The 72,089-nt window shown below is 41.2% G+C and overlaps 1 protein-coding gene across 1 annotated transcript; it reads left to right on the plus strand.

The window, feature by feature from the left end:
- The first annotated feature begins 27,421 nt into the window (after nt 1-27,421).
- Nucleotides 27,422-28,201, plus strand: LRRC3B (leucine rich repeat containing 3B). The gene has a single exon (XM_009978775.2). The coding sequence runs from the start codon at nt 27,422-27,424 to the stop codon at nt 28,199-28,201; it is 780 nt and encodes a 259-aa protein (XP_009977077.1).
- The last annotated feature ends 43,888 nt before the right edge of the window (nt 28,202-72,089 follow it).

Raw genomic sequence — 72,089 nt, forward strand, 5'->3', positions numbered from 1 at the left:
GTAGGCTGGTGGTAAAGAAGAAGAGGGCCATGCAGGTCCAGAGGGCAAAACCATGTGAAAGGAAAGAGTTAATGGGAACACAAGAGTAGGGGGAAAAACTAATGTACAAAAAAAAGAGGGGGGAAATTAGTCTAGAAAAGATAAGAATTAAAATATAAAATGTTGGCTGAGAAAAGCAGCTCACTAGTAGTCACTTGCTAGGATGAGAATGTAGTACATTCAAGAAGAGACTCAAGCAGACCTTCCACTGAAGGTTTGGAAATCTCCCATGTGAAGGGCCTTGGGGTGAGTGGGAAGAAACTCTCCCTCTTAAAGTGATACAAATCAGATGGCTGAGGCAGAGAAAATTTTTAATTGTATCTGGAAAAGAAGATATTAGAAATTAAGGTCTTGATGACGGGAGTGTGCCAAATTAATGCATTATGTATTTTTGGAATTATACAGTGTGTCATAAGCCAGTTTCGTTCCAGGGGAAATGTGACATCTTCTCCCTCATGAGCGAGGTTTCCAAAGGGCTGAAAAGCAAGGAAAATGTAAAGCAAAAAGAGAAGTTGTCAAATGGAGAAGAAAGGCATCGACTGTGCTATTTAAACTGTATAAATCAGTGGTGGTGTATCCTACCTCTCAATCCCTTCTGATAGCTCTGTGTGTTTAAGCTACTAGATCTGTTTTCCATTTTCAGTCTGTTTCAGGGCAATAGATTTTACCTTGACCTGTAAAACCAGTCATGTCCTTTTACATAGCAGTGACTTCCCAGAGAGCAGAAGCATAAATCTACACTGTTGCCATGAGGTACATGCTGTGCCTCACAGTGGACCTGCTTTTTGACTCACAAGAATGTGTGCAAGAGGATTTTGCTGGGCTGCTGAAAATATTTCAGCTGCAATTTTACATACTGAATTCTTGTTTCTTCTGCTTCCAGAATCTGAATAGTTTAGAAAGCAAATGTAGAGTTAATGTCTGCAATCTGAAATAGTCTTCCTTTTCAGAAAAATATTGTTTCTGGCATTCCTGTTGGGGAGAGGAGCTATCCTTTCCAAGACATTTGGTATAGGTATGAAAACGTTCAAAGAGCTGACAATTAATAATTATTATTCACTGCTGCTGCTTTCCTTCCAGTACAGTGAACATATTTTTGGAGTAGAATTAAATCCAAGTCTCTCCAGGGGCTGTTGGTATTTTGCTAATGCTAAATTAAAGTGTGCCATGTGCTGCGCTCTGGGGGTGGTCAGTAGTGGCTTGCAAGAATTTAATTGTGTGTGTGGTGGGGGTGCTCTGGGTCACTGCGTGGTAGGTGTGATATGGCCGCAATCTGGTGGGAAAGCAATCTTTCGCAGCCCTTCGCATTTTCATGAACAGGAAGGAGACATCTCCAAGCTGCTTTCCATCCTGCCTGCAGGTGAGGTGGTCCAGCTCCTGGAGTGGGCATCCTGCGCAGCCAGTCTTTGTTCCTTCTGCTCATCGCCTATCCCTTTCCTTTTTCTACTCCCAAGCTGTAAATACTTAAAATGAGAAATAAGTTAATTAGAAGTCGTGAAACAGAGATGGAAGCTGAGCTACCTTAAAAAAAGGCGTAAGTGAAGAAGCAGGTGCAGATTGGAGAAGAAGGGAAGTAGTCTTTATAGCCTTCAAAGTTATCTTCCTGTTCAGCTGTTGAAGTATAGTATATTTATTAGTATTCCCTCTTTGGGACAATCTGGTGCATATTGGAAGTCCCTAAATGGCATATCATCCTGTAGTTCCCTATTTTGAGCACTCTCCCTCTTAATATATGTTTTGTATTATTTTTCTTGATGAGGTCCTCACCTTTCTCAGCTGCACACTTTGAGCAAGTGCACCCTGCCCAGACCGACGCAGTCAGTGCACAGTGTGTTGCAGCACGTCTGGGCTAAAATAAAGTCTTAGCGGGAAGAGAGGGACCAAAATTAAACCTGTGAATTTTATACCTGAGCCAGCAGAGTTGCCAGCTGGGGAATTTCCTGAAGAGCTGTGCTGAAGGCCCTATTCCCAGGATCTTCTTTGTCCCGCACTCGAGGGCTAAGCTGGCTCAGGCAACCGTGGGTTCACGGCAGAGTGGTTACTGCCATCTCTGTAGCATGCAGTAGCTAAAGGGGTAATTAATGGGTTACAGTGCTCAGAGAGGTATAGATGCAGGTGAAGATTTCGGGGGGAAAAGTACCCCTGATGTGTACTGCACCCACAGCTGTCCTCAGGGCAGGCAGTTAGCAGGAGCTGCGGTCGAAACTTGGTGCAGGTGCTGCAGCTAGCTGGTTTAGTGGAACCTTTAGCAGGGTGGAAGAGTTCAGGAGAAGAGTGAAACACCTGAAAATACATTGGACTAGTGTGATGTTCGGGAGTTACACTGTGGAATGGTGGCATTTTGTTAATTTACTTAGTAATTTGTGATGGCAGTAGCTGAATATTGAACAGCTTAAATCTAAGCAACTGGCATTTCATGCTTTGGTGAAGAGAAAGTGGGTGAGTGAAATTGTAGGGGTAAATTGTGACTAGGACTGAAGCCAATATGAGCGGCTTTCTCTGAACCTGCCCACCTCTTTCTTTGTGTAATACTGAGCAGCTGGGGCTGTGCTATCTCAGTTCACCATCAGTAATCAGGCTATAGATATCCAGGGACATGTTTTGCTTTCAGTTGCTTTGGTAGAAGCCTAAACTTATTACCTAGATTATTTGCATTTAGACCAGCAAAACTGCAAACAGAATTTGAACCTTTTTTGTCAGTTTGGTTGGTGGGAAGTACTGTCATTTTGTGAGAGCCTGCTATCTTTGTTTAGTCAAAGAAGAAACCGCTTGAATACAAAATGAGAGAGCATTTGCACTATTGCCTTTTTTTTTCCTTCTCTGTGGAAAATTGTACTAATCTTAGTGGGAGTAAAACTAATCAAGTTCACTATAAATTAATTAAAAGTACTTAGTTTATTAAAAAATGACGTTTTTTCTGATCCATGATACTTATGCCAACCTGTAAGAACTTATGACACAAGACTTCAGTTAGTTACAGAGGTATATACTGCTGTAATTGAATTCCTTCACCTGTTTCAAACATTTTTCAGGAGGATTTCCCCCTCCTCTTGAATTCCATGGACTTTTTCTCTTAAGTGGCTCACTGGGTTCCCTATATGCATTTTCATGCTAGGCGAAGTAGAATATGTTTATGAGTTGCCGTCCTAGACTGCTTTCTCCAGAGGTGTAATTTAGAAACTGGTGTTCCATTCATTACTGTGCTTACCTTGGTCTGAATCTATGGTGTTGTCTGTTGTTCAGCTTGCAGACTGATGACTCATTCCTTTGCTTCACTGGATAGCTGCACACGATCTTATGCCTTTCTTAGATGAGCTTTGGGAGGGAGCTAACAAGAAATGTTTATAGCATTCAGGGTGAATCGCAAATTCCACAGGGAAATCTATTTAAAAAAAAAAAAAGAAAGGAAAAAAAAAGAGTTGCTATAAGTAATTCTTTTTTTAATCATTTATCTGTTTTATTATGCTGTTGTTGGGCCTGACAGTATATGCAAAGGGTGTAAGAAGATACTCTCTGCCACTTTCTAGCATGCGTGAGAAAAGTCAGGGTATGCAGAAGCAGAGTGGTGTTTCCATTCAGGAACAGGGTGTAGCGAAACCATCAGAGTCATCCAGCTCCCATCCTGTAGAAATCCATGTAAAGAAAGAAGTGCTAGTGGGTTGTCCACTGTATTTGCAGTTTTCTGTAGAAGAGCAGCTTCTTGCATGCCATGTCCCCATATGACTTAGCAGCATCTGTAGGTGTGAATGCCTGTCTCTGCAGAGCAGGATATGCAGAAGATGAGGAGATTGGTGGTGGAAAGAGACATGGTGACTAACTCTTTATTTCTGGAATTGCACCCTCAGCACGGAGGACAGCATGAAGTATGTCTCAGATAGGCTCCTCACACTGCATTGTTACTGGAGATGAAGCCATTTTCCCCATGGATCCTGTACTCAGCAGAAAGCTCTGCGGGAAGAGGTAGTGTGCCTCCAGATTTAAACATATACAGAAATCAGCATTTGCATAATAGATTAGTTGTTTATTATCCACCAGTTTCTTCTCTTCTTTGACACGGGTTTCAGATACTGCACATATTGATTTTCTCCTCATGCCGTGTGGTCCTAACACATGGCAAAGGAAGGACATTCAGACTTGAATTATTTCATCTCTCAGAATCTGTCAGTTTTCCAGTGTCACTCTTCTCCTTCCTGATATCTCTTCTGGTATTTTTATTTAATTTAAAAAAAAAAAAAACCAGGATATTGAGTTTAGATTGTCACCTTAGAACTGGTTGTTCCTGTTCACTACCAAAAGATATCTTAGTGAAGTGCAACTGAAAGAATTACCAGGGTATCATTTTGCCTTTTTGTGTTGGCTTGGGAAGTGGGGGGGCAAAAGGGGAGGATTTGCTTATTTTAATCTTTCTGCTTTGCTGGATTTGAATGGCAAGGAAGAATTTGCAGTAAAGACTTGTCATGAAAGTTGAAGAGTACATTTATGCTCAGGGTAGATAAATAATCTCTTTCCTTATTCAGGTAAAGGTCTCAGCCAGCGCTTTTGCTGATGATGTCCTTTTGAACTAACCTGGATTATTGTACCGTGCAGAGTGCAGACTGCAACGACCAAGTGATACCACACAATGTTTCTGTTGTTATCTGCTTATAAGTGATGCCCTTATTGTAGTTAAAGGCAGCATAAAGAGTTTACATTGGGCATCTTCAACCTGTCTCCCAAGTGCTGTGTTCATACTCTTTCCCTGCTAGCCACCTGGGACCTGTCTTTGCCTAGTAAATGCTTCTTGTGGCCATTTGGAGGGTCTGCATAACCACAGTCTGCAAAACCTTTCTTCAGCCTGGCTGCCAAGCTGTGTTTCCACAAGTTAGAAACTGGGTGGTGAGAATCAGAACAGAGATTTCTCTAAGTTGTGTTTATTAGATTCCATCAGAACACAGGAAAAAGAACCTTCCATCCCACTGCATGCTGGGAGTATCTCTTATAAACACCGCCCTTCTCTGTCTTATTTAATAGTCTGGCTGCTGTTGAGCTTTTGCAAGTGTGAAGTCAATTGGATTGTTGTGTACCAGATTCTGAGGAAAAAAATTTTGGCCAATGGTGACTGGTATGAAAGAGGAGCGTGGACTAATTCTGTTTAACAGCTTGTGCAAAATACATGTGGGAGTGTAAGGAAGAAACTGTCACTACTGAATCTCAGAAGAAGTAAATGGAAGAAAAATGTTTAGAATTTAGGGAGAAAAGAGAAAATGGTGTGCATGGATCGAATGTGAAGCATCAAGTCCTCATTAAAAAAAAAAAGCCATCCAAACCCTATTTGGGAAATTGGTAGTTTTCAGAGAATGTATTCTGTTGTAGCTTGCTACTGATGAGCCAGTCTCTTAAGTTTTTGGTGCATATCATAGTTTTAGCACATGCCATTACAGCTTGCTGACTATGGCTAGTGAAATTTGTTTCTAGCAAGGATGAGTATCCTCACAGGACATGCCACAAAGATGTTGGCTGATTGTATTCTTCACCTTTTTGAGAGGGCTAAAATGTTGGTTACAGACAACTTGTAAAAAGCAAAGAGCATTTCATTGGAATTGTTACATGAACATGAACTTCTTGTATCATTTTATAGGAAGCAGACCCAAAAAAGCATGGTAGCTTACAAGCAACAGCTAAAGCAAGGCTTTGAAAAAAACCATAGATTTAGCTTCTATCAATATGGCAAAATATTTACTTAAATGAGTGTGACTTCCATTTGGTGTTGTGAGGGAAAATACTTTTACACTTAATTTCTTCTCTTTACCATAGTGTTGAATCTTGCTTACTTTAGGTAGTCATGCATGAATACAGTGAATTAAGTGGTATTTTTATGGGTTATCTGGACATCTGAATTTCTTATGCATGGACCTATGAATTAAAGAATGTTCCTTCAAAAAATGGTTTCAGATGAGATTAAATTAAAAGATCAGAGTAACTCATTATTGGCTCCTTTACCTATATACTTTCATTGTATTTTTTTTCCTTAACATATGCATGTATATATTCACTCTGGCTTCGTAGCTTTCTAATATTACTTCCTCTCGACTAATTTTTGTATATACCATTTTTCATGGATCAAATGAAAGGAAATTAAGACACTACAAGTGAAATAAACAGAAAAATAGGTTAACATATAGAAACATAGAAACTTGTCTAGGAAATGGCTTTTTAAGTGGGTTTAATCCAAATGGTCAAATTAATAAGACTAACCAGAAAAGAATGAATGTTTTTGTGTAGAAGGGTGAAAGACATACTAACAGAGTTGTGAAACCCTGGGGGAAAATATACGAACAGCAAATTTTAAAACAGTCTAACCTTATGACCAGAAAGAATTAAAAGAAAAAATAAATTGAAAGAATTTATTGCTTCCTTGCCATCAACCCTTTCCTGCCATGAGAAAAGCAGTAAGCAGTGGTTACCACCATCGGAGGTAAGGACTGTGGGCAAGTATGTGTGGGCTGTCTTTTTTAGGCTTGCCTGAGGGAGCTTCTCTTCAGCATAAAACAGAAGTACAAATTAAACTTGTTGCCTTGAAATGTAGAACCAAATTGTTTAGGGCATTTAAAAGGAATGTGTTTGCTATCAGTGCTGTCAATCCTTGAATTTTAAACGTTTTTCAGTTACTGTGAACTTGAAAATTGAGATGGTGCTTTTTTTCCAGGACATGAACTACATGATCCCGTGATATAGTGCCTTTGCTTACCTACCTGTGGAAGTTATCTCCACAGTTGACTCCCTCCATGGCTTTGGAAAAAAGCTGGTCAGAATTAGTGCTCCTCTTCTCACCTGCACCTTATGTGGACCTGTAAAAGTACGGATCAGAGATGGTATGCCTTGCTTCTCCAAGGGCTTGGAGTGTTTGAACCTTCCTTCAGTCTGGCCTCCTGGGAGACCCTGGTATTGCCAGGTTAAGCAAATAGCCTGGTAGAAAATTTGACTGCTAGCAAGAGATGAAAGCAGTTCTGCTGGCTCTGCTGGAAGGTAGCAAGAGAAAGCCACAGAGAATCGTGAGTGAAAGCGGTCACGGGATACCAAGCAGAGATGGGGGCTCTCAGTTTGGCAAGCTGTGGCCAGCAGGGTAAAAGCCTTTTTGACTTTTAAGGCTACAAAACCCAACAGGAGGCTTCAAGGAAAACCTTGGTGGCTTGTTCCTGCAGAGTCCTTCTTTTCCCTTGGCACAAATCACATCTCTGTAGATGGATGTGAATGGGCCTCATTTTCTGAGATAGGATTGTAAATGAAGGCTGGAAGAATGTGTTTCCTCTTACAATCCATTTCACTGACTTCTTAATAACAAAAACTGAAAATCCAGAAAGCTTGTTCTACCATGGCTCAGTTCAGCTCCTCCTGAAATCATTAGAGCAGTTTACAAGATATTGAAGTAGGGACAAAGTTCAGTGGACTTGTTTTGTTTTTAAGCCTTCTAGCTACACTTTATGACATTTTGTTCGGTAATTTGGCTGCAGAATACAATGGAAATTTGCCTGTGTTTTCTGGCCAGCTTGAGTATCATTTTGGTGCCCAAAAGCATTTAAAAAAGGCTTAAGCTTCCCCTCACCCCCCATTTATTTTAAGTGCAGTTTTCTTAAAACAGCTTGTATGAAAGTAGGCACTTGGGTTAGTAATAGATACATTGAAATCAGTTAATCACTTAATTGTGTCATTAGGAATTTATGAATTTATTTTCCAAAAGTTTGGCCATGTGTGACTCGCTGTCATTTAAAAATCTTCTCTTTTCAAGAGTTTCCAAGTAAGTTCATGCATATTTATTGGGGATATCGTCATGCTGTCAATTCAGTAATTCAATTTGTTGACTGCAGTTCAGTCACATAAATGAATAAATATTTGCAGTTTTGGTCCTTTGCTTTTAGATGTTGGTATCAGTTAAAAAGAAGAGCACTATTTTCATTTAAAGTATAATGTCACAGAGCAGTACAATAATTGTGTATCTTCAATGTTTGTTTGCTAGTATAGCCGTTTCTCAGGAAGTGCTGTTGTTGTGGAAACCAGCAAAGTTTTAATTAAAGTTTTACACTATGTGCCTTACTGTTAATATTTTAAAAATAGAACATCTGTGATTGGACTTGTTTACTCACCCTAGTCATAGTGGAAACTGTGGTCAGTAGTAAGATGTTTCGTAAACTCTGGCTAGGTGGTAGCAAACATCTACAACCAAATTCTGGTTTTTGGGACATGTAACTCCCTGTTGCAAGCGAAGCACCCCATGAAGTCTCTTCTTTACGGACAACACAGATTGTACAACCATGTGTAACATAAACAGGAAATAAAAAATGTGCTTCAGTAGGACTTAAATGTTGTGCTGCAAGGCCTAGATTTACCTCTGTCTTAAGTTATACTGCTTTTGAGTGTTTTTTCTTGAGCAGTAGTTCTTGCAGGTGTTTTGTTTAACCTGCCTGGAAGTAATCACAGAGTGCTTGGGGCTGGAAGGCACGTCTGGAGATCATTTAGTCCAACCCCCCTGCTCAGGAGCAGGTTGCTCAGGGCCTTATCCATCAGGCTTTTGAGTATCTTCAAGGATGGAGATGGCACAACCCCCCTGGGCAACCTGTTTCAGGTTTGACCACCCTCACAGTAAAAAACAAAACAAAACATTATTTTCTTATATTCAGATGGAATTCCCTGTATTTCAAGTTGTGCCCATCGCCTCTTAGTCTTTTGCTGGGCACCGCTGAGAAGGGTCTGGTTCTGTCTTCATTATTCCCCCCAGTTGGGTATGAACCTCACTGTTCACTTATGTAGTCTGCACTTCATCAGTCTGTCAATTAGGGTGTTACAGGAGACAGCATCAAAAGCTTTGCTAAAGTCAAGATAAATAACATCCACTTCTCTGTCATCTCAGTGAGATGAGCCAGGCATCTCATTGCAGAAAGCTATCAGGTTGGTCAGATGTGATTTCTGCCTTCATAAATCCATGCTAACTACTCCAAACCACCTTCTTTTACTCCGTATGTTAAGGAAATTGTTCCCCGATTTATTTGCTCATCACCTCCCTAGGGTTGGAGGTGAGGCTGACCTGCCTGTAGTTTACTGTATCCTTCTTCTTGAAAACAGGACTTTTGCTTTCTTGCAGTCCTCAAGAACCAACTCTTATCCCCACAACCTTTCCAAGATAGTTGAGAGTGGCCTCCCATTAATGTCAGCCAGCTCCCCCAGCATCCGTGGATGCATTCCCTCAAGACTCATGGGTTTGTGTATGTCCAGTTTGTTTAAACATTCCTTAGTTTGATCCATTTCTGCTGAGGACATCTTCATTGCTCCAGACTTTCTCACTGGTCACAGGGACCTGAGATTTCTGAGAACAGAATATTCAAGGAAGAAATAGCTTTTAAATAGACTGCCTTTTTTCTGGCAGTAGTCTGTCCCACTATCAGAGACAACACTTAACGTGCTTTAAATGCAAACCAATTATTTGTAGAATGTTTGTGTTAAATAGATTTAAAGTTTGTTGATGGACCTATATTTAAAGCTAAATTATTAATTTATTTGCATGATTATATGAAAAAGAAAAATTCTAATGCACAAAGGAGTGTGAATCTACCGAAAACGTGGAGGTTTTTTGTGTGTGCTTCTCCCCTGTGTTGGCCTGGCTAGGTTCTGGCTGCACAGAGGTGTGTAACAGGGGTCACTACAGGCAGTGAAAGGATTTCAGACATGGTTTTCATGTGTTGGAGCAACGAGGTGGATTAGTCTGCAGTCACGTTCACGTTGCCATCAAGAGCTGTCGTCTGTGCCTGAGCAAGGTTGTTTTAAGCTTCCATGGGTGTAACAGTCCCAATCTGCAAGCATTTCTGTGTGATCATCAAATGGGAAAAAAGAGGGAATTAAAAAAGTGAAGGCACTGTTTCTAGCTCAACAGGAGCCTGACAGCTCCTGAGCTCAACAGAACCAGAGTGCCAGGAGCTGCTGCCTCAAAGGGTACAGATGTGACTGTTGCTGGGAGGCAGGTTTTTGGCTCCCAGCTTCTTCTGAGCTCCAATCCCAGCAACAGCTTGGGAATCCCACCGTTTACAGGAGTGTAAAGCACGGATTGTCCCTCTCCTGCTGAGCATGTGCTGCCAGTGGGGGCATGGATTAGTCATCTCTGTCCTCCAAAGAGAAATAGGACATCCCCACTGAGTGGAGTCGGAACTGAGAAGCCACCTGGCTTTGATAGTGTTCATCTATTCTTCCAGCATTTTTCCAACAGCTTTAAGTTAATAATAACTTTTTAAAAGACTTTCAATTTCTTAGGGTTCCTTAAACAGCCAGCAGCTCTTCACAGGTTGTGTAGGAATCTCAGCCTGGCATCCCATGAAGGTCTGCCAGGGTAGCTCCTCATCCTGCACGCAAGAGAGAATTGCTCTGGGTGGGAATCATGGCACTGCCTCAGAACTGGTGGGAGACTGCTGATGTTGCAGTAATTATTCCCAAGAGTAGCTGTGCCGTCTTTGGGGCTGCTTTCTGCTGGCAGTTGCTCAAAAAAGATTGTTTATTTTCCTGAGTGCATCTTCTGTTGCTAACGCATCTTGTTAAGTCAGGGTTGCAATGTGTGTGTCATGTTCATGGTAGACCATTCATAATGTATTAGATGTCTTGTCTTAACAAGCATGTCGTATAGTCTCACCACAACCGTCTGAGTTTCTGCTTCAGGTCATAACTAAGATCCTGAGTCCAAGCCCAGCCACGCAGCATCCAGTGGGGCCACTTTTTTCACCTGTTTGTAAGGGGCCGTAACCATTAGTGCACTGAAGCAGTACCTTCTCTTCCTTTTGACTGAAAGCTCCAGGTGGAAGAACTGTTGAAGAACTTCCATCTTTTTAGTAAGACAGAAAAATGTCGATGTTATTTAAATTTTGTAATTTGATTGAAATTTTTCATATTGTGTAATGTTTTATATGAATTGTTTTCTCTCTCAGGGATTTTAAAAGTTTTTTTAAAATTTTTACAAAGTCGTATTTTGTAAAAATGACTTTCATAAAATTCAATAAGAAAACATGTATATTCCAATAACATTAAAAAATCCATTGAAGTGTCAATAACACCTTTGCTATAAACGCTATGAAAAATGCAGCAGAAAGAAGAACCTACTTTACTGAAAGAATGCCACTGTAAAGGAAAAGATGTGAAATTATATTTTTTTTCTTTTTCTCTTCATCCGCCATCAAGTTTTGAGCCATGTGCATGTTTTAATGACTGAAGGTAGAGTGTAGAATTTTTGCTAGGGAATATTGTAATAACTTTAAATAAAATGATTATTAGCATATTATAAATAGGCCAGATGACCTTTAAAGGTCCCTTCCAATGCAAACTATTCTGTGATTCTATGATTTTTTTTCTCCCATCTTACTACTAAGATTGGTTCTGAGGGAAGGCTAGTGTTTCTTTTGTTATGAATAAATGATTGCCGTATTAAGGCAGCTGTGAAAATCACTGATAGAGAACTAATCACTCATTATTAACTAAGTTATTTGTGCAACCGTAAATGTAACTTCGTAATATGAAATGATGGTCTGGTGGGTTAATATTGCCTTTCCCACTTCTCCCTGTTTGCATCCATGTTCGCATCTACCAAAGTACATTTCAGTGTTGCAACTTCAAAGCATTTTAGAATGGTTACTTGTAAGATGACAGGTTTTTTTTTGGTGGAAAGGGAAAGGAGAAGTTGTGTATCCCAATGAAAAGGAAAGGAGGTGAAGTGACCTGTCATAATGGCTTTTTGGGACTTGCTGAGTCTCGTGCCCTGGGTAACCACGTGCTTGCCAGCACGCAGTCTCCTGGCTTGCTGTAGCGCGGTCATGCCGTGGCCACAGGCACACGCTCTCCGCATCCTTTGTGGAGGCTGTGGGAGCGAGGAGACTACCTCAATTTTCTCTTCACACTCGGCGCAGGCACGATGCTGAGGTCTGTGCAGCCCTGTTGATGGGGGCACCTATCCGCAGCGGTGCCAATATGGGGGGACAGTCAATGCCATGGCTGTGAGTGTCTCCCTGCTGTGCTCCGTGGAGATGCTTTTGAGCACAGAGCACTGTAGGAGCGCTGGCGGTGCAGCGACACGTGGTATTGCAACGTGAAGGCTGCCTGCTTTCAAATTCAGCTCATCTGTCGTGGATCAGCTTGAAAAGTGATTGACAGCACTGTTGAGTGAGGTTTAATACTGGGCTGTCCCTCAGGCTGGCAAAGGTTGCGAGGTTTGATAGGCAGGTTTGTGATGATGGGCTGCTCTTTGCAGCTGGAGATGGAAAATCTGACGTTTTCGGGAAGCATTCTTTTGGGATGCAGGCAGACTTTCCCTGGAGCAGAACATGAGCTGCACTGAAAGTGTGTATGGCCCCACTGCACTGTGGCAGTTTAGTCTATTTTACTGTGCATGAGCTGGTCTGTTCGTCACTGTCTGGTAAGGGAGGGCAGGGTGGAACTGGAGTGCCCCTTTGGCTGCCTGAAAGCAAGAAGGGAAGGAGTCAGGAACGCAGGAGGTGCTCAGTTGGGAACCAGCGTACGGAGATGGGACTTGCAGTGCTGCGGCACTGTGGCACTCCATCTATGGCAACTAAGGGAAGGAGAATGAGCAATGTAGTGTTTCCTGTGAAGGAGAGTGTGAAGAAAAAATGATCTGAAAATGCTGCTCTTAAGTGACATGGTTTGCTTTACTATTTGTTTTGTCATTCTTCATAGTATGCAGACTGGAACTCAATAATGGTGTGATACGTGAGTGGTGATACGTGCTGGCCGGCAAAGCCACCATCATAGTGACGCTCAACACACCTCACCGAGAGTAGCTGCTGTTTCAGGAACTGGAGGAGAAGGAGGGTGTACGTGTGCCGTGTGCCATATGCCAGGGACAGATTCCCTTGGCTCCAACGTGACTTTTATACATCTTGTTAGAAATGAGTGGGTTAGTGACCGGGCAGGGATCGCAGATGACGTGGTGAGGCTTGACATACCAAAGAAAACCTGAGTCCACATGGACTTTTGCACTGAGTGAGAAAATGCGGCTTTATAACTCTCCTGGAATCATGAGATGAGACTGGTAGTAAACAACTTCTGTGCTAATAGCAGGGTGCCTTAGCGTGCAGGTGGTTTGGAACAGAGGCAAGTGCCTTTAAGCATTGTTTTATGGTGTTGTGCATTTCAGACTGAAAAATGGCCACAAGCTTTATTACTTTAATATTAACACTTTTTCATTGCTCTCCCTCTCCCTCCCCCTCCTGCAAACTGCTGCATTCATCCATTATAAAGTGGCTCTTTCGTTTTTTCCCCTCACCTGCCATTTTTCACACTGTGAGGAAGGAGAGACAGGTGGGTGGCAGGAGGGACAGTTGAGGACATAATGGCACCGCATCCATTGCCAAATGAAGCCAAAGCCCGGGCTGCCGCCAAATAACCTGTTGAGGTAACTCACAAAGCAGTCAACGATAAAAGCATCCCTCCTGCCATGGCTACCGCTTCCGAGTGACCTGCGAGAGGACTGCACCTCTTACGAGGGCTTCTCCCATTAGGATTTTCCATCCTTCCTGCTCTTCGATGGCAGGGGCTTTGCAGCTCAGGTCTTGGTATCCATCCCTTCCCAGCATTTGCCATCAGGTATTTCCACTGCGTTTGCCACTGAGGGCTGTGTGCCAGGATGTTTTTAAAATTGGGAAACAAGTAGTAGTGATTTGCAGGACTGAATTTGCCCTGCTCCCCAATGCAATTTGGAAAAATGGTGTAAAACCTTTTTTTTCCAAAATCCTATTCTTATGTTCTCTTTCCCATTCTAAATATGTGAGCTGAGGTTTCTCTTGGTGCCAGTACCAACTGTAACCAGAGTTGAATTAGCCCTCCTGTTAGCTCTGCTTGGTTTTCACTTTTCAACAAGCCTTAGTAAAATAAATCATGTCCCACTTGTCTTTAAATTTCATTATCATGACCTAACTTAATTTGCTATAAATTATTTCTACCTGAGCTTCTTCAGCTGTGAACTTGCAGCCTCCAGTGTCTTGCTCGTTGGATCATTGCCCAGCTAATCAAGATTATTTTTTTTCTTCACAACTCCTGCTTTTTGTATCAGCTAGCTCCGCCAAAGTCAACTTGGCTGTATAACCTCCATGGGGACACACAAAGAGCTGATGTATTCTTGTCTTTAAAATAAGGGTTTTATTGAACCGAGTTTCGGTCTCTTCCTGTCGTGCTCTAGTGCTGCTAATAAAGACCTCTTTTCCCTTAGAATAAATGTGACCTCAATGGTTTGTTCTCATCTTGGAGGCAGCCATTGCAACACTTGCTTTTGGCTCTTCCCCTTTTTTCTTTTCTCCCTGGGAAGGATGACTGACTGACTGGAAAATCTCTGCTCACTCAGTATTGAGCAGCTGTGCCTTGTTTTTGGTTTTTTAGCACAGCTAGATTTCATGTCTGATAAAGACTGGTGTTTATTTCCACTGAGAAATGCCGATCTGTTTTTGGCTTTTTTTTTTTTTTTTTCTTCAGAGCCGTTCTTATTATTTAGCGATTGTTGATAAACAACTTTTATTTCAGCCCCCTGAATGCTGAAGACTCGCCTCTCACCAAGCTGCTGAGTTGCAACCAGGCTAAATATTTTTGCTGAGTAAGGGTCAGAGAACCCTTAAAGGAATTACAGCCTCCTACATCAAGTTGTAATAACAGTTTGCTATGATCATATGTCCTCAGAAGAGAAACTAAAACAGCAAGCTTTTTATGACTTTGGAAAAGTACTGCATGGTTGTTTGTTTGTTTGTTTTTTTAAAAAAAAGGATTTTACCTGACTACCTGACTTCCTAGGAAGCCTTGGAGGATGCTCCAGAGCAGTCATTTCAAAATGAAAACATGTTGATTGTTGCTTAGGTGGAACACATATAATTTGCAAAGTCTTTTAGTGGCAGCTGAGGGCCTGATGTAACTCACCAGCACATTGAAAAATAGCCAGTTTTTCTAACTCTCATTTGGAAAGAAGTGGTAACATGCAACTGTTTATGATGAGGGGTCTAACATTTTCTTTCAGTATAGCCTTTCTTTTAAAAGCAGACACTCTTGATTGGTGTCTAGATCCTGGTGGAGCAGATACGTCTTCTGGAGTGGTTTAACTATTATGGTGGATGTTGACAGAATTGAGTTTTCTGAGCGCGTTCAGACTCCACTGAAGGCATCCTGTTACCTCCTGGTACAAGATGGTGCAAGAACAGCGGTACAACAGGTGCTGCCTTGGGCACACAGCAGTCTCCTCAGTTCTGACATGCTTCAGTCTGACCTAAATTATTGGGCTCTATATGAGGTTTACTGGTAAAACGACACGTCATGTGGTAGGCAGAGGGTCAGATTAGATGATCTAATGGCTCCATCTGGCCTTAAACTCTTAATTAGGGAAATGCTGCCAGCACAAGATGGCATTGAGGCTTTCTGCTGCTAGATTTCGCTTGCTTGGGAGATCCTCAGCTGAAGCAGAGCTGCAGAGGTTGTACCAATCTTCTGCTTGGTCTCTGCTGGTAGCAGCCGACAGAGCTAAAAAGCAAGGATTGACGGGAACCTCCTAATCTTGCTTTCATGGAAATACAAAAGACCTGTGTCTAACTATTCCAGACTGTCACACGTTAAGCTTTTAGAGCTGTAATGATACCTAAATATAGAAATAAAATCTATTATTAGCCCAGTACTATGGCATTCATTGTAAGAGAAAAGATAAGTTTCTCTGGCAAGCTGATGAAAAATAAATTACAGTTATTTGAAGCTGCTCATGGATTAAAATATTAAAAGTGAGGATGTGATTTTAGTGGTGGATGGTTTGATACGGTAGAGGATTATGATACCTTTGCTTGACACCTTTGTTGCAGAAATGGGAAGTATAGATGTGCATGTTATTGTAGATGTGCTCTTTGCTCTCTCAGCTATGCAAGTGGCAGTGTGCAGGTTTAATAACCATTGACACAGCGAAACCAGCATCACTAATCAACTGGTTTCTTTGGCAAGCCCAAGTAGCTTGTAGTTAACTCAGTGTGTCACTCGATTCCAAAAGGTCACCTGAATGTCGTCTTAAAGTTGCTTAATTGCTTATTGATCTCATAATTATTCCATACTTACTATCTCTTTTGCTATTTTCTGAAATGCATTGATAACGTCAAAAATTTAATTTGTTAATAGAAGATTGTGGTTTTGTGGTGTTAAGCATTCACTCTTACGTTTAGAGCTTTTGATTGGAAATTTCAAACTTTATTGGTTTCCTTTGTATACAAACGTTACACATTTTATTTTTCTTGTATGTTTCTAAATCAGATACTCTACTTCTGCATGCCCCTTAAAGGTCCTGTTATTCTACAACTAGCATATTTCAAAGCACAAGGAGCTGAACTACTAACTGCTGAGGCACTCTATTCTAAAGTGCTGTGCCCTATTGCTAATTTAGCTTGCATTTTTTTCTCCCCCTTTCAGATTTTTTCATAAAGGGTAATTGCTCTGGAAGTATATTCTTTTTCTTTGTGGTCTCATCTTGTGGATATTAATCAGATTGTTTATTTTAATAATAGCTTCTACCACCCTGGCTTCTGTCCTTGCAAATTCCTTGTGCCGTAGGTTGTTGCTCTGTGTTTATGTCACTGGGCAATTGTGCATGGAGAGAAACAGCCTTGGTTTCCTGTGGTTTAACACAACAGGGTAATCTAGATCCCAATGGCAAGCAAGAGCATGTGAAACTGGATGCTAAACTGCCACTGAGGCATTGCCTCTGCTCACACCTGTGTTTCCTTTTGAGGTGTCTGACCCAAGAGATGGTCTCACCTGCAGTGACCCGTCGCGGTTCCTGGGAACCTGCTCTGTGGCAGAGGGTCAGCTGGAAGAAGCAACTTTCGGTCGTGCTCTGCTTCGTTCTTCTCCTCCCTTCCCTGTCTTTGGAGTCTGTAACACATCTTACTTCTTCTAGGACTCCCCAGGGCCCGGGTATCTGCTGCCAGCACCTGTCTTGCTGGCTGCTTCGTGCAACTGTTGTCAGCTTTACAAAGCCGCTAGCATGTTCCTTGCTGAATGGTCCCTTCAGGTTTGCGAGCTTATTTCTGCCTTGCTGACTTTATTATCAGCACAGCTTCCCCAGCCTAATTACAACTTCTGTCTTCCCACTGCCTACTAAGTTGCAGGAACATTTGGATGAACCTCAAATGAACCTGAAGATAGCAGTATGCAGAACCAAGTAGGCGCCCTTAAAAGTGGGACAAAGGTCGCTGGATGGTCTGAATCTTGCTTGTCTTTGCAAGGCAGTACCTTAAAGGCCTCTTCATTTCCGATAACATAGTTTTTGTTACCGGGGGTTAGATTTACACTTTGCAAAATAAGAATGAGATTTTCAGTTGGACAAGGACACCATCTGCAGTCACCAGATGCAGTTATCAAGATTAAATTGCAAGACTTGTCACTGATTATGCTGGTAATCATTGAGGTGATCAGTGTAATTATCTTGAGATCAAGAAGACATTTTCTCTGGTACAATACTGCAGAATTGAGTTGAAGGAGCATCCTTCATTACCTACTGGGTAGAGTCAGGGTATGGCTCCAACCAAGCACTTTTATTTTTCACTTTGATCACATTATTTTATACCATGGGAGAAAAATAGATCAGCAAATATTGTGAAATTGACCTTTTACGTTGAAAACATTTTCCATTGGATTCTATCTGAGTTATTGAAAACCTACTGCCTTGCCTAATCGTGAAAGGCTCCTAGGCATTCGGTTCATAGCCAGACTTTAGAACAGACTTTAGTCTGGGTCTCTTTACCCAAGGAAGACAAAGTATTTCCACTTTCAGGTTATTTTAAGCTTTCAGAGTGTATTTTTTTTCTAGTATAGATCATATGGAGGATTGACTCAGCTGCTGCTGGAAAGGATTTTCTTGCCAAACAGAAGGGTTGTTGATGTTATCTCAGAAAATGTGACTGAGACTCAGTAGAATATAATCCCAAACTCTAAAAATGTTTTTGAATTTAATGCACACTAATAATTAATCTAGGAACAAATGATAGGGCTTTGGAGAGCTCTTTACAGCCAGTGATTTATCTGTGTTGGAGCATTTCCCTTTAGCGTCTATAATGTGGTTCTTCATGTTCTTATATAGCGGTAAAAAATCTGTGTTGCAGATACGTTTACTGAGCAGTAACTGGCATATCTGGAGCCTTTGTTCATTCTTCGATACATTGTCAAGCCAATTTCTTGCAAATATAATGATAAATGGCGTTCAAAAGATGATAGTGTTTATTTTATGTCTTATGCCTTTTTTTAACTTACTTCATGTTGCCACTACATACACACTGTAAGTGTGTGTAATGTTTTGTTTCCTTTTTCAAATGGCATAGATTCGCATACAAAAAGTTGTTTATATTTCCCAGCAGGATATATTGCTCAGGGAAGGGATGGGAGCCCTTCGTAGTCTTAAGTCATATGAAGAGGATGCAGGAGATAACTGGCAAAAGTAGACAGCACTGAACATCTCCTAAAAAGCAAGTGATTCAATCTTCGTTAGAGCTTGAAAGAAAGAGGTCTAAGAGCATCCCCAACAGCTGTTTCTTCAATTTCCATCAAGCATATTAAATTTTGTTCCAAGAAATATGTTGCCACAGAATACTTCCAAGAGCAAAGCATCATAGGAAAGATGGGAGGTAATTGGTAGTATTTTTCTGTCATTGATCTGTTGTTATATCTGCTGAGCTTCACACAATTATTTAGCAGCTGAGAGTTATAAAATAATTTCTAACTTGACACGGAAAGGGAGAAAAGTCAAATACAATTTTTTAACATGAACCGAACCCATCGCTCTTAAAGTGCTGATTCATTTGCCCACACAGTATAATTAAGCAAGCTGTTAATCTGTACTAAGGAGTGATACATTCAGTGATCTCACAATCAGAAAGTAATTATAGCTTAAAATGTTCATTTGGCTCTCCTCAACCATTTTATTACTCCATGACTGTTGAGAGAGCATATTTTTTTCTTAGTATCTGTAAACTTACCTACACAGTTTGCTTCTGCAACTGGAAGTGGTTTGCCATGAGCACTTGTTAGAAAGATGTCTATGCTGGAAGGTTTTTGGGAACAAAATGTCGACATTCTGAGTCCTGTCTTAGGGGAGAATATTATCATTTGAGTACATTTGATGTTTCATTAGATAATGAATCCATTATGTAATTGAAGTTTAGGCTCACACGGATTAATCATGACATTTCAATTATTCATTGAATCAGTGATCTTTTGCACCCCTTTTTTCCCCACCTCATTTGCTGTTGGCTTCTATTAATTTCTCTTGTTACTGCTTTAGGATTTCGTCTTGTCGTGTTCCAAGATCCTGAAAATCTTCCACTGCTGGAGACTTTCATCTGGGAATTTAAATCACCTGGCACCTTGCAAGCAGCTCTTGGCATCTCTCTGGTTTGGTGCTTCACAGCATTTTAACAGCCCTCCCTTCAAGGTAGCTGTGCTGTGAGGCACTGCGTTTGAGGAGTGCCAGGGAGAGATGCAGGAAAGACAGAGGTTGTCCCGAAACTTGACACCAGGTTCTTGTTTCATCTACTAATCTGAATTTCCCGACAGTGTCCAGAGCTGCAAAGAGGGTCGAGTTGCCCGACTCGGGGTATGCTTGCACAGCTAGTGAGATTGCCCGTAGCTATGGCGTGCCACTGCGCCTTCCCCGCTGGCAGTACACAGGCGGCATTGTTTTAAAGGATTGTGTTGTTTGTCTGGAGGAATTCACTTGGTACCCATGAAATTTGTTGTTCTGTAGCGCACAGACGGCACAGAGATCAGAAGCGTCTGTTGTGTTCTCCTTTGGGTCCTGCTGCTCCCGCTCAGCTCCACCTCACAGGTGTCCTCACGTTCCGGCTCGGTACCCGCTCAGTCAGTCACGTTGCTGTGGTGCAGTTTTTTCATATATCCATAGGGAAGTGAACAAAAATATATCTTTTTTTTAAAAAAAAAAATCATGTTATTTTGATTCTGTCACTTTTGAGCCATCACCTAAATCCTGGAAGAGATCTAGAGTAAGATGTAGAAGAAGGAGGTTCAGCGTTTTTACATCCATCTTCTTGTGCTTTTAAACAGTTGTGGTCAGATTCAGCCCGCAGGTGTTGGAGGAGCCAGGCAGGATTTCATGGAGGCTTTTCCCCCAACGTGCAGAGACTCTGTTGGCCTCCAGAAGCTCAGCTGCTCTCAAATGCAGCATGCAGATGCACAGGACTACCCAACGTGTAGCTTACTGGAAGGTCTGTACTAACCAGTAGTATAAGATGGATTAAGGATAGCATATATAGCAATAGTTCTTCCCATGGATATCTTCTCTGGTTTGATTTTTCATAAATATGCCATCTGCAGTTGTTTGGGAGCAGTGGTGGCAAATCTCTTTCTTTGATTCAGGTAAAATTGTCCTGTCCTCAGTCCTTTAGCAAACTGGACTTTTCAAGTGGGCTAATTGCCTGTGAATTTTAGCCTTTAGTCTCCAGCTGATGACTGTCATGTTAATGCTAATTACAAGGTGATGTTTTTAGAGATAAACTAGTATATGGCATTTTATGACAATGGCCAAAAAAAAAAAAAAGAGTACAAAGACAAAAAATATAGCTCTTTATGGATGTGGAGAGAAAGGCAGATCTGTGTGTGTTCTGTAACAAATAGACTGGCATTATAGGAAAAAGAAGAGTTCAAGGAAAACAATCCATTAAAAAGAGTAGTATTTTCTATTTCAGTGAGGAATTTGCTAAACCTGATTTAAACCAAAAGTATTCAATATGGCAAAGTTAAGACCTATTTTAATAGAGAATAGGAGACTGGATTTATCAATTAGCATCTTTTCTATATACCAACATAGTGTCTTAAAGAGGGGAAAAAGCACTATAATAACGTCAAGTCTTTCAAAACTATAAAACATCCCAGTAATCTTCTGGAAGTCAGATAAAACAATGATCTTTTTACAATGTTCCCTTTTAATGGATATTTAATTATAAAATTTTAATATTTATTCAAAGTGCAATTTTGCTCTAAGGAATGTCTTAAAAAAGAGCCCCATAGGAGTCTTTACTTCCTGGGCTTTTCTAATTCTGAATCAAACTTCCGAAGCTGGCATGCAAGAAGTTTGTTATTCTGAAGGGTGGGAGTTAGGCTGGGCTTGAAAAGTCAAGCTCGTTTTTTAGGAAGCTTTTCAAGGCTTATTGGAAGCTGAGAGTTTCGTTTGAAGGCAGTAGAGCTGTGCACACAGATACAAGCAGCTTATAGATTCATGTATGAGTTGTATGGGCTGTACGTGAGGAGGACAGGAGGCACCTCGACACATGCAGTGCATCGCCGATGTGGAGGGCCAACAGTTGCTCATGGGGACACCTTTGGTATGAACCAAAAAAACAGTGACGTTTGTGGTGGACTCTATGATCCCAAGGAGTGTGGTGCCGTTAGGGATCTGTTTTCAAATGAGGGCTTCTCCAGGTGCTGTGCCTAAAGTTATTATCAAGGTTGTTTAAGTTTTCTGGCTGTACATCACCCGAAGCATGGTGTGGCTGGGCAGGTGCATTGTGCACCACATCCTATGATCCACATTCTTTGGAAGCTGGGTTCTATGTAATTTTTGCCAGTTTTTCTGGTGGTCGAAAAGTGACAGACCAGACAGATTGAGCACAATCAAGATGCAGCCAACAGGCCACCCCCTGTGGCTGATCTGTTGGCTTCTTCCTTTTGCCTCTTCCTATTCTTGCTTGCTTGTTTGAACACACAAGCTACAGTAACAAGAAATTCCTCTATAATCATGGCACCTTCAGTAACCATAAATACAAACTGTGCATGTAGATGCCAAGCATCTCTAGTTAGCTGTGTCTCCTTTGATGTTGCTGGAGTAATGGATGCAGTCTTTTTCATCAGGGGATCTAGCTTTGAAGACAAGAGGAGATGTTATTCTAGTACTTTACATTATTGAAAGGGAAAATGGAGTTGCTATCAGTGAATTTCCTTCACAGTGAGAGGTGTGTGCCATGCAGCTCTCTTTGGACACGACGAGGGGATGGTGTAGTTGCTCAAATGACAGTGAAGACATAATTTAGCTTATGGAGTCTGCACAGATGATCATGCATGAGATGGAAATGTCACTTGGCATAACAGATCAGCAGTGAAAACCCTTTGTAGCCAGACTTACTGACCCTAGAAGCCACATAAAAATCTGTAGGTGCCTGACAGCTATGCTGTGCCGCTAGACTTGACTCCACAAGCTTGCCTTGCTCCTGTACCCTCACTGCTTTCCCCAGGATCCCAGTGCTACTGCAGTTGCCTTCAGCATCACTCATGCTTTTGGGACACCGCTGCAGTCCCCCTTCATCTGCTGGGCACCTTGCATACTTCTGCCTTTTGATTTTTTTTAACTCATTGTGTGCCATGGCTTTGTAGTCCCATGCAATCTCTGAACCTAACCAGGGGGACAAAAACTTCTTGTACAGCTGGGACTGTGCTCTGCCCATTGACAGTGCTGCACTCCCCAGTTCTTGGGGTTGGGCTCCGAGGGGGCAGATGCAGCTGACTGATCTGATCTGTTATCGATCAAATAGCTATGATCAGCCCATCAGCCCTTGGAGTGGAAAGAGAGGGAACACTGCGTAGTGGGTAGAGACAGGAACATGCTGGGAAGAAGCATGCCTTCTGTTGGACCCTGTGCTCAAAAGGAGACCATGCTTCAGCTGCAGCATAGCACCTTCAGTCTTTTTTTCTCAGTGTCACATGACGTCACATCCCAAAGAAAGAGCATCTTCCAAAATACCTGCAGTATTTATCCAATTGTTACTGCTAGAAGAGTAAATTCTGCACAATGCCTGTGCTGGTTGGCTTAGAGAACAAGAATGTTTTTTAGGATCATATCTTTCTCCCTTTTCCCATTTCTGCTTGTTTGTGAACAGTAACAACAACAAAAATTGAAAATCCTCCCCTCTCTTTTGTCACTGAAGAGTCCTTATAATCTGTGATCCACTGAAGGCCCATGTGATACTGACTGAGGAGCTGCTGCTAATTCTTCTTGTCAGTGTTTAACCACAAGCAAGACTAGTGATGATGCTGTGTGTGAGTCTGGGGGGTCTTACATTGGCATGGACCTGTGTGATCCAGCTCTACAGACTTCATTCATGGCCTTTATTTCTGTGGTTTAAGATAGGAATCATCCCGCAAAGACATTTATATTAAATACATTGGATCATAGGTTTGTCTTTATCATGTGAGATCTTGCTTGATGAATAACCATCAGGAAAAGGGTGATGTTCTTGATCTCACCTCAACAGAAGCATTTGTGAATTCACCTGAAAATGTCTGAGAATTCAGGTGAAATTCCAAGTAAAAGTGTGATATTAGACTGATTCGAACAAAGATATTTGGCTGTCACAGGTAATTTTTCTAGTGCTAGAAAGTAATCTTTGAAGCACCCTGCTGAAATCTAGATATATAATGTGATGAACAAGCAGGGAGTAAATCTCTCTCCTCCAACTGGAAGATAACAAATTTCCGGGAAGAGTGTTGTCAACACTCAGCTGACTTCATCTTGGTGGAGATGTAAGCTGATCCCGATGGTTGAGGGGGTTGTGTGTGTGTGTTTAAAATACTATAGGCAGAATACCTCTTAAGGCTGATTGTAGTCTCTACTTTTAAGTCCCCTGGCTGACCTTCAAGTGCAAGGTGCTGGCAGCTGCTGCACTCTCACTTTTTATGGGGGCAGAGGCTGTGTGGAGGGCCAGTGAGGAACTACCCACATGTATGTAAGCACTTGGGTAACGACCAAAGAGCTGCCATGTGGACTCTGAGAGTCTCTACACTGTAGAAGAAACCACTTCTACCTCCTCTTGCCCTTCCCCTTCTCGAGTCAGACATCTTTAACTACATATATGATTGATTCTTTTTTAATGCATCTTTTGTTGTCTTAGCATTGTCTTAAACAACAAAAACTCTGAAGTCTGTGTCATTTTTATGCTGTTCTGTGCGATGGTTATAGGATTTCCTATCCTCCTATATCTTGCTCTGAAGACACAACAGCATAAATTAATACTGCAAGTAGTCTTGTCGTGGACTCTCTATGTGACTTGCCTAAGTCTGCTGGCCCTTTTTTCCAAGGGAGTAGTTGGAGGCATTAATGCTTCTTTACCTCACTCATTTCTTGTGGGGAGGAATAGTTAATCAAATACCTAATTGTGTAGTATGGCATTGAGGTGCTAAGACACAGTCTCTGCATGGTGCTTGCTGGAAGGCAAACATCCATAAGTACTTGACACCTGAAGCTCAGTAGAAATCTCACTGTATTAAAAGCAAATGTGCTTTCCTTGAGGATTTCAAGATTTGTGCATTTTGTATGCTGTTGGATGTTTGTACTGAGTGAATGGTCTTGGGGGAGCATGAGAAGAGGAAAGCTTGAAAACCAGTTTAAATTGCAAGACTGTAAAGAATTCTTTGGTGCATTCTCCCCTCTGTAGTTTTATTGCCCTGCAATATTTGACTTGTACGTTAGGTTTTTATGTTTGTACTTGTATTTTAGAAATGGGCACAAAAAGCCTTCTTACACCGTGCTGTCACCTGTGCTTGTAGTATTGCTGTCTTTTCCCTGTACCTTCATTTACTTTTTAGTTTTTCATCTTTTTCTTTATTGAAGGATTTCTAATTAATTCATATGTTTGTTTTAATTCGGTGTCTTCTGTCCCTTTCTCTGTAGTCTTTAATGTTTCTGTCTGGTATATATCTCTTGTCTTTACTCCAACTTTGTTACCTTCTTCTTTATTTATTGTGTTCTAAGCAGAAAATTGGGTAGATGCTCAAGAAGCCAAAGGTCCTCGTTTTGGCATTACAGATGTGCAGATCCTACTTCTCTTTTTCTCTTGTTGCAGTCACTAGGATGCCTCTGAATCAAGAAAGTCCTTGCTGTAAGTTTGTTGGTGACTCAAACCTCAGATATCCCTTGAATCAGATAATTCTGATTATGGAAGTAAACAAAGCTCTGATTTCCCTGACTGATGCTCAGGCCCATTGGGCTGCTTCCAGTTAATTTACTGAGAATTTGCTGAGCTTTATTCTTGCTCAGCTAAGTTTTGTTGACTGGGTTGTTAATTACGAGTTTAAACTTGTATTCGCTCTTTGCAACAACTTCGAACATTGGGATTTTTTTCTCTCTTTTTATCCATTTCCTTAGTTATCTCTTTTGAAGAGGCTTTGCTTCAGTAAACACTTTGCTGCTTAGTCTGTAATGATCCCGGTTCTTCCACTCCAAATACATTAATACATTAAGGAAAAGAGCTTAATTTGTCTTCAGTGGGATGAAAATGTGCTACATTGGTTTTGGTGCATGGGCCATCTTTGACACGTGATATCTGGTGGCACTATGGAGGACTCAGCAAGTTCCACGGTGTAATTCCAGGCTGGCAGGCTATTTTTAGCCTGTAAGGAACTGAATATGATATTTAATCATCACACTCTGGTGAGAACAGTGTGATTTTTATCCTTCCACAAAATTAAGCATCTACTTCAGGTCTTTACTCTTTCACCCCAGTCCATTCCTGCAATAGAACTCCAGAATTGTTGGTGGAAAGCCACTGTATACAAGTAGTCAGTGATGAGATGCTTATTCTGTGATGATGAGCTGGACCACTCATCTACTCTTCTGGTGCAGCTCAGTAGTGAGACATGCAAACATGAAGGGAAGAGAAAATAGGTGACTGTGATACAGTGATATAGTGGCTGTGATAAACTACTGCTCTTTGCAGTAGTTGCAGTGAGAGTGTGCTGAGCTTCTGCCGTTCCCAAGCCTCACGCATAATGTACATGTTATTAAGATGTTTTGGTTTGTTGTTTTTTTTTGTGGTTTTTTTTTTTTTTTTATGTGGGGTTACGGACACAGTAAGCCTCAGCAAAAGGGTTAAATAAACTGGAGCTATGGGTTTGAAATACTGCATGACACATCTGATCCATGTTACTGTGGTGTGCCATAAGCTGCAGTGATTATGTGAGTTCTGCAGGCAAAAATGATTGCAATGCAATTTCTTATTTTTCCTGTAGAATCACACATATCCTCCCTGCAGAGATTTTGTTGTTCAGTGGACTACACTGTGGGTTCAGAAAAAAAAAAAATCATTTATATGTAAATACAACCTGAAGGCTGCAAATATCTAAGCTGCTAGAAAGACGGAGGGCATGTACATGAAAACAAATGAACCTGTTGTGGTTGGAAAATTCATAGTTTACTGTAATAAGGGAAAAAATAAATGAGGTTGTCTTTGAAACCTTATAGGTCAGCATTTCAGACTTCTGTAGTTGTGCTCCAATTAAAGGAGAAAATGGAAAAGCTTCTTGATATTTACTATTTTTAAGCCAACTAGAGAGGAGAGAAGCAGAAATCTTATTTTTCGTGTTCTATTAGCAAATTACATGCCATGAATAAGATTTTTTTTGTTGTTTGGCCCGTACATAGGTTTGTGTGAGTTTTATTTGGTTTGGAGGGATGTGAGTTTTTGGTGAATGTTACATTTCTTTTTCTCTATGTTCAATGAAAAGGAAACTTTCAAGAAAACTGCAAGTAGAAATGATTTCTATGGGCCTCACAGCAGTGTCTCACAAAACACTGGGAGGTACAGGAAATCAAAAAGCAGGTCAAAAGCAGAAGAGAAAAAGGGAGATACAAACAATGAGATGATGGATGTTTGTGGTGTCTTTCAGTAGCATTTGATTTACTTAATTTTTGTTTCTTGATCTAGTAAAAATATTTCCTTTCTGAAGTACTTTGATTTGGACTTAAAATAGAATAAATTATTTAGAGATAAGTTCACAGTAACCACCACAAATTCCTCACTTACCTGTCACTGTGCTGGAGATTCAACTCTTAGCTCCTGTTAATGCATCTTCTACTTTAGCAAGGGAAAACGTAATTTAGTTTTATAGCTGTTTTAGAAGAGTCTGTGATAAAAACAAACTGATGCCTCGTCTAATAAGTATTAAAGCCCAAACCTGTGCAATTTGTAGTTAAGTGTAGTCTATCCTCTTAAAAATGTACTGATGATTTATGTACTAAACTCAGATTAATGCTAATAGGAGTTACCTAAATAAATCCTCTGGTGCACTGATAGGATAATGGATCATTTATTTAGTGTTGCACTTTGTGTTGACTTCATTTTATTTCTATTTTTTTCAATGAAAGGATTGGAGTTTGTGGTATAAGGAACTTGTTTTCCTTCCTCTCTGTAGGTGTGCTTCTAAGAAGAGTACCAACGATGAGGAAGCCCACATGTTAATCCGTTTTCACTGATCCCACTGAAGAAAATGAAGCCACGTTCCAGCTTTGCCAATCCTTTTCCCGTCACTGTTGGCTGAATGAGAAATGGTCGTGTGATTATGCTGACACCCCAGCATGCATTTGGTAGACCTGTGGTTAACTCGTTCCCTCTCCATGTGTCTGCTCTTACAAAGTTTTGTCCTCATGATACTGTGCTTTCATTCTGCCAGTATGTGCCCGAAAGGCTGCCTCTGTTCTCACTCCGGAGGTCTGAACGTCAGCTGTAGCAATGCGAACCTCAAGGAGATACCCAGAGATCTTCCACCAGAAACAGTGTTACTTTATTTGGACTCCAATCAGATAACATCTATCCCCAACGAAATTTTTAAGGACTTGCACCAACTGAGAGTCCTCAATTTATCAAAAAATGGGATTGAGTTTATAGATGAACATGCCTTCAAAGGGGTGGCAGAAACCTTGCAGACTCTGGATCTGTCCGACAACCGGATTAAAAGTGTACACAAAAACGCTTTCAACAACTTAAAGGCCAGAGCCAGAATTGCAAACAATCCCTGGCACTGTGACTGCACGCTGCAGCAGGTGTTGAGGAGCATGGCCTCCAACCATGAGACAGCCAACAACGTCATCTGCCAGACTTCTGTGCTGGATGAACACGCTGGTAGACCGTTCCTCAACGCTGCCAACGATGCTGACCTCTGCAACCTTCCTAAAAAGACTACCGATTACGCCATGCTGGTCACCATGTTTGGCTGGTTCACCATGGTGATCTCATATGTGGTTTATTACGTCCGGCAAAATCAGGAGGATGCAAGGAGGCACCTTGAGTACTTGAAATCCCTGCCAAGCAGGCAAAAGAAACCAGACGAAGCCGATGACATTAGCACTGTGGTATAGTATTCTGAATACAATGACTGCCTTTGTGATGGAATCTAGATTTGGATGACACTAAAACCAGAGGTTTACTTCTAACGTGCATTGTAAACATTAAAACTTTTGGGGTTGTTTTTTTCTGTTTAACTGAATTATGCCACTGTTGAGCTTTCTAACAGAAAGTTTTGTCTGGGTGGTATACTTTAATTATTTCTCTGGTGATATCCTAAAGTAAGTGAATTAATATGTAAATGTTAGTTTAGACCCATTCCACTATTTAATAATGAAATTTATTTTTTTAATTTAAAAACCAAATAAAAGCTTAAATTTGAACCATGTAAAACAGAGTAACTTATTGATCAGAAACCTGTCCGGTGCCAGGGCACGCTTGGTTTGATCAGGTAGAAGAGAGGAGCGATGACAAAGTGGGCTGTGAGAGGTCCGGGAGCAGAGGGTCCACAAAAGGGTGCTTCCCTCCTTGGGGTGCAAGGTGAAGAGCTGGTGAATGAATAGTGGCCCTTTTTGGGTCGGCTCGCCGTAACGGGAGAGCGATGCAGTGTGGGGAGAGCAGAGCGCCCTGACTCCGGGTGTAAGAGACTGAAGCCTGGGTAAGACCCGGAGGGCATTTTGGCAGCACTGGGGAGGAGCTGCGTTGCAGGACATCAATGAGAGGTAAGTAAGGAAACATGGTGGGTTTTCATCTTACACTCATTTACTGCCTCCTCTGAGCTTCAGGCGGATGTCCCTCGCGCTGGGGAGGGGCAGCAAGAAAGCAAGAACAAACAGTGTACTGTTCAAACTGGAGTACTACTAGTGATGGAGGGGAAAAAAAAAGTTAAATAAAGTTAGTCTTTTTAATCTGTGTATTGGTTCGTAACTAAAAGTAGCTTTATTTTTTGGGGTGCAGCTTTTTTTAAAACCGAATGAAGTAAGTGAATATATAGCCTGGGCATATTCTCTTGTGTGTTAGAAAATTATTTTTGTATGATTTTATAAATAAATGCTTAGGAAAATATAAAACCAATGCAGTTCAACTCAGCATTGAATATGAAATGGGTATTTTAAAGCTCTGCCGTCTTAAACATGATGGTTTTCTCTTTTCATAGGTAAAGTTTTCAAAGGGAACAAATTCACAATAATGTATTCCTCTTGTCCTTTATTACCAAAATAAAATAATACTTGGATTCCTGTAGATTCGGTCTAACTGATATTGAAATATGGATTGCAGAAGGTTGGACTAAAAAATGTGTAAAATGCTGCTTTGCAAAAACAGGACAGCCTTAAAAAATTCAAAAATGCCCAGTCATATTGCCCATTAGATTATCTGTTTATTTCTGTTACAATTATATTCTTTTATATCTTAGAGAGCACAAGCTTGTTTCTCTTACTTCTTTCAGAATGTTCTTAAAAGAATATCTAAAATTTATTCCAAAGCAGTTGAAAGAACAGGGAAAAAAAGACTTTTTTTTTTTTTTTAAATGTCCATAGAACCAACTTCTTATGTCATCTTTGTGAGCTGAGTCTTTTCTTCTGACCAGCTTAGCTATTTGCATTTTTCCATCTCGATTAACAGGTTTTGGCATATTAAGAGAATGTGAATGTTTGTTAAGGGCAGAGTCTGTCCAAAACATATCTGCACTCTGATATTTCTCCCTCCCAGCTTTACCCCTCCTGTTAAGTAAAAAAATTACTTTCATAGGAGAGGAGGCTGTTGATTACATGTCCTGCTTAGTTTGCATTTTATACCTTCCTTTTTTCAAGCTCTATCTTGATGAACTTTCCAGCATCACCAAAGTGCTGCCCCCAGCTCCCCATGCCCTCCTGCAAGAGCCAAAAGCAGAAGGGCTAAATACACATGTGGATCCGAAGAGAGCAGATAAAATGTTACACTGTACTGGCAATATAACGAGCCTTACTAAACATGGGGCACGTAGTGCCTCTGTGTAGGCTGAGCCAAGTTCATTCCTGGTAGAATTCTCCTAATTTCTCTAAAATCTTCTTCAGGGTAAAATTTGTCTTGTTTCTATTGCTGTTTTCCCCAAGCGGTATTTCAGATCCCAGCTAGTATGCTACTTTTTGAAAAAGCCGGGGGGATTAGCTAAAAGAAGGGATGGAGCTGGAGATACTAACTTAATAAAGAATCCAATGCTGTCTATTTACAAGTAAATATAGGAATTTCTCTGCAAAATTGGGACAAAGTTGTTTAAACAGCAACATTTACAAAAATCTGGATAGTCTTAAAAAATTTAAAAACTTCCAGGTTTTTAAAATTTGCTTTCAAGCAGAATTTAAAAAAAACCTCACACAAACCTATCCCCAAAACTGACTGACAAAACTATAAATAATTTATCTTTAGTTTTTTCATTTTTCTCTTTTATTACTTGATCTGTAAGACTGGTTCTGGAGCTGGTACAATTTTGCCCCGGCTGAGCTTCTGACTCGATGTGTTTAAATCCTGACCAAAACCAATTTAAACCGAATTAAGCAGTACTCTGTAGAGAGGCTCTGGAGGGATGGTTTCATATCAGTTCTCCAGGTTTACTGATTTTCTTTAATTGATTCCCTACCAAACATCTCTCCTCACAAAACTTCTCCTTTCTTCTTTTAAAGCTGTACTGAAATCGATGTTTAAAATCTGAGAACCAACGCAATGCTCTGACAACCAATAGATGCAAACTCATTAAGCTGAATTTAGCTGACGAGGAAAATTAATTAAATCACTGTTCCTCAGCTAGGTGGACTTGACAATGCTAGTATTCCTGACAACTCAAATACTTGAGCTACGTCTCTTTGTTTCATTGAAAAGAAGCAGAAAGGAAAGATAAAAACCTTTAGCATATGAAGACACTTGTTCTTATCATGTTTAGTGCACACCTTTCTGTCCAAAACTACTGTGTGTAGAAAAGCCTACATGTGCCTTTTGAAGCCAATGGTACAAACTCTTAAAATCTTGATTGCATAATACTTCAAGGACTTATTTACCAAAGCAATTTTGCTCAAAAATTAGTAAAATGGTATATTTTTAGCTGTGATACCTTAAATATGATAAAAGGAAATAGATTTTTCTGTATTCACAGGAAATAGAATGTGACAGAAAATAAAGAGATGAAGTCATAGCACATTGATTCTTAGTGGGGTTTTTTTCATTAAGATGCTTCAGGAAAAGTAAGGTTAGGGCTTAATTGGTTAAATGTGATTCATTTCACTACCTTGATTTTTTTAAAAGAACATCCTAGGTTTTGTTTTCTGAAGGATAAAGGATAACTCTCTTAATGTGTTTTGTTTTTTTTTTTTTTCTTAAAACTAACACTGATATTTCTCTGCCAGTTCTGTAGTGTTACTATGCTCTGTGGCAAGCTCTGTGATGGTGCATTTGGGCTGTCTGTATTTAGGTTCATACTTTATACTTTCATTCTGTTCTCAGTTTTGTACAGAATTAGATACAGACATCTTCCCCTTTAATGTACATTATGTTTTTAAGTCTTCAGCAGCAAGATTTTGCACTGCAATTACTATAACTTTCAGGGGCTGGGTACAAACAGAAAGTGTGGTGGTGCAGGTTCTGGTCTTTCCAGGGAGGAGAGAGGAGAATTCTGGTTTGCCAAAGTGATGCCATAGTACAGAAAATCCACTGCAGTGTTTTTCAGTTTGAAAGGGGGAAATTGTAAGCATTAGGAAGCAAGCAAGAATAGGGTAAGTAAAAGGAGCAGCTGGAAGCTAAAATGCTTGAAGGTATCATGCGGTCTTGCATCATGTTTAGATGTGCAGCGGAGTCTCAGAGTGAATCTAAATCAATTTTTAAAAGGTTGTCCCTCTGCTGCCACACCTGGAAAAAAACTACCATTGCTAAACGAGAGTAAATGAGATTTCAGGAGTTAAAAAACATAGTCTTTAAACTGTAGGAGTGAAATCTGAACTAAAAAAATAGAAGAGGGTGTGAATTCTGGTGGGGTTAGATGTAAAACCATAGTATGGCAAAAACAAATGGGGACATTTTCTAAGCAAATCAGTAACAGGAATCCCACCTTAGCAAGGGCCAAGAGCTAATCGGATACTAAGGCAGCAATGTGGATAGATTGGGGAAATGTTCTGAAAGAAACTAGGCTGGCATGTGAGAAGGGGAAAAGTCATCCTACGAATTAGTTAAGAAACAAAAGTAAGAAGAAATTGTCTGTTTCCTTGAAGGAAATTTGTGAGGAGGTGTCCCAAAGATCTCAGAATGGGATCAATGCTGTGCAACATATTTCTGAGTGATCTGGAAAAGGGAATTACTAATGAACTGATAACACTTGTGGATGATAAACAGTTGTTGAGGGCAGTCCAACCTACAGCTAACTGTGAAGAAATACAGAAGGTTCTCAGATTTCTAAGTTAGCAGATGATGATAAAATGAAGATTTGATTTAGTGTGAATAATTGCAGAGTACTGCAGATGGCACATCCTTAGCTGTGAACACAAGGATATTCTCTAAATTGGATGTAATCAAATGGAAAAAACATCTTGGAGGCACAGTGGGAAGCTCTTCGATGACAAACACCAGAAATTATTAGAAGCAAGAATAGCCAAACAGCGTGGTGGAACAGCATGATAAACCACTGAATAAAATCTGTGATGAACCCACATCTGGAACATTGCATTCAGTTCAGGTTCTCCTTGTCTCCAAAAAAGTAGATCTGTAGTCTCCAGACTACAGAAGATGTAGAGAAAGGCAGTAAGACAATCAAGCATATGAAGTTTCCATAGCAGAAGACATCAAACATCCCCAAGCATGGGGACAAGATGCCAGAAGAAGACATGGTAGAAACTGGAGTAGTACACAAAAGGGAACTTGAGGAGGACTGACCTCTGTTTCTTGAAACAGAAAATAGAGCTGTTCTGTTTAAAGAATACCGGGCAGCAGGTGTTGGTGGTTTTTTTTTTTTAATATTTTTTGTTAGAGAGCAGGCAGTTAAATGATAAAGTACAGGATACTGTACAGAAGAAAACACGTATTCAAAGGTAAGACTCCACAAATTCATGGAAGTCAAGGTTGCCAGAGGTTATTACACTGCTAATGTGGATGTAGATACAATTCTCAAGAAAGTAAGTGCCTGCTCTTCCCAGGAAACAGGGATGGTTTCCCTAGGAAAGGCTCCCAAGTCTGTGCTCCTGTTATTCTCTCTGAGGTGCTGCTGCAGGTGTTTGTTGAAGAAAGGAAGGTGGGCTTGGTTTTATGGCACCGATGCTCACATGAGTCCAGTAGGATGCAAACCATGCTGCACTGCGCTCTCAGAGGCAGGAGGGGGATTTATTGTGCAGACAAGGAGGTTTCATGTGCATGGAGTCAGAATGAAGCCCAAGAAAAGCAAAATCACACTGAACTGTTGGTGTCTCTATGACCTGCAGCGTTAACTGACAGGCAGGGCTCGGGTGCTCTGTGCTGAGTTGTGCCAAGACTGCGTTAAGTAAAGGAGTGACAGCTTTTCACTGGGAACCTGTGGGAAAGTTATTCCGAGATCTTCCCTGGCACATCAAGGTACTTTGATACTACTCTTACAGCTCACCTGGTGATCCATCTAAAAAAGATGGGCATTTCCCTATAGGTTCTTCATTAAAGAAGACAAATCCCTTCATCATTGTCTGTTTCTTCAAGAGAAAACTGTCGTGATGGCTTAAGGAATGAGTACTTCACAGTGCCACTTATGGCAGGGAAATACTCTGACATCAGTTTTGGTTTAACCGAGTCAGTTAATTTGAGGAGTGAAACCAACCAATAAGCATTAAACACAGAGTGACATACTGTACCATGATGAGATATGAAGTGGGTGATTTTTGCATGTCAATGCATACATGGGTATGTATGTGTGCAGGTCATCCATACATCTCTCAAATTGACTCATATTTCTCTGCGGTTAGTTATGTGCATGAGTGTGTCAGATATGTGTACACACACGTGCACAAATAAAATGAACTCCTTTGGATGCTTTCTTTTCCTCAATTTAATCATGAAACAGGTTGTTTTGTTGCTTTGAAACCATGATTCACACTGCTTCCGAGCCAGCTACATCTCTGTCCTCAGCCTTTCACAGTGCGCTCCTGGTTCCAGCACCAGCTGCACATGACATGAAAGAAAATGGGGTGACTGGCACAGCTTATCTTCTTCTAGTTAAATCTGTTGGTTACCATATAAAGCTGTTACAGACCTTTGTAAACAACCTCTTGTCTTCCTTCTGGCTCACAGAAAGTGATACGATTTTACAGAAAGAAAAGTGGTTAGGTGGATGATGTAATGCCTTTTAGCTCATAAGAAACAGTCCTGTTTGTAAAAACCAGAGAATGCAAATGTGGATAGTGTCCCTGGATCTGTTCTCCACTCTGCACTTGTTAATGAGTAGATTCTTGGCATTACATTGTGTTTGACTGTGTTTTTTTCCTAGGAGATAGTTATGACCCTTGGAGGAGATTTCTTGAGATGGTTGTGAGTCTGAATACAGCTGCTAAATCCAACAAAAGCTCCAGAATAAAAAATGAAATAATTTTAAGTTTTCCCTACTGCAGGGAAACTGGAGAAGCAGTGAAGTATTTGGGGATTCAAACATCTGTATTATTCTTAATACTGCTGTGAGGTTTCAAATGCACATTGAGAGCATCCTTCTGGTTTGGTGGGGCAGTCTATAAGTAGGTTTCATGAAGATGCAGCAATCTCCAAAGCTTGTTAGTGACAGATTAAACTAGGCATTGAGGGGAAAGAAAAAAAAATCCATATGTTGAACAGTCTGTTTAGATATCTTTGTCCTTCACAATTATCTAGTGGAAGGTGTCCCTGCCCATAGCTGGGGAGTTGGAATGAGATTATCTTTAAGGTCCCTTCCAACCCAAATCATTCTATGATTTTATGTTTAGTCTCTGCCTCATAATCAAAGAGTTTGTAATCACTAGACATTTTCATAGCTGCATTTTAATTTGGAAAAATAGGTCTTTTTAAGCACATCTGCCCTAATACTGGTAGTATCTGACCTGACAGTACTGGTATTTAAAAGGTGATTTAAGTTTAACATGCTAGTGTTAAACCTCATCTGTGCTGAGATCTGTTTGTATGCCTGTCTGCATATCTACAAAAAAATATTTAAGCATATATTAAAAATTATGCATTTTCCTTACATAGGTGTGGCTATGAGACCATGCTCTTTCAGATATGCTCTGCAAGTTTTTAATGTAAAAAAGCAAGGGAAAAATTGGAAAGGCAAAGCAGACTCCAGAACTTTCAGGTCCTCTTCGTAAATCAAAGCTGGACAAAAAGGTGAAAAAAAGCGCCTTAGCACAACCTATTCTTGTTTCCTCCTTTGAGGATTAGCATTGTGCTCAACACTGCATTTCATGGTTTACCCATTTTTTATTTCTATAGCTAAGCCAGATTAACATTCACTTTCAGCAAAGTCTGTTATAAAAGGAGTTCTCGGCAAAAGAGAATAGAGGCATATCGGGTTGGCTGAAAAAAACTGTGACTGCAACAAATAATCTCTCTAGACAATATTTCTATACCCTGTTAATTAAATTTAGGGGTAAAGGAAAAGAGTTGTTGAATTAAGGTAACACTAGAGAGACTTTTAGATTCTCGAGTGGATGCTGGCTTTTATATTCTTAATGTGACTGTTTATGGGGCAACCGACACACCTTTTTTCTACCCTATTTCAGAAGCTACAGGTCTGGTTGCTATTACAGAACACCAAACCTCTTATTTCTTTCTTTGTGCAGTCGCTAGGGACCAGAGCTTTGGGAATGCCGTACCCGGGAAATGCCACCCGGAGAGCAGTTTGCTCAGAGTCCCACCTCAGCGCTGACAGCTGTGTTGTTTTAGGCCATATGTAAAAGGGAGGGAACTACTGTTTTGTATCACATCCGTGAACCCTCTTGAAGTGACTTGGTTAGTAGCAGATAGACCACAGCTCTGGATCCCAGGCAGCTCATCCCTTAAAAACATAGGGTATTTTTGTTTGGTTTTTTTTTATTCCCTCTGACAGGGCATCCCGACATCTTGATAAAACCAAATTGTCTGGGTAAGCCAATTTCATGGCTACTTTTCTACTGAATGACACAAGTTAGTTTGGGGATATCAAACTCTCCCATGCTATAAACTGAAAAACACCATCATAGCCAGTTTGATTTTTCAAGAAGGGGAGGTCTAACCACATCGCAGCTGTAATCCAAATGTTAAAATTGTTTCCCCTCTCTTTAATCTTTGCAGTTGAATAACCTTCATAGTTTTCAAATTGAATCTTCAGCAAGCTGGTTTTCACTTATCAAAAATTATTTCCTATTGCTATGAATGGTAGACCTCACTGAGAAATATGTACATGGGTGGGCAGAGATTTGGTCTTTTCTCATGGTTTTTACAAATTTTATGAACTGATTAATATACTAGGGTTTTTACAAAAAAGCAATAGAATGTGTACATACAAGCTGATCAATAAGTGAACAAAGTGGAATTTACTGTATATTATTCTGAAACTCTGAAGTAGAAAAAGACAGGCTATCTATTTGGAAGGACTGGGTAACGTATAAAAGTATTGTTTCAAAAGACAAGCTCTGCAGTAGCTTGAAACATTTATTTCTCTTCCAAAACTGTGGAAACCCTGAAACTATAGTTGGAAGCATCACACTAGATGCAAATTGTAATGCTGAAATTAATTCATTTTTAGATGGTAAAAGAAAATCAATCTCTATCTTGGGTTCTCACATTGTGATGTACCAAAATTGTTGGCTGAACTTGATTTTGTGCTTTCTTTGTCAGCAGACTTCCTTCCCAAATCCAGGAATGCACTTTGGGCTGTAAGTAAAACAGAAGTTTTACCCTTGCCGTGGGATCAGCATTTCTGCAATAAATGTGTTATTGGTACGGGGTGAACTGAGTGACTGTTCCAACAGTTGCTTTTGTACTGAAGGGGTTAATGTGGGTTTAACCTCTAAACAATGGCATCACACAGCTCTGCAGTGGTGCACCCTCAGACTTCTGGAGGGGCAATGAGGAACTAGCCTTTCCTTATGCTGGTGGCAAACAGCAATTACGATTGTCTTAACTTTTTATTGTTTGTATGATAAAAGACAGATGGTGTCTTTTTCTATTTGGCTGTACATAAACCTCCCTGGAATCTGCAAGTGTGTGTGTGTGAGGGCAGGCTTCATCAGTGAAAAAAAACAGTATTTAAGCAGACTGACTGCATGCTATTAGCTTCCAGGAATGGGTCACTGTTCAGCCAGCATCACCCACAAAGTTACTTCATAGAAAAATTGCTGGAGTCAGCAGGCTTCTGGAAAATAACCACCATTATTGTTTTAAATGCTTGTATTCCAGTATTTTTCCACATTTACCACTGTTCTGCACCATTGTGTCCTCTATGAGCACCACTGTGGAGGTGAGCAAAAAGTTGTCTGGGAAGGAACAAGCTCTAAATTTTCAGGCTCTCCTGAGGGGGTGGAGGAAAGGTCTTTCATGGAAACTACCTTGATTAAAAACAGGACAGTACATAATTGTGGACCTGAGGAGACCTGACACATATTTCATGCCTGGCCCTTGACTGCCTCAGTAAACAGATGCCGTACTTAGCACGAAGAACAAATGGTTTGGGCTGAGAACAGTGAGTCATTCAGAGCTGAGCTGCTTCTCCTGAAAACCCACAGAAATGCAATCATTAAATAGGCTTTACATTTGGAAAATCCTGCAGGCAAGTCTTTAATCAGTGTTGAAATGCTTTTCCTTCTGATGCCAGTATTTGTTTTGACACAGCACGGTGATGACTATAGGTATGGCAGTCAGTTTTAGTTGCTAGAGGCACGTGGGTGATGACTGCTCATGTTACGTGAGCACAGCATTAGGTGTCTGATAGTGTGCTCCTTCTGCTGCAGGTGTTGGACTGAGCAAACCAGAGACACGACTCTTCAGGAATAACTGAAAACATGCCAGTGAAAGGCACTGCATGGTCTGGCTGAAGATTTGGAGAGTGAGCAGGTGGCATCTCTCACTGCAGGCCTGAGGAAGCTCTTTCTGGTGAACTTGGTTTGAAATAACTAGTTCTCATCCCCTGTGGAAAACCACATCGGTTCATGACACGTGGACTTCAGCTGTTCCAGCCTCCTGCCCCCATGTGCGTGTTGCGTGCTCTTGCATGGCTGCAGTAATATTCGACTCAGCTAGATCTTGCCGGTAGGAGAGAGGGAATTTTATACGCCGTGCATTGTGAGTTAGTGCGTATACGGATGATGGGTTTAGGCGGCAGCAATATCCCAGGGAAGCTATCCACAGGCTTGTTAGAGAGTAGGTGGGAGAAGGTCAGAGGATGCTCACCATGATCGTGTGCTATTCAAGTATTGGTATAAAAAGTTCATGGTTATGTTGCTGGAAGTGTTCAAGGCCAGGTTGGATGGGGCTTTGAGCAACCTGATCTAGTGGAAGGTGTGGCTGTCCATGGCAGGAGGGTTGGAACTAGATGACCTTTAAGATCCCTTTGAATTCAAATCATTCTATGATTCCATTTTTTCTTCTGTTCTCTTACTGGCCTAATTCTGGAAGCTTTTCTGTAAAAAATGAAGGGAGAGTAATTAAATTATTACTTGTCACTGCCATAATGCAGAAGCACTTAATTACTGCATGTTATATGTCATGTCAGAGCCTGCCAGGTTGCTTTTGTCTGAGGCCACTTCCCCAGGGAACAGAGACAGCCAAGCTTGTGGTGCATCCCTGCCTGACCGTGGGGCACCTCGCTCTGGGCAACACAGACCTTGTTCACCTGACAGCTACGTGCAGAGGGGTTCTTGATGTCCTTCAGTGGCAAACTATCTGCCTGTCTCTCAGAGACTTCATTTCCTATCAAAGAGGTCAGGTGGAGGGGCAGGGTGAGGGGTGACAGGAATCTGTTCCTTGTGCTCCCAGGGAGAAAGGAGTAGCTGGGGTGGATGAAGGAATCATAGAATCATAGAATCATAGAATCATAGAATGGTTAGGGCTGGAAGGGACCTTCAAAGGTCATCTAGTCCAACCCCCCTTCAAGGAACAGGGATATCTCCAACTAGATCAGGTTGCTCAGGGCCTCGTCCAACCTGGCCTTGAACGTCTCCAGGGATGGAGCATCCACCACCTCTCTGGGCAACCTGTTCCAGTGTTCTACAACTCTCATGGTAAAAAATTTTTTCCTAATATCCAATCTGAATATTAGGAAAAAATTTTCCTAATAAAGAAGGACCTGATTTGAAGCAAGGGGTTACAGGAATGCATGAAAAAGCCAATAAAACCCAGAAACCTGGTAGTCTGTATATGGGAGAAGCCCTGAGCTCTCTGCAGAGAGAGAAGGAAGATGTGGGAGAGGCTGAGGTAAGATGACTACCTGAAGAGAATGCTCTGCATGGGGATGCTCATTCATCCAGGCAGCTGCTGGGGAAGGAGATGGGAATGCAGAGAGAAATCCCCTGTTCAGTCACCATGCCCCTTGCTGACACCCTGGCTTGTTTTCCACCTCCCATAACACCATTGATGCTCCCTACTCTGGAAAGCTGTTTAGGGGCAAAGCTTAGCTGGGAGAGAGGGGTGTTAGGATGCTTATACTTTTGATGAGATCAGTTGCTCAGCCCCATCTAGCCTGGCCAGAGTGTTTCTGCCTCACCAGCTGAAGCATCCGAGGCTTCCCTGGTGTGGTGACTTGGGTTGGTAGGAGGCATCCCACTGCCGGCCCTGCTCCTGCTGTGATGCTAGTTCCCACTGAGCAGGGTGGGGAAAGAAAAAGTGCCAGCCGCTGCAGTGGCTACTGAGTTGCTCAGCAACTGCCACATTGTCACCCCATAGCTTGCCCGATGCTGGGCTCTTCCCTGCCCAGCCCTCATCAACTCTGAAGAGGAAAGATATTTTTCTTTTCAGGCAGTGAATTGTAAATAATGTCCATGCTCTGGTCTCCCACAGAAAGGTGTTTAAACCAGCTGTACGTGTCTTTCGAAGTGCAGGGAAGATGTAGAGAAGAAGGGAGCAGGCTATATAAATCAAGTTGTTCCTTGCATGCTTCTTCCTGCTTTGTCTGTCTTTTTAAAAATTCGTAAGCTGGGAGACCACCTATTCCCCTGTAATGCCTTCCTGGGTGAAATCCAAAAGTGTAGAGGGTCAGATCCTCACCTGCAGTAGTTTAATGTAATTCCATTAAAATCAAAGGAACGGTTCTCATTTATCACAGTGTAGGTCCTCTTGCAGAAAGCATTTTTAGCTGCCAGCATCCTCACTGAGCATGAGAGAAAGAAATTCGTGGTAATTTGGGGGGAATGTTTGGTCCATGTAGTTTAAAGGTGCTTGTTGTGCCTATTTCAGTTGTGCCTAGGGGTTCCTATCAGAGAAAAAGATATTGATACAAGGGTTTGTGTTGGCACAAGTTTATTTCAGCATTGACTTAAGCTGTCAGAGCTGAGTAGTTCAAGAAGAATAGCACTCAAATGATGAAAGCTTCAAGGCTTTGTAGATAACAAAGAGAGTCTAATTTTAATCATGATCTTCAGTGAATTTTGAAAAGGTCATGTTCTTTCATCAGTGTGTAGAAGGACAAGGAGCATCTACATGAACTCCTCTCCCACCTTAAAGGTAGCGGCACTCCTGGCTCTTAGCCCAAAGCCCAGGAAGGCCAATACGACTTTCGTTTTTTCCTTAGAATTATCTGGTACAATATTAAAAATGTCATTGCTGCAAGGACAGTGAAGCAGGGCTAAGGAAGAGCAGTTATAATTTAACTAGAAAGTACCAGGGACAGGTGAAGACTTGAGTCTCCACTCCTTCTTGCAAAAGCTTGCTAGTATGCCACAAAGACATGGAGACAGAAGAAGCAAGAAGCCTTTTTGTGTTCAGAAGCCCTATTATGATCATGTTAGTTTTGCTGTTTATTTATCCTCTGGGAAGTTGACAGTGGGGCAGTTAGTCCACTTGAATATACATGTATATATGTATATAGATAATTGTCTGTGTGTGTGTGAATGCATACGCATACATGGCAGGGTGAGTCGTAGTCTGTGAGTGCAAAATGACATGTACTGAACCATATTTTCTGATATTTTTCTCCAAGTTTCTTACCCTCCCACCAATTCCTAGCATGTTGCTGTAGCTAAATGTTCCCTGAACTTTTTTCATGGCACATTAATTGTTTGACAGTGAACAGGGTCTGATTAGCAAGTTCCTAAAACTGAACTTGAGAGATGCTGTACCTTTCATGCTAAAACACAAAAACATTCTTTGGTTGACTCAAGACATACCTCCCTACCAGTTTGGAAGTACCTCCCTCACCCAACAAGTTTTAAAAAATTTAAACAACTTTTTAAATATCAGTCTCAGACTTTGTCTTAACTGAAAAACTGTACTTTTGAACCAGAGGTTAATTAACTCTAGTGGTTATAATGCTAGTATTATATCCCTTGCTTCTATGAGGACTTTACAGAGGAATAGTTTGCAAGCAGGCATCCTGCATTTAAAAATAACCTTGTTTTGCAGGCATATATGAGTTGTTTTAGATACAGTGCTGTCTCTACCTAAGATCCTTATCATTGTCAAGGAAATGAGAATTTCTCTGGGGCTGTTATCACTATAATTCCGTGAAATATAGTCGAGTACCGTGAATGTAAACCTTTGTTGCCTGCCACCAGCCTCTTTGAGGACCTCATCATTCTTAGATGTGAATGGTATTGATGGGAGACCTGTCTGCTGGGGTGCTTGATATCAACAAAGGCTGAGAAACTCCAGATGAAATACAGGACTGTTGCTCAACTTTTAGACAAATGTACCTTGGTAAAGGTCACCTGTGAGAGATAAGATGTATGAAGAATGCTCGGAAAGGTGTTCAGAAAACAGATGGTTCGGTTTTAATTTTTCCCCCTTGCTTGTTTTTCACTTTTGAAATTGAAGTCCTACTGGGGCTGCAGAATTTTACAGTGACTGGTCAAATAGTGAAGTGGTGAATTGCCATAGCCAAAGGAGATGAGGTTTATTAAGAGAGAAGGTTTTTTTAAGTCAGACTATCTCAAACTCTGCTAGTATGTATTTTTTTTTCAGGGGCTAATTAACAACAGATAAAAGATATCTTAAAGTCTTTAATAAGAATTTTGCTTCTTCATAGAGGTGCAAGAACTCAAGTAAACATCCTTGACACATTCTTTATCAAGGCTTGGAAAGTTTGAAAGACTAAACCCAAGATCTTTTAGATAGGTCTAAGGTAAAGTAAAAGTAAAAGAAAATCAAGAAGGTTTTAGCTTTATACTCTTCATCTGTTCTTTACCCAGCAACTGTAATTCAGCCACCGAATAGGTGGGGAAGACAAGCTCCATACAAAATATATGCATTCACTCATGTTAGCTACAATGGAAGGAGTATTTGGTGAACAGGCTTTATCTGCTGCTTTAACATCTTTTAATTCCCCAAAGTTTCAAACTGATCTGTGTTGCTCTAACTATCTGTATTAGGACCAGATTTACAAAACCGCAAGCAAAAGCCTGATTTAGATTTTATAAATCTGGCCTTAATGAGGAGACTTAGAGCTGGATTATTCAGATTGTTTTGGATGTTGAGGGGATTAAAAACTTGTCTTAAATAACAAGGCTCCTTTAGCATCTTCTTAATGAAGACTGTAAGTTTAGAAATGGCTGTTTAGGAAGAAGGTAAAAGACAGAAACCAAAGCATTTTTTCTTTAAAATAATGTAAACAAGTCTTCATTCCAAAAGTGCAGAGTAGCTTGGGAGAGCAAAACCAAGCCCAGGATCCATTCTTGGTGTGCTCAGCTATGGTGCTCGCAGATGCTGAGTGAGGGTCTCTGGGGATACTGCTGCCGATGGGGTGGGAATTGAGCAAATGGGAGCTGTTCTTTCTAGCTCCACTGGGAGCAAGAGCCAAGGAGTCAGCTGGGCTCTCTCAGCCAGCACGGTGCATTGTCAACTTGGTCATCAGCAAGAGCTGGTGCTGCTCCTGCTTCCATGCCCTGAACCTTGCCCACCATGCATGGGGATGGTATGGTGCTCACCCAGTTCACCTCCCAGATCGCCCCCAGGTCTAGGGATATTTGTGACATTTTCATGTGACACGTTTGTCCCTTTTCACTTTGTTTTGTTTCTTCCTGCCAGTCACTGAAGGCAAAATTTGGTCCTCTGGATCAATATGGAACAATGACAAACACCAGTAGAGTCTAAGGGCTGGGGAGAGCTCTGCAGATACATGCAAATCCAAGACCTGCAAACCATTCTGTCTTCCCCATTCATGCCAGATCCATAATGAAAGGAAGTGTGTTTGGAAAAGGAGTTACATTCTTTGAGAACATTATTTTCTAAATGCAATGTGTTAAATATACCTCTTGTGCATGTGGTTAGAGGGGCTCTGTGAGAGCAAAACCTAAAGATCTCCTCTAAAAGACATGCAGCTTGCTAATGTCCACTTTTAATGAGAGGGCATTGCTTTTAGATCATGTTTTCTAGGACTGTCTCCAGGGCAAAACTACATTTACTTGAGTGACTCGAATGAGGATTAAGGGCTCAGAGTATCTGAATGCTTGGCCACTCATTACAACTAAAAGTCTTGGTGTCAGACATCAGATCCTAATGGAGTATGTATTAACTAGCTGGCCAGGAAAGTCTAGCTTTAGAAATATATGGCATACTGAAGTGCTTCCATTTTTGCTCGTCGAATTCAGCATGAAGACCAATTTGTGCATCTGCAAGCTCTTCAAAAGTAGCTGACGACTGAATGGCTTATTTGCTCAGAGACAAACTTCTGCAGCTTGTTACATGGTGTGTGAGTCTCCAGTCTCGCTTTCCTCTTTTGTTTTTGCAGTTATCCTGGGAAAGAGGTTGTGGAAGCAACAGAAAATGTTGAGAGACAAGGATAAAAAATATACTCTGTGGCAGAATTTTAGGATTAAGACTGTTTTATGTGGTCCCCTTATGCACCCAGCTGTCTAAACTGTCTTCTCTCACGTGAAATCTGTCCGTGTTGGGAACATCTGCTAAGGTGTTCCACTGCTGGTTACGGGTATGCTGTTGAGCAAAGAAAGTACAAAACTTTATAGGAAGAGGAATGCAGTATGCTCTTCCTGATCATCTCTATCTACCATAAAAAAACCACTAAAGTTCACACAAGGATTTCTGGTTGGTTGGTCAGTCGGGTTTTAATTAAATTATCAAAGATCTTACATTTCTCTAAGTCCTCAAGCACATTTGCACCCTATTAGTGTGCCTGTTATAAAAGTGGAAAGGTACTGTCTTGTCTTAGACTTGTGGATATAGCTGAGAAAAAAGGGAGGGAAAAAGGAACCCAACAGACAAGCTTTTGTGAACTGCAGAAACTGCAAGAAAATACTTGCTTGTTTGTTTTTCTCCCAGTTTTGTCAGTTGGCCTACAAAAACATGTCAGCTCCTCCCACGTACCTTGCCAGGGGCCATGTATTGTGACAGCTAAAACAATGTTGTTGCTGTTCAAATGAATGCAGTGTTTCCAACTTTTGAGAACAAATAGTATTCATCCTCCTCCTAATATTGGTATCCGCAGAGGAGAACACTGGTTACTAATCACCTGCTTGTTTTGAGAGCCCATCTCAAAACACCCCCAACTCCACTGGACTCTTTGGTAGATAATCTTGCTCTAGTCCAATGCCAATATTTAAGACAGGCTTTTCTGTCAAAATGGAGAACACACAGACTGGTAAATATGTAGTAAGTGGGATTTCAAACAATCCAATTTTAATGTTTTTCAATAAACGGTCAGACAGAGTTTTCCTGTTGTTAACCAAAGAAGTTTGCACAGATTTGCTAATCAGATCTTGCATTGCTGCAGGCCTGGTCTGCACTTTGTGTTAACTGCAGAGGCACAGACACCCCTGTCTCTGCTAGGAGAGAAACAAGCACAGAGTGAGGCTTCCTTAGCATTTCTGTGCCACTGCACGATCCTGAGTGCATTTCTTATGACCACTTGCAAGGCTAATAGCAGAGTTTCCGGTGAGGAAGAAGAAGATTCTTGTGCACAGAAGGCAGAGTATACTCATGCGCGTATGCATGTATGTGTGTATGTACGTATGGATATATAGGGTCATTCTGGAAAAGATTTGAACAAAATGCTACATTAATTGGAGGTAATAAAAGAAAGGTGGTGACACTATGTGACTAGTTGCATGGTTTCTAAAATTATTGAATATAAATAATCAAAGAGTTGATAGATTTTTTGCTGCTCATCAGACTTCGTATTAGCACTTTGCACTATCCTGTGAGCTTTGTAGTGACAGGTGAGGACACATTTGTTGGAGGACAGGGTAGTTGGTTCACAGATCGGATTAGCAATAGATCAGTATTTCAGGCAAAAGGAGATGAAAAAAATCTCTAGGACGTTTCTGGGCAAAACAAACCAAGGGAAAATATTAAGAGAACAAGAAGGGTTATTATTTTGTTATCCTACTACATGTGTTTCATGATGTTTCCCTATTCTGGGTGGCATCATAAGAATCATGTCCAGCAGGTCGAGGGAGGTGATTCTGCCCCTCTACTTTGCTCTCGTGAGACCCCACTTGGAGTACTGTGTTCATATCTGGGGTCCTCAACACAAGAAGGACATGGAGCTGTGGGAGCGGGTCCGCATGAGGGTCACAAAGATGGTCTGAGGGCTGGAGCACCTCTCCTAGGAAAACAGGCTGAGAGAGTTGGGATTGTTCAGCCTGGAGAACAGAAGGCTTCAGGAGACCTTCTAGCAGCCTTCCAGTACCTAAAGGGGGTCTACAAGAAAGCTGGAGAGGAACTTTTTACAAGGGCATGTAGTGATAGGACAAGGGGCAATGGCTTTAAACTGAAAGAGGGGAGATTTCAATTAGATCTAAGGAAGAAATTCTTCCCTCTGAGGGTGATGAGGCACTGGAACAGGTTGCCCAGAGAAGCTGTGGCTGCCCGATCCCTGGAAGTGTTCAAGGCCAGGTTGGATGAGGCTTTGAGCAACCTGATCTAGGGGAAGGTGTCCCTGCCCATGGCAGGGGGGTTGGAACTAGATGATCTTTGAGATCCCTTCCAACCCAAACCATTCTATGATGATTCTATGTTGCAGCACAGAATTCAAGTTGGTGCGAAGTCTTTGCTTGGCTCTTAAAAGAGATTTCTAAGTGTTTGAGGAGAGCTGGTTCAAAATGATTTGAAAAAAATTAACTTTTTGCTGGAGAAGTTGTTGATGTTTTGCGAACAGCTCCAAGTAGTGTTGAAATTTTCCTGCGGCTTTTTTTTTTTGTTGTTGTTCTGTTTGAAGAAAACTGTGTATGTTACTTTACTGATCTGTTGAAAAATTATCTTGTAACCTTGAGGCGTATATATTAGGTTTATTTCATTTTAGCCTATTCAGCTGCAAATCGAGCATAGTGAATCAAAGCTGTTGGTTTAGCTGGTTTAAAATTTGATGGCTTCAATTTAAAGCAAATAACCATAATGCTTCCATAACACTTTCTGGCTGTGCTAGTCCTGAAAGAAATAATACATCCATACAGCTTTCATTGATCTTTGGGAAGGCTGGAACTCTAGAATGTGAATAAGCATATTTTCAAACCTATTAAAAGTTTCAATTAAACAGTGTGATTTTTGTACTATCAAATTATTCCTTGCCCTTATTGAAACAGAAAATAGAGCATTTTGTACCATTTATCATTACTCTATTGTATTAAAGTACACCATTCTGAAACGGTTCATACAAGGCTGCTCACCTGTGAGTGTGCAAAATGGATGCAATGACCCAGCAATGCATCTGAGGAGCTGGCTCCGCTACAGGGCTTTGGATTTAGCCACTGTGGGAGAAGACCACTTCTGGATGCAATTATCTGGGTGCTGCGTGAAGTCTCAGTAGCCAAGTGATCCTGCTTAAATAGGAGTCACAGTTTCAGTAGGCTTAAATCTGTGCAGCACTGTGAAAGTTTGTGGTGCTACGCTCATTTACAACAACGATGATATCGTGCTCAGTCTTTACGAGGGTGGCAACGGTAACCCTGAGCTTGACTTCCTGAAGCACAGCAGCAGTGTAAGAAAACAGCTCGGTCTCAGCTCTCCAGGAATGAAGTTGCTCTTTCAGTGGATAGGAACAGTTAAGCTCAGTTGCACAAAACATACGTTGCTTGCATAAGATAGATACATTTCGGGTGAAGACTCTGCTTTTAATTATAGGTGGTTGCATAAAATGTCAGTGGTTACAGCACAGATTTAGCAGTATTCTTGGCCTGCATGATACCAGCCAGAAAGCATGTTTCTCCTCCTGTTTACTCCTCTCGGAGCAGAATTTCTCCTACTTTATGAGAGTTTTTTATTCAAGTGAAAAAATCGACCAAAGAGAAAGGTACCATTTCTTCATCTATTCCGTCTTTCAAGGTTTCTCAGCAGTGAAATTGCTCAGGATGGGATCCAGAATGAGCTGAGTAGGGCTGCTTTGGGAAAAATGGAGATCTAATACCTCACTTCAAAGCAAGAAAGCTAAAATCCAAGTTTAAGTTGTCTGAGGAGATCTTAGCCTTTGGTGTCCTTTTGTCGATAGACTGATGGGGAATGCCCGTCCTTTAAAATCACCAGTTGTCTCTGATAAGTAAAATTCCTTCAGTAATTCTCCAGAGCCTGAGATAATTATATCCAAGGCAAAATTGGCAAGGTTTGAAATCTGATCAGATATATATCCAGCTGAGCATGATCTACTATTTGTTCTGATTTAGCCATTGTCATTCCAAAAATACTGCCATGGAGGAAAATATAAACATGATCCCTTCTTTTTTAAGATTGTTACCATCTGTATCATAGTTACCAAATGTTTCTTGCTTAACTCGTATTTAAAATTAACTTAGTCTATGCATCGCCTGCCTTTACTGTAAGCATAATAGAGTAATCACAGCTCTTCACAGAATGTGGTCTACTTTGATAAGCATTTTTCTTTAGCTTTGAGTAATGTTTTCTGACAAGTGCTATTTTTGCCACTTCTTCTATAAATATGTAAGGTCTTATTATTCTGCTGTAGTGATTCACTTCTGTACTCATTTCTGTGGAAGTACGTTGAATTACACCAGCTGAGGTTATGGCCTCTACTGTGCTTTTCAGAATGTTTTCTTTTAGTCTCCTCTATTTTTAGGTCAATTACTGAGTCCCCATCACATTACATGACTGAAGATAGCACCTGTCCTTTTATTTATATCCTCATATTTTCTGAGTTCCTGTTGTGCTTTTTTTGACCTCCCTTCCTCATGTAACTGCTTCTCATTATACTATTTCCTGATTTAACCTAGATTACACAATATCTGTGTAGGTTCAATAATCCCTTTGAAAGAACTAATTGAGCAGAAAACGCTAGGGGAAGACCTATGGGTTAACCGCAGCCCAGGCAAAATCCTCAAGCACATAAGGAGGATACTTTCCATTTTAAATGAGGCGATTAATGGTCAGATCCTATCTTACTCTGAATGCTGTGCAGGCAAGTATTACTTTAGCAACCTTTGGTGAGAGCAAAACCATGTTTAAAAGAGTATTTACTGAAAAGCCAGGTTCTGCCTGACTCCAGGAGGGATCATTTACACCAGGAGAGGACACAAAAGGCTGCCTTCCCTTCCTAATCTCCAGCGTCTGCACTTCTTGAAAGGGCTGACAAAAGTAATTTGATTCAAAAAGGTGCCTGCCAACTAAGCATGACCAGATGCTGGAGGAGCAGGGAAGAGCCACAGATGTGGCTCTGGTGTCTGTCTGCAGTAGGGCTGGCTGCTTTTGACAGAAGTGGGAAGGAAATCAAAGCAACAATGATCTGACCCTCAAAAACCACTCACTTTGAGTTACCAAGTTTGTATCGTCAAGTGCAATGGCCAAGAGCCAAAGCTCCTCTGTGTGAAGAAGTACCTAATTAATATCTGAATGAGTATTTGGACGTTTTGCCATATATTCAGGATTTGTTATCATCTGATCTTTTCTAGTCTAGTTTATTAATGTCACACATGGCTTTATTTGTGCAGGGTATTTTTTTTCTTAAATTATTATAGTTTATCCTTAAAAATAAGCATTACTGATATATCTGTGTCGGTGTAAAACTAGAATCACTCACAGCTGTGTCTGGTTTTAAATACATTTTCATTATGATTTATAGGGGTAGCTTCATATTCACAAAGAAACTTAAATTTCGAGAAACAGAAGCTCTTCCCAAAAGTCTGCTATCGTACTAAGATGGGCTGCAGTATACTTTAGGTAGTTTCAGGCTATTCAAGCATCAGAGTTCTCCACATCAGTATTCAGTCTGTATTTTACCATGATCAAAATAAGGCTATCAGTTTCTTATGTTATGTCTTTGATTCTGCTTCACTTTACCTATGAAGTGTCATTCCTGTGGGTTTTGAGCTGAAATTTGAGCTGTGCCAACCGTAGCATGATGTCTTGGATGCCACAATGACATGAACATCAAATATCCTGCTAATGAACGGTAAGGAAAAATAGAAATAAAATAGCAGGTAATGGGTATAAAATTTTACCAGTGATAGCTGAAGCCCTCTTCCCAAATATGGCACTGATTTTGGCACGTTAGGAATGTTGTATCTAATTACCTATTTCTTAACAACAACGTCATGCAATTACAATTTTGATTGTGAAGGTGTGTGTCTAAGATAAGACTTGAGAGTAGGTTTTGAGTGAGTTATGTGGCAAGAGTAAATGGTTCACTCTGAGTTTCTGAAGAAAAAGTGCACTGCTCTCATTTTCCAGCCAGTCTGAACAAAGACAGCACCTGAAGAACATTTATATTTCTGGTGTTTTGAGCTCCCATCTCTGGTGTTGCTGTTAATGCTGTTAATTACCCTCTTGGGTTTCTTTTCACTTAGTGCTAATCCTTGGCCCTGGCAGACTGACTCGCTGTAAATTGACTGAGAAAGAAATCTTTTTTTTGTCCTCAGCAAATCTGAATAATTAATATTTTTTTAATCATTATACTTCTTAGCTGACATTCTCTTCGTGAAAGAGAGAAAGGGGCATGTTTAATTAAAACAAGAAAGTGCTGAAGTTAAACAACATTTCAATCACACCGATAGTTGAACAACATGCTTTTTTTTCAGGGTAACACGCCTGCCTTCTCAGCACTATTTACTGCTAATGCAATGTAAGCCTGGTTTTGCAGCAACAGCCTGCTAAAAGCTAAATAATTTGCAATTAGCAGAGAGGAAGCTTTATGTTTGTACCTCAAAAATGTCTGCAATAATTCACTGAGGAGTCAGGCCTGGGAGATGCCAGGTGACTTCAGCTGCAGCCACGGTGCCACATGGAAACGGGAGCTGGAGGGGACGCCCAAAAGCAGCAGCAGAGCTGTGCCTCTGTGGCCTGGACAGCCACCTTCCCCACAAGGGTGTTCTCAGGGCAGGAGGACCTGAAATCTCATATTCAAGGAGGTGGTGCTTTCTGAACGTACATTATCAGCACCTCATTAGCTGCCGTACTGCAGGGGACCTGCAGTCATTGTGTGGGTGTTATGGCCGGTGGCAAACGTGAGGTAGTCTGTAGTTGCTGCAGGCTGAGTGAACAAGGTGTGTGGAGGGGATTCATTGTGCCAATATAAGCATGTATCTTTTTGCTTCTTACTACGAATTTCTTTGGTTGCTAACAGTTTGGCCTTCATGGCTAAGATGCTCCAGAAAATTCTTGCCTTTATTGAAGATATAACAAGTACCAATCTAATCTGTAGTGGCCCTTCATGCTTAGTCTCAGATTCATCCAAATCTCTTTGAAAAACACAAGGAAAGAACTCCCATTTCCCAAGATGTCTGTTTCAAGAGCAAAACCTGAAGCGAATACAGAAAGCATCAAAGCGGTTAAGTTAAGCATTAAGATCAGTGGTTTAGAAGTTTCAACATACAATTGAGTATTTCTGTGCGTTAGAAAAAAAAAAGAAAAACCACCACCTAACTTGTCCATAGAAGTGGTATTTAAAATGTCTGTCCTGAAATAGCATGTGCCTAGGCCTGGCTTCATGTGAATGAAACATTCTACCTTTCCTTTATGCAAGTCAAGATCACTAAATGTGTTGAAAAATCATCTAAACACTCCTTTTCAGTGCCTAGTAGATATGTGCTTGTGTTTCCAGCATGTATAACTGCTATAGAACTCATCACTGTCATCACAAAAATTACCAAATTGGAAGCTGATCCCTTTGGGCAGGCACCCCTGTTTACACAGAGCGATGTGCATAACAGCAAACTGTTTTCAGGATGGCATCCTTCCAGCCAGCAATGGTAGTTTTAATGTGCTTTCTCCAGGTCTGGGGGATAAAAGTGGTATGTACCACCAATTCACATCGGTGTCAACATTAGATCTTTTGCCTCTTACCGAAGTAGTTAGAATAGCTGCAGGCTTCATCTGTGCCAAGGGTAACTGGATTAGTATAGAAGAAGAGTTTAGGGACTTGCCTAGGGCAGAAGTGCAGGGTGCATAATGATTGGTGCCGGTGGCCAGACAAGCCATATTTGGGTATAGACATTAGCATGACTGATAGGTTGAAAGAACCTTGAAAACCTTCAGGACTCTGAATCAGGAAACCCAATTACTGCATGATGTGTGTGAATTTAATGAGAAAATGATGGCAGTGAAACTGTAGTCATACTTCACAGTGCTCCATCTGAACTGCAAAAACAGATCTTAAAAGGAATGGAGGGAAGGATCAATGTAACAAACTCTAGTGCACATTTCATCAGGGTTGAGCCATAAGAAACAGCAGGACATACTGTAATAGTGATCCCCTTTTAGAATGACAGCGAGGGTGCTAAGAGCTGTATTTCCATCTCTTACCAGTAGAAGCACTCCTATTCCACAGGTAAGACAATAAAAAAGACTATCAGCCTCTTGTCCAGATCTCTCTTCTGGCCCTAACCAGACTTCTGAACCAACCAAGGAAAATTCTATCTCTATATGACCAGCCCAGATTTTACATCAAATCCAAGTGAATGCAGAGGTGGGAGGCTTGGAAGGGTTCCTTTGACCAAATGTAGTGTTCTGGTTTCAGCTGGGACAGTTAGATGGTTTTTTAACAGCTAGAAGAGCTCCATGTTTTGGTTTTAGTCTGGGACTCATTATGAGAAGAATGTTGATAGTGCATCAATGTTTATAGTTGGCACTGAGTTCTCAAGGACTTTTCAGCTTCCTGTGTTCTTGCCAGTGTGCAGGAGCACAACAGGATAGGGGGGAGCATGGCCGGGACAGAGGGTCCACGACTCGCCTTATGATTTGAATTTAGATTTAGGATTGAGGGCTAAATTGGCCAATGAAGTATTCCATATCATGCAGCATCATGCCCAGTATAAAGATGAGGGTTGGCTGGAACAAAGGGCTTTGCTCTTCCAGGGCTCTCACTCTCAGAATGTGCGCGCTCTCTCTCTCTTTTCGGGCCTCTCGTTTGTCTGGGATTGAGATGTCAAGATTTACGTGTTTTGGGATTGTTAGTCCAGGACAGGATGGGCATTGGTCAAGGGGTGGTGAGCAATTGTGCTGTGCATCACTTGTTTGTATATATTATTATCATTATACGTATGTATATATTATTATATTATTAGTAGTAGTATTAAATTGTTCTTATCTCAATTCACAGTCTCTTTCCCTTTTTCCCTTTAATTCCCTTCCCCATCCCCTGGGGGTGGGGGAGGGTGAGCAAGTGGCTGTGTGGTGTTTAGTTGCCAGCCTAAACCATGACATGTAATTATCTCCCAAGTGGGAGAGAAAGAGATGGTTTAGGGCACGAGTCCTCCTCTTCTGAAGGTGATGCCTAAGTGACAGATAGGCTATGACTCTCTCATTCCAATGACTGGAGGGAGACTACAGTGAGTTTCTTTTTATAGATGTCTATGCTTTAAATGGCTAAAACGCGGTGAGGTGAGCCTCCTTGGGGAATGCATGATAGATACATGATCAGTGAAGCCTCCTCTCTCATACCAGGATGAAGAGCCTACTACATATGCCTTGATATATTTACAGATGAACACATAGGTTGGATGGATGCTTCTGTGCACTAAAATCAGTGGAAAGAATCCTAATGTGTTCCTAAGAACTGGAGCTCATGCTTTTAAAATTGCATCATGTGCTTTCTGCTGTTCAGCTTCAATGCCTTAATTTTTCAGTTAGAGATAAACAGCAATTTATACTCCTAAGAATTCAGTGAAAATGTGATGCAGTCATAAAGTTTTTCTCTACAACCAGAGGAAATGGAAGTAAATGGATTTGTGTTTGTTTGAATGTCTACCACTTTCCTACAAAGATAAAACCCACAATAAATTTTCTGATATCCTATATATCAATTTTATTTTAAACTTTATTTTCAGTGAAAATTGGGCTTCATCAGCCCCACTCATGCATCTGACTTTATTTGTAATGATGTTTTCCTAGGCACCATAATCTGAATAAATGGATAGAATTTCCCTACGTACCTCAAAAGCAAATAGTTTTATCTTTTCATTGCAAATCCAGGTCTCTAGAGCATTCCATCCACACCAAATTAAGGTCCTGGGTTGTGAATCTGACTTTACCATCTGGTTTGTGCATGGAGTTCAAACAAAAGCCTTCAGGAGTGAAACTGCATCCATCAGAGGGTAGAATCTGGCTGCTAGCACAGAAACTTGGCCCTGAGACTGGCACATCAGATGAAAGCACGGGATTCAAAGCTAATTGGGGATCCAAACATATTAACAGATTGAAGCCCACAAGAGTACGTTTTTCTAAGGCTAACATGTGCTCTGATTTGTATCTTGCAGTTATCGTTGACCTTAGTGCGACTCCGCAAACAAGGTATGTGTGAGTGCAGAATTTTTTGGTTTGTATTTGAAGCTGTACTTTCTATAAAGTTGGTGAGAAAGTGAGATAACAAGGAAGCAGTTGTTTGGGCTGGTGAAAAAGAATGAACAAAATGATGGTGACAAACTAAAAGCTCCCATATGAGCAAGGACAGAGAGTCTCACCTGAATGTTCTTAAAGAGCAGGCAGAGATCGTTACAGAGGCATTATCAATCATTTTTGACACCTTATTAAGAGTAGATGAATTTCCAGTGGACTGAAGGACAGGAAAGCCAACATACAACCAATAGTTAAGTAGGTAATAAATAGAAGAGAAAGATGTGAGGCTTTGAGGCAAGCTTCTATACCCAAAGAAATAATAAAAGAGTTTATTCCCAGACATTATTGCTATGGCTTCTAAAAGTGCAGGTTTGGGGGCCTGTGGGAGGGAAAGCTCTCAGGTCTGAGGATAGTTATTCAGATGGGCAACAACATATCATAGCATCATAGACTGTGAATCATAGAATATCGAGCTAGTAGTTTCTGACTGAAAGGTATGACAACACCTACTCTCCACCTCTGATTCCTCATCTGTCCCTGCCAAACACAGTATTTTATATTTAGAATATATTTGGAGAGAATACTGAAAAAAGAAATAGTTATGATCAATAAAAGAACCCAAGTAAAGGATTAGACACATAGAATCATAGAATGGTTAGGGTTGGAAGGGACCTCAAAGATCATCTAGTTCCAACCCCCCCTGCCATGGGCAGGGAAACTCTCCACTACACCAGGCTGCCCAACCACATGCAGGTGGTTAATCTAATTTAAGCACTCCTATGGTTCTGTCATATTGGGAAGTGATTTTGAATACTATTACTGGATTTCGTTTAGTAGACAGAGGCATGCATGCATAGAGGCTAGGCGTGCAAGAATGGGCAGGCATTTCCTGGCAGAGATAAAATAAGCCATACCCTGAATCTTCATTTTCCTTGCAAACAAATCCCAGGCTGCATTATCCCGTGTTGCTCCTGGAGCCCTTGAATACCATTCTGATATTTCTCTCCACTATGGAGTGTATTGTTTTGGTCCATTGGTTTAAAACAGCTCTTTTGGGGATTTCTTTGCTAGAATAAATCTGAATGTCCATTAAAAAAGGAACAATAACAGAACCACTAATACATTGAGGCAGATGCTTACTTAATATAAAGGCAATGATACTGTGTTCGTATGTGCAAGCTAAAGATCTGTCCTATTGAATATCCAGAGAATACACTCACCAACCATTTTATCTGTGCTTCATTGCTTTTTTTTCTATATGCCCAAAGAAACTCAAAGAAAATTATTTCATTCTTTTACCACTCATAGCCAGGAAAGGATCTGCCATCATCAGTCATGAAAACACTTGAAATATGGATGCAGTGTCTTCATTGGCACGGTCTTCCATGTCTAGCTTGTTACCTTGCTTTAGAGGATAGAGAGGTTTTTTCCCAGTGGATGGGTTTCTGACATTCATGTCAGCAGAGCTGGCTGGGGCAGTGGAGGGAAGTGTGTGTTTTACTGCAATCTCTTTTTTGATTTTTGCATTTTATTTAATTTCACTTAATTTTTTAGGGTACTACATTTTTCTACAGGTGTGTCTCACTATTATGCATAGACCATTAATCTTTTCTCCTGAGATCTCCAACTTTTAATATTTAGTCATTCATAACATTTTCAGACAGCTTTTTGTAGCTATTCTAGTGTTAAGCTTTACAGTACTAGAGTTTCTTAGAAATGTTGGGAGATGACATGACCCTGGTACCCTTCTTCAGAAGCCAGCAGAAAACCAGGCCTGTAATGATATCTAACATCTCACTCTTAGTTAGGACTGTTTTAATTACAAATGTAGCTACTGTTTTCATTTCATATCTAGAACGGGCATGAAATTAAAAAGTGCAGCTGTTTTTAATTATACTCTAATGTTCTGTATCAAGATAGCTTTTATTTTTCATGGCATTACTTACTTCCCCTGTCCCTTTCCCTGCTGGCATCTGCACTCAGAGCTTCCAAGCACTTGGGAATTACACAGGGACGGAAATTAACAGATGTAATTCATTTGCCATCTCTTCTGTTTTTGTAGTAAAACCAATTCACTCAATGAAAAAACAATGTTCTTACAAGCCAGCTATGCCCTTCATGGAAAGAAGAAGCTTCCTCATCTTCCCTACAGTGAAGATGAACTCTGGCTGTGCTCGTTTGATGCTGGGGTTTTGGTAGCCTCCAACAAAATGAGCTGAGAGAAACAAAGAGCAATGTGCGAAAGGCATGTTGATTCATTGCGTGGTCATCCAGGATGTAAAGGTGAAGAACCACTGGCCAGGACAATGGGGGTGAGCACATTGCTCTTTAGCCCCTTGCTGTTCATTCTTCGTTGTTTCCTCAAATTAGTTAGATATTTCTGATGGGTTTAATGAAGTCGACTCAGTAGAGTCTCAGTGCTTGTATGTAAGGAGAATCTGCTATGAAAAAAAAAAAAAAGGAGGGGGCAGAGTTTGTTTGAATCCTGCCTTTCTGCATATGGATTCAAAATGTTTTATTTTGGAGATCCCCAGATACTGAACCAAGTCTTTGCTGTTTAGTAAAAGACTAGGGAGGAAAAGCAAAGTAAACTTCCTTCTAAGGGCTAGCAAGTGTCTGAGTGAATGACAAACCATCCATCTTTCATGCAGGCAACAAACACCAGAAAATGCGATTGCTTCTAAGTCCACCTTGAATTGTGTCCTCCGTGCTGTGGCAGATGTGGCATGCTTACTGACACCAGAAATTAAAAGCTAATTTTCTAGGCTGGGGTAGAAGAGCTTGGCTCCCACTAAAGAAAGAGGGTGTCATTTCTTCCCACGCCACATGTACACATAAGGGAACGAGATGCTTGGATTTTAAGGTGTAACTCTCTCTTATGCACGTAAAGGAGGAAAAAATACTGGAAAACCTTTCGTCTTTGTTAACAGGATTTTTAAAGAGAGAGCAGCCTGCTCCCATGCTAAGTAGCCACATGAGCAAATAGGCACACTTCTGGCAGAAAGGTAGTTTCCCTCTTCCTTAGCTGAAAAATAGGATCTTAGGTATAAAACACCTCTTGTAGTTAATCAACAGGCTTGTTCATGCCTCCTGATCTCAAATTTGAAAGCTGTCTGGAAATCTGAAGTACCTTGGGGATAAAATAACGGGCATTAGGCTTATTTTCTAGCAAACCGAACTTTGGGAATCTGCCAGCATTAGTCAGGCTTACTGGACCATACCTAATCGAGGCAGGGAAAGGCATGAGCTGAAGGCTTTGATTACCTGAAAGTTCAGAAAGTGATGAGCAAAACTGACCTCTCCCAAGCTGTGAGATAAATAAGAAATGGCCCGAAAAAAAAAAAAAAGTAGAGAGAGAAAAATAAAGTCCTACACTATGAAACCCTAGTAGGAGCAATGAGGATCATTTCACATTTCAGCATCTTCTCCACTTTGTTGCAGGGAAAAATTTGTTCACAGAGCACCTCACCAAGCAGGGTTTTTTACCCCTTGCTACTCCACTCCCAGCGACTAATGGATGATTGAGCATGCAGATGGAGCTGGCAGGGGAATTTGCACACCGTGGCTGGGAGCCATATGACCCGGAGGAGCACACTTGTCCCCTCAAATCCACACCAGGCAATACCACTGGCTCTGAGGCAGCGGCTGCCAGCAGCAGCTGTGGTATTAGGAAGTGAAAGGATATTTGTGGCATCTCCTTTTTAGAAGGAAAAAAGAGGTCTCTTCAATGAGAAATAGTCTGAAGAAGGTGTTGAAGGGGTTTATTTGGCTTGTGCTAACAAACCCTTTGATGAATCAGATGGGTTTTAAATGGAGGAGCTGGAGACACAGCCCAGTTGACCTGAGAGGAACCACAGGCTAGGGGTGAGTCTGCAGTAAAACGTGGGACTTTCTGGAGTCTCGTGGTGGCAAGAGATATGTGAGGCAGGTTGGTGATTCCTCTGACCCCTACCTCGAAGTTCTTACCTCACTGGGAATGGACACACACTCACAGTCAGGCTAAAGGCATTTACTGGATTTGACCAGGATAGAGAACATAAATTTTCCATATCGAGGCACAGTTGACTCTGGTGGCTGAGGGTGAGGTGACAGCAATGTCAGTTCTCTCCAAACCCCAGGGTACCAAAGCTGGGCTGAGAAATGAGAACCACACCTCAAATTGCAAAGAAAGTGACTTAAAAGGCAAGAAAACATACACAGAGTTATTGCTTTTAAAAGAGAGTAATAAGATGGAGGTGACTCTCTTGCTATATGCTCAGCAGAGCTTTGAAGGTACCTTCAGTTAAGGAGTGGAGAGAAGATGCAGATTAGATTCAGCAGACAACTGAGATTGAGCAGCAAGGAGCGGTGGCAGGAACTGAAAAAAGGGAACAAGTCAGAGGCAACATGCAGAGATGATGGTCTCTTCACAAGTCCTCCTTCGTGTGAGAATTTCCTGTGACTGGCAGTCAGGAAGATAGAACAGGATAATGTTGGGTATGATCTCACAGCAACAATACTGCAGAACTTGGGGGAAGCAGAAGAATACACTGAAGGCAAATGGCAGAGGAGAAAATTGCACTGAGCAAGGCTTTGGGAACATGAACTAAAAGTCAACCAGTCCCCAGGGAAAAAGGTTTTACCTTTGCACTGCAGAGGTGTAAGCAGCATCTTGGCTCCGACAAATGCGTTTGGAATAAACTCAAATGGTAAAGGCCACACACCTGAGTGGCATTAACAATTTCCATGCAGTTGTGATTAATCAGTTGTGCTTCCACATAACAAGGCCCAGTCCAATATCCACTTGCACTGGAACAGATCCCGCATGTCACTGCTGATTTGCCTGTGCGTAGCCTCCGTCGCCTGCCGGCTGGATCTAGCTTCATGGAGCTGGGGGTCAAAGGGATCTGTTTCTCAGTTCTGCCATACATAGCTGTCCTCTTTTGTTTGATACCATCAACAGGATGCTTCCCTCTAGTAGGACTACGGCAGGTTATACCCTTATTTCACTACAGGAATAATGCATGCACTTGAGTTCTTTTTTGTCACTCATCTTCTGTGTCGAGTCTCAGAAGATGAAGAAATGTTTAAGCATAGTGCTCACTCCGCATCTCCTTGCCTGTGTGAGGTGACAACAGAAAAAGGATATTTACACCTAACTCTTCATTTGGTCTTAGCCAAGAGGTGAAAGCAAGCATCACAGTGGAAGGCAGATTGGAAAGAGAAAAACATTTATTTTAGGCCATGTGCTACTTCTGTGTTAGGAAGCTGAGGTCCTTTTTCATATAAAAAGTTGGTGTGCTGGTTTTGTCTGAAATTTTTCAAAGGGCTGCTTCTGATGTCACCTACAGGGCCATGCCATTATTTACATGGCAACTCATTTATTGGCCTATTTCAAGGACTGACCAGCATAATTGACCACCAAAGTTTGCAGATCAACATGATAAAAAACACATTTGTAAGTCAATCATGTGAGTATTGTATAGCTGTTGTCATTTTAAAAGGCTTACTGGGCAGTTTGTCATTATTTGAAACTATGTAAATCAGCAAGTCCCAGGCCTTGCTTTGGTATCAGATTATGCTTTGTTAGTCAAGTGCAAATTCCCCTCCTCTTTTCCATCAAATTGCAACTACAGTCTTCCATTACAAAGTCTCCTACAAATAAAATTTTATCCAACTCCTACAAATGCCAGGAATCTTGAACTAATCTTGGCTTCTGTTATACTGCTTCACAGTCCATCTCTGATGGAGAGGATATTTTTCCCAATGAATGACATAATGATATGCTTTCAAGACACTTGACTAGTTTTATAGCTTTCAAAAATAGCACTACATCTCACAGATGGATAGTCCCAGAGCTCTGTGCAAATTTTCCAGTGATGCTATTATCACCTCCTGCACTGAGCTGCAACAGGACCCAGCCCATCGCTCCTCCTTCAGCCATCTGATAATGCCACTGGTGACACTTTGGTTCTGATAACATGGCAGACCTACCTTAACTTTATGATGCAGTCTATAATCAGAAAGCACAGAAAAACTGTGCCACCATCTTATCCACCTGTCGCTGGTGCAAAGTTCAAACTGGATTTCTTGGTTTGCCCTCAGTTATCAAGTGGAATGAGCCTGTCTCCTTTTGATATCAATGCTGGATCAATCTTCATTCGTAATGAGCAGGAAAAAAAAAATCAGAAATTATTTTCACTCACTTGCAAACAGTGTCCAAAGATCACTAACAAAGGCTGGATGGTCAGAGCCTGGACTGCCTCCATCCACCACTCATCAGCCAGTGTGAATGTGCGTTTTCGTGCTTGTGGAAGACAATGAAATCACATTTGCTCCTTTTTATGGTACACAACTAGTGTGACTGTGGCCCCTCAGGGCCTTTTCCCAGCACTGACAGATGGCAGAAATTGAGTTGGTCATAAGACCCCAGGAGCTGGTTGAGCTGACTGAAGGCAGACGTGAGCAGCACAGTAGTCTGTGACTGAGCTACTTAACCGCTAACTCCCTCCACAGCCAACAGAGAAAGAAGGCACTTCAGAGAGCATACCTTTGCCTTATTTTAGATTCCTATTTTACTGAATCACGCTTTGGGCTCTATTCACTATGGATCAGGGACCTCCCCTGGTCACCAGCCAGCCCAGGTCACCTACGTTTTGGTAGACAACTCCCATCCCCACTTTATTCAGGCAGATGAGTGCCACTCCAAAAGTGCACTTCTGTGTGTCTGTAGTGGTAGTGGTTCTGCCTGCCCTCTTGTAACCATGACGCCTTGAGAGGTTATTTTGGGGCACCTGGTAACAGCTTGAATTTCCTCTCCCCAGTCTGAGGCAGCCTGTCCTGGCTGGCCCTGAGTTCCATCAGCTGCTGCTATTGGAAATGCAGTTTGCATCCCACTGCATCAATAAAGGTGAGTCAAGCACAGTAAGGGTAGCTCTGAAGGCTCATTTCATTGATGTTTGCTGTTATTGAGTACATACATAACTTTCCTGCCAGCTGGAGATGGCTGTAATAAGGCCAGTCTCAGTAATATGGAGAGGGATCCTTCCAGGGAGAAAACACAATGGCTCGTACCTCTTTCCCAAATTGTTTCTTACTTCTAGGTTTCAAAAAATAAATTTCTATTTGCAGGATGTTTTCTCGGTGATTCTTCCCTGTGCAGAGGAGACCCTGCAAACAGACACACATGGCCCTTCTCATTTCAGAAACAGAAGACTGTGATAACCATATAGCGTGCAACAAAAAGGGTGAGTATGACCAGTGTTGCTAGAACACAACCAGCCCCACAGCTTGAGGTAAACCCTATAGACAGTTAAATGAAAAATATAATCACAAGCATAAAATTACCCTCACAAGCTCATCTGTTGGACATCTCCAAGAGACCTAAGGTGTAATAAGATGGAAGATCTCAGAGTGGCTCTTGTCTGTTTAATCAACTTAATGCTTAAAGAGTTTTTAGAAGAAAGAAAAAACTGATTTTTCAAAATATTTTCTTCTCACCAGAGATGAAGATCCAGAAACAGATTCACCATTCTTCTTTCATATTTTCTTTCAAAGATTCATACCCCGCTGTAAAAAAAAAAAAAAACACACAAAAAAACCCCACATCTTCTTGTGCTACTACCTTTTCTGGCGTCCAACATTCGAGCTTGCTCACCCCCTGTTCTTGTTTCTTGTTGAACTCTTCTCACCAGATTAAGGATTCACTGTGGCCTATCTTCCCTTTTTCCTTACTTCAGCTGTTACCAAGCCACTTTACAATAAATAGATCAAGGCCTCTCAGAATAAAACATTTTCTCAAACTCCACAGGCCTCAAATCATCTCAGCACCTTTTTCATTACCCAACATCTTTTTCAAGATGCTAGCATTAGAACTTCACACAGTATTTCAGTGGCAGTGAAATTACTTCCCTGTTCCTTCTTATTTATCTCATGTTTATGTAGCTAGGCATTACATTTGCTTGTATTGCCAGAACTTCACAGTGGGACTCTGTTTGCACTTTGGCAACCTCAAGACTCTTCTCTGCATTGCTGCTTCCCCAACTCTGCAGATATAGCCTACAGTCTATGCTTGTGTAACTCAGCCATACTAAAAAGCTTTATCTGATTAGACTCCATACACCCAATCACCATTCCATGTAGTTGTCATGTCCTCATCATTGTTTCTATTCCACCAGTGTATGTGATATTCACAGATTTGTTTTATATCAACAGGAATGTTGCATTTATTTCCAGATCACTGATGAAATTGGTTGGTCAATATTGTTTCTAGTACATACCACCATGGGACACCACTAGAAGCAGACTCATTCAGAGAAAATTTCATGTTAGCAACAGCTTTGCAATCTGCCATTTAGCAAGTTCTAAATTCATCTTATCCAAGCTTTATTGACACTAATTGCTCATTTTTGTGACCTTGCCATGTGGTTGCTCATTTTTTATAAACTTGGATTATCCTATGGCAGCAAACAGAACACACTAAACCACAGAAATCTTTTATGTCTACGCAACAGTGTGTATCAGCCAAACATGTAATTCCCAATAAAATCAGGTTGTTTTGACAAGATTTATTTTTTAATAGTATCATATTGACTGTCATGAAATTATATACACATCTTTTATCTCTATTTACATCTTTATTAATTAATCTTGTTTCAGCTGTGCAGAGCTGCCATTACATCTAGCATGATGGAACGGCTGATAATCAAGATCATGGAGTAACTTGGGTGGGAAAGGTCAGGAGGCCTCTAGTACACGCTCCTGCTCAAAGCGAGGTGATCTCTGAACTCAGACCAGGTTGCTCAGGGATTTTTCGAGTTGGGTCTTAAAAAGCCTCCCACGATGGAGACTGACCACACAACCTTTTTGGGCAGCTTGCTCTGCTGCCTAATTGTCCTTACAGTGAAAGAGTTTTTCCTTATATCTAGTTGGAAACTGACTGTCTGTTGTCCACCTGCCATGCCCCACTACGGACAGCCTGGCTCCATCTTTTTAATTATCTCCTTGTAAGCATCAGACATCTGCTGTTAAGTCCCTCCAAAACCATCACATCTCCAGCTGGAAGAAGCTCCCCAGCCCTCAGCCTGTCCTCACAGGGCAAGTGCTCCTGCCCTGATCATCTTGGAGGCTCTCTGCTGGACTTGCTCTAGATCATTTGTGCCTTTCTTGTATCGAAAGGAGGACCAAAGATGGACACAGTACTCTAGATGGGATCTAGAAAGTACTGAGTAAATGTTTTCTTCAGCTAACTTCTCTCTTTCAGCCACAGCCCTTTTTCTCCACAGCTTCTCCAGGTCCCTTAAGTGGGTTGCTTATACCCTGTCTCCATTTTCCATGTCATTGCCACTTCAGTACAACGATTTGTTGCCCTGCTTTTGAAACTCACAAAGCTCTGCCTTGCAGTCTGCCTGAGTAATCAGCATTCAGAAATAGTAGCAGTATTTTGAATAGATGAGAACGGGTCTGGTTTTGCTAATGCCGACTGCTGTGGCAGACTATACAGCAGAAACCAAAGAATATCAAAAAGCTTTTCTGTCCTTTCCCAGAACAGAGAGTAACAAAAATGGATCAGTTTCCTACAGCAGCAGCCGTGGGGGCCTTGTCTGTGCTAAGAAAATATTCCCTCTCTTCCCAACCTACAGCAATTTGTATCAAGGAAAGCCTCTCAGCACTGCCTCGTTATTTATTCTGCCTGCATGGTCCCTGGGTGCAGTGGCTGCCACCAAAGGCAGACTCAGCACGAGGCATTACCAGAGAATGTTAAAAGCAGAAAAAGTCCCAGGAGCCACACAAACAGATGCAAAAATGTACATGCTCTTCCCACTCCAGAAGAAAGCAGTGACTGTTTGTTGCTCACAGACTTCACAGAGCATTTAGGCTAAACAGCCCTGAAACGTCAGGGGAATAATTCTAGATGTTGTGAAAATGGGTACGATTCCATGCATAGAACATTGAATGCTTTGTTTTGCGGGGTTTGCCTGCACCACTTGCTACAATAGCCAGAGAGCCTCCTTCAAGGACAGACTTGCCTGTTGTGTGAGGAGCAACACCTCCCATCATAGCTTCCAGTCTGGTGAGGTCCAAAGCACGTATGCACAAGTGTGCCCAGTATGCCATAAAACCAGGAATTGATACAGGAATTGGGGGACCCCTGCAAACTCATGGATAGAACGGGGTGTATAATGTTCAACAACTAAAACCAGGCAAACGTCTAATGGCGTTTCAAACTTCTCCTTAAAATTTCCAGTTTCCATAACTTCCTTTTTCACACTCCTTTCTCAGCCCTGCACAAGCCTTCTCTGTCTCTCCCAACTGGTGATCCTGGATGTCACCTCGCTTTGCCAGGGCCTCTCCAATTCTTCCTGGTAGGGCCCATCTCGGGGCTCTCCACCTGTGTGCTCTGAGCCACGAAGCAGACAAGGTTGAAATTCAGCAAGCCTGCAGAAAATTGTGCAAAGGCAGAGGTTTTTGTGTTCTTTGGCAATGTGATTTTGAATCAGGAAGAGGGAAGGTTTCCAGGAGGGAACTAGTGATCAATTGTGACACTCAACAGTGTGAGGCAAATCTTGACCATGTTGGGGTACATGTGGGATAGGTGCAATAAACACACAAAAATGAACCCTTGTGAGCAGAATCTGCAAAATAGTCTGATGTGCAACTAGAAGGACAAGCAAAAGCTTAGGGATCTTATTTCTCATGAGCATGTTTTTCCCATCTTGCAGCTGAACCTGTTGCAGCTGCCCTCCCATTTCATAAATTTGTAAAACTCTTAGGCCACCAAGCCTAAACACCCAAACAAATAACGCATTCCATTATTTTGCAAAACCAACACCATACTGTCTGTGATCTATAATACTCAATGAAATAAAACACACAAAAAAATAGGAGCTGGCAATGCTGTGACTAGGGTGCTCCATTTTAAAACAAGGCTGTTGTGCACTTTTAAGACCATGATTAAGGACAATAGCCCTTTTTTGCATACTGGTTTGTTGAGATAAATCTGAATTCTCCTCCTCTGAAGGAGGAAAAACTGGGAAGAATCAGTCACTGAAAAGAGTATGTAAGTCTGGTCAGTATACTGCCAGCCTAGGAATGCATTTTGTTTTAATGACAGAAACACAAATATTGATAGTTGTAGGAATAACCTGAAAGTTCATCAAGTCCTTTTCTGGACTGGGAACATGAAGAGGAATTTAGACCTGATTCTCACTTGCTTATACTAGTAATGATTTTTTTTCAAGGAAATACATTGTTGTGGACACTGAGGTGAGATTGACTGCTCGAATGAAAAGGCCTTTTTACGTTATAAGAGCTCACAGGTGTATTCCATACAATCCAGTGCACGTGGAAGGTCATTCTAGCTCAGGGAGCTATTACTCCCATCACAGTATTGCTCCTTGGATGTTACTGACTTCTGGATTACAGCAGTGTGCAGTGGTTGTGCCAATCACTAGAAAAAAATGTCTGCCCCAAATATGCATGGTTTGAATACATGAGACAGATGATAAACAGTGGGAGACTGTGACCCTGATGTTACTGCTGCTGGCCCAGAGATGTTGAGTGAGTGCCCTTGCCAAAGGTGATGATGGGAATCAGCAGCAGAACCAGGAGCTGACTTCCTGAGCTGGTCTATTCTCCTTGAAAAAATCAGTCACTGAAAGGACATCTTTCTCTCTGGTGAATTTTTCTGAGCATGCTTTGCTTCTTAAAAGGTGGTGAAACATAATCAAAGAACATGTTCATTACCAATGTTTGTCCAGGAAGTTTCTACTAACATCAGCCTCTTTTCATCTGTACAATACCAGTTTCAACGATCCATTTGCATCACATTGGGGAAGTCCTATTCATGCATCATTTGCAATATGAACCATCTGTTTTGCTCAAAACACAGATAACAGACAAAGCAGGCTCAACACTGAAGGGATTCATTTTTTAATCTTTGTGCACATTTGTTAAAATAATTTACCTTTGAATTTCAAGCTTTAAAAAACTGTCAGACCAAACACTGGCCTGCAAAGATCACAGTGATTTAATTAAAAACGTATAAAATGTCAAAGTTGGCTAAGCACCCATATGGGAAGGAAATATTGCCAAGCTTCCACCCCTGTCTTGAGAATGAATTGGTTTATATGAATTGCACTGAAGTGAAAACAATCTTTTCAATCAGAAGAAATTATAAATTAAAATTATATAAAGTATATTTGTCTTTGATGGCATCATTGGCACATACAACAACATATACAATCTCTAGTGTAAAACTTACTGAAACTGTTTTATGGCCCATTCTCAAGATTTCATGTCAGAGGGACCAATAGCTTTCTTTTCAGCTTCAGTAGTGTATTTATATATTCACATCTACAATAGTTATTTCATCTCAGCAAAGTAGCCAATTTTACCCTAATTAAAGCCTCATTATGCCATCTTAATAGTAACATATAGCTCTCTTCCACCTCAAACACTTGCTAAGTTTTAACAGTGCCCAAGGCCACCCCATAAATCACTAGTAGCAGTACAATTAGTACTGGGGATTTCTTGGCTCTTAGGTCTACATTCAACTGCTAAGCCAGCTTTCACACTCTCTCCCTCTCTCCCCTGCCCACTCTTTTTGGTCTATATCAAGCTTTGTAGGTCATAAATACATGTAATGTCAAATCAGGTACGCCTTATCACAGCCTGCCCACTCACTCAACAAGAAAAACATGTAGAAAAGAAAATGAATGAATGTTCCTTGTCAAGGAGTAAACCATTGTATATTCACCAAGAGGGATAATATGATTCACTTAACCCTTAAAGGTTCATGAGCTCTTCTCTTCCCTTTATGCTATCCTGTCCATATAAAATGGCCAAAACCAAAGAGCCAATCATTTTTGTTATAAGGGTACCATATTGCTATTTTATATTCAAGCAGCAGCTTCATAGAGGGTTGAAGTGTAAAGCAAGCTGTTTCCTAACACCAGTAGAGAGATCAGTGATGTTAAAGTCAGATCTTCATGAATGTAAGCTTGTCCCTGGTTAACCTGGCACCAAGTATAGCAGGGTGGCTGCATCCCTCTTACTGTGTTGGTACCAGACAGCAGGTCAAGGGATGGGAAGAACCACTTGTGTCTTCTCTCTCTGTACCCGAAGAGGCACAACCAGACAGATATAATCAGTGATATTAACTCCCAAGGTATTCTCTCCTTAGATTTCTTGACAACATCACTCTGCTCTCGTCAGACCCCACCTGGAGTACTGCGTTCAGCTCTGGGGTCCCCAACACAAGAAGGACATGGAGCTGTTGGAGTGGTTCCAGAGGAGGCCACGAAGATGATCCAAGGGCTGGAGCACCTCTCCTATGAAGACAGGCTGAGAGAGTTGGGGTTGTTCAGCCTGGAGAACAGAAGGCGCCAGGGAGATCTTATAGCAGTCTTCCAATACCTAAAGGGGGCCCACAAGAAAGCTGGAGAGAGACTTTTGACAAGGGCATATAGTGTTAGGACAAGGGGGAATAGCTTTAAACTGAAAGAGGGTAGATTTAGACTAGATCTAAGGAAGAAAATCTTCCCTCTGAGGGTGGTGAAACACTGGAACAGGTTGCCCAGGGGAGCTGTGGATGCCTCATTCCTGGATGTGTTCAAGGCCAGGATGGATGAGGCTTTGGGTAACCTGATCTAGTGGAAGGTGTCCCTGCCTGTCGCAGGGGTGTTGGAACTAGATGATCTTTAAGGTCCCTTCCAACCCAAACCATTCTATGATTCTTGGATCTGTTTCCACATTTTGTAAGGAACTATTTCACAAGTCAGTGTCATATACCAGATTTGGTACTTCTCTTGATGTCTAACCTAAATTTTTCCCTGTTCTATTTCCAGCCATGACTGTGAGTTTCTTCATGTTAACCCCTTCCTCCTCCAATCCTACAGCAAAATAAACCTTCCTTAGATATTGAAATGCTCTCTTTCACAATAAATATCCTTACATAGCAATAAGTTGCTTTATTCTAAATTCGAATCATAGGATCATCCAGTTTGGAGGGGACCTCAAAAGATCATCTGGTCCAACAATGCATGGGAAAGGGAGCCTAGATGAGATTATCTAGCACCCTGTCTAAATCACAGTTTTAAAACCTCCAGCAATGGGGACTCTACCGTGTTCCTGGGAAGGTTGTTCCAGTGAATGATTGTTCTTACTGTAAAAAATTTCTTTCCTATGTTGAGATGAAACCTCTCCCACTGCAACTTGTACCAGTTGTCCCTTGTCTTCTCCATGTGGCTCCTTGTGAAGAGAGAGCCTCTGTTCTTGTTGTAGTCACCCTTTAAGTACTGAAATACTGTGATGGTGATGAGGTTCCCCTCTGAGCCTTCTGTTCTCCAGGGACAAAAGACCTAACTCCTTCAGTCTTTCCTCATAGGGCAGGTTCTCCAGTCCTTTGGTAATCTTCATGGCTCTCCATTGGACTCTCTCCAGTCTGTCCTTGTTTTTCTTGAACTGGGGAGACCAGAATTGGACACAGTACTCCAGGAGCAACCTGACAAGCACTGAATACAGTGATGATCACATCTCTATCTCTGCTAGTAATATCCCTGTGGATCTGATTTGCCTTTGTAGCTGCAGTGGCACAATGTTGACTCATGTTCAGTTTGTTGTCCACCAGGACCTCCAGAGGAGAATCACTACTGCTGCTCCAGTCAACTTTTCCTAGCATTTTGTTCCAGGTCTAACTACCTGACCAGACTCTAATAATGTGCAAATCTTGTAGTCCCATCTTTAAATTAATTGTAGGTACTCTTCCTCAGCCTCACTTTCATATCTTGTCACCAGGCAAATGCTTATTTTTCAATCTATTTCATATCAAATAAAACCATGTCAGCATCTCACTTCTGCCATCTCAGTCAAAGCTGTGGTTTGTTTGACTACTACGTGTTTCATCTTGTTTGGTAGTGCCCTTGGCTGTATTTTTCTTTCCAAAAGCCTTGGTGAATTCCAGGGGAGGAAATGCTCTTGCTGTCTGCATTGGGATTTTGTACAGCATTGAAACAAACAACTGTTCTCTCATGTGCAGTGACACATTAATGCCAAATTTCTCTGCTTCATCTCCACAGATCTCCTTGGTTCTCAAATGACCTGTAATCTGTGAAGCAGGAAGAAAGGGGCTGAAAGCCCTGCTACAGCGAGCCTTTTCCAAACCCTACAGATTGCATTGTCCTGCTTGTGCAATCTGAAGCTATCACTGGCACATGGATAAAAGAAGCTTAGTTTAGAAGTTAGAGTGTAGAAATGTTCAAATCATCAGATTTAGCAGGCCTTCAGCCACCGTTAGCCACCTTCCAGATGTGGTGCAAAGTGTTGGCTTGAATTAAAATGTATTGATAACTGCCCCAACATTCAAAATTTTTACTGAACAAGATATTATCTTAAAAAAAAGGATTTTCTTTTACATCCAGACACAGGAAAGAGTCAGAAACTCACCTACCTTCTAGCTCTTTTTCTTTTTCTTTTTTTTTTTTTTTTTGGCAGTTTTGGTGTGGTTTTTTTCTTCTTTATCCATTTGGGTGTCTGTAAGAAAGATTTGGTTTCACACAGGGATAAACTGTTTTTCCTCCTCTAGTTTACAACTGAAGAAGTGCTCTACCTTCTATGTTGCTTTCTTTCAGTTCAACAAAAAGGATTTCCTAAAATATGACATAAAAATCTTATGATTATCTCATATGAAAAGTAGTCTGAAAGTTTTTCAGACTGAGCTAAACGACTAGGAAGAGGTAGAAGGGAATGGGGAGAGAGCTCACATTTATGCCACAGACCTGAAAAAAGTTTACTCTTTCACTGAAGTTAAATCTGCATTTTTCTACGGGGCTACCTTAAGCATAACCGTCATAAAGAGCTTAAATCATGTTGTAGCTTATGGGTATTTCTGTACTGTTATCAGAATAAAGGTAAGCCTGATGTCACGAAATGCCAGTAACACTATACCCAACATAATGTAGATAAGCTAAAAGCAATATAACCTTTCAAAAAAACGAGGCTGCTATTTAGCTACTGCACATATTAGCTATCCAGCACCCCAGGCTAGAAAAGCAGATGATGCAAGTGTCTAACCTTTAGTGCAAACATATTTGTACCTGAAGTTTCCAAGCTTCAGGGCCTGCAGCTTCCTAACCAAACTCACCTTCCAGGGCAGAACAACATGGGATGAGACATTTTTCAAATCACAGGAAGGAAAAAAAGAAGGGATTTTGGCTAGAGAATGGAAGGCACAGACCAACCATCTAGCAGAGGATAGGGACAATGATTCAGTCACTGCCAAATGAGAATGGGAGACATGCAAGGGGCTGATACAAAGCATGACAGTAAAAAATATAAGGGAAAATACATTACATCAATTTAGTCCTAGTCAGGCACCATGGACTAAATGCTTTTAAGCAACCTGTGAGTCCACATCCCCCCTTCTAATGCCCAGTCAGCTGTAAGTATGAGATTGTAGGTTAAACAAATACAATTGTAAATGAGAGCGTTTAGCTCTCTAATTACCTGCTGGTCCCTGTAATTTATTGGACCTGCAAATCTGTCTCCAGGAAGGTGGGAACAATTCAATTACTCCTCAAACAAAGGCAAACTTGACAGGCACAGCTTTGTAGCTACAGGAGCTGAAAGTGCTCTCAAACACATTATATGAGCTGTTTCATTCAGGTAATACCCTGACTGGGGGTTCCTGGTTAGATTCTCAGCTGGAATTACAAGATACTGCTCTGCTCTATATTCAGACACAGAACATATGCTTACTTCAGCTTTTTAAAACAACCTTTTAACCACAGAAGTATGCAAGACATTGCATGCTTGTTTCACTTGAATATTTATGCACGCTACTTTTTCTGAGTCTGAGTAGAAGGCAACAGCTTATAATTAGCACAGCCTGACAAGAAATCCATAGCTTATCTTAGGTATTCTTTTTGTTTTCTAGGTGGTTGTGTGACTTTGAGTTTTCTTTAGCAGGAAAACAGCTCATGATTCTACTAAACAATATTAATGACAGGCTCAGCCCTGCTCTTCCTAGCAAGAGATATTGCCCCTAAGACAAGGTAGGATAAATAAGACAGACACACAGCTATGCCCAAGTGAGGCTGTGATTGTCTATGGCAAGTCAATCATCTTTGGGCTTTCATGTGTTTCTTTACAGGAGTGAAGAGCTGAAAATATGAAAAAAGAAAGTTTCTGCAGCCCAGTGGGATCTAGACGATGGCTGTTGTGCAACTCATTTAGAGGCTGGAGCTGTCTTCCACATCCTCTCTTGCCAGCACAGTGAGGACTTTATAGGGGAAAGGAAGATAATTCCCACAGTGGCATGCAGAGGTGTGGAGCAGCATTACGCATGCTTAACTGCATTATATAGTGCTTCCCTGAGGTGTTAATCCTCACACCATGCATGTACATAAATAGATATTTGTTTTTAGTGCAGTCTCCTTCTCAGAAAACTATTCAGAACCTCCTTTCAAATCATTTTCTTACCAGGAATTGATTTCCTTTTCATATAATGTTTAATGTTCATGCAAATACAATGTAAGCCAAACAGGGAAATGTCTCCAGGATTAAAGTTGCTCAGTGCTCAGCCTAGGAGACCAGCTGCAGTAATACCATCACATCCCTAAGCAGAAGGATAGCACCCGGCAATGCACATAACATACGATTACCATAAACTGCAGGTTACCGCCTTGAACACCCTCTTTATCGACTACGTACACATTGGTGGCTCTCCCAAAAAAGCCTAAAGCAACCTGAGTCACAGATTAGGAACCCACCATCTTCCTTGCAAACCTCCATTTCAGATGTACTCAATCTGCAAGGCTCGTCCTTCTGTTTGCTACTGTAGTAAAACACTGACTTGATTTGAAAAACAGGGTAGTTTTCTAAGACGTTCTGTCTTCAGTGTTCATAGTACTTGGGACAATCATTTGGAAAATATTGATCACCACCAGTCTTAAAATAATTATTTCGGTTACTTACAAGTTTTAAGTAGAGTTTTATCCTGTGCCTTTGTTATTAACTGTTACTTCTGCACTGTTCACTGCACGTATCTTCAGTTACTTTTGGCAGGTGACCAGCTGATAATGGCTTAAGACTTTCACTGTAATTCGGGGAGAGAAATTAAGATTT

Source organism: Tauraco erythrolophus, chromosome 7 (assembly GCF_009769465.1).
Source record: "Tauraco erythrolophus isolate bTauEry1 chromosome 7, bTauEry1.pri, whole genome shotgun sequence".
In the NCBI taxonomy this organism is placed as follows: Eukaryota; Metazoa; Chordata; class Aves; order Musophagiformes; family Musophagidae; genus Tauraco; species Tauraco erythrolophus.

Excerpts from the sequence above, each read along its gene's own strand:
- LRRC3B (XM_009978775.2), top strand. The coding sequence starts at position 27,422 with ATGCATTTGGTAGACCTGTGGTTAACTCGTTCCCTCTCCATGTGTCTG.